Genomic DNA, 67,673 nt, shown 5'->3' with positions numbered 1-67,673 from the left:
CCCTTGCTATAGCAAGTTCAGAATAAATAGCTATGGTGGTTGATTGTATATGTCAACTTGACTGGGCTAAGAGACATCCAGATTGCTGGAAAAACATTATTTCTGGGTAACCTGAGAGGGTGCTTCTGGAAGAAATGAGCATTTGAACTGGCGACTGAGCGAAGAAGATCATCCTCCCCAATGCAGGTGTTCATCATCCAAACCATTGAGGGCCTAAATAGAACAAAAGATGGCGGAAGGGCGAATTTGCTCTCTCTGATCTGGAGCATCCATATTCTCCTCCCCTGGGACATCAATGCTCCTGGTTCCAGACCTTCATACTTGGACCAAGACTTCTACCATGACCTCTAGGGTTCCCAGGCCTTAGGACTCAGATTGGGGCTTACGCCATTGGCTCCCCTGGTTCTCAGGCCTTCGAGTTTGGACTGAAACTACACCACTGACTTTCCTAGGCCTCCAGCTTGCACATGGCAGATGATGGGGCTTCTCAGCCTCCACAATTGCATGAGCCAATCCCTCATAATAAAATCTCTTTTTATGTATCTCTCTCTCTCTCTTTTTATGTATGTATATCCTATTGGTTCAGTTTTTCTGGAGAATTCTGACTAATACAATAACCTTTGCTTTTCTCATTTGGTTGGTTTCCTGTTTCCACATCATTCACATACTAAAGGCCATCTTGGTTGCTTCCAAGTTTTAATGGTAATGAATAAACCTGCTATAAACATCCTTGTGTAGGTTTTTGTGTGGACATACGTTTTTAGTTCACTTGTGTAAATAGGAAGGAGCACAGTTGCTAGATTACCTGGTTAGAGGATGTTTCATTTTGTAAGAAACTGTCAAACTAACTTCCAGCATAGCCATACCATTTTGCATTCTCACCAGCAGTGAATGAGAGTTCCTGTTGTTTCATGTCCTTTTGGTGCTGTCAGTATTCTGGAATTTTGGCCATCCTAATGGTATAGTGGTATCTGATTGCTGCTTTAATTTGCATTTTCCTAATGACATATCATGTTGAGTATATTTTAATATATCTTCTTTGATGAGGTGTCTGTTCAGGTCTTTTGCCCATGTTTTAATGGGGTGATTTATTAATATTATTACGTTTTAAAACTTCTTTGTATATGTTGTACACAGTCCCTTATGAGATATGTCTTTTGCAGATATTTTCTACCAGTCTGTAGCTTGCCTCCTCATTCTCTTTATGGTGTCTTTCACAGAGAAGATAGTTTTTAATTTTAATACATTTCATCTTGTCCATTTTTTTTCATGGATCATACATTTGGTGTTGTGTCTTAAAAGGTCATCTCCATACCCAAGGTCATCTAGATTTTCTTCTATGTAAAATATTTTCACCATCCCCAAAGGGCTATATGTTCTATGGGTTTTTTACATTCAATTTTCATATGTCCCCATTTGAGGAATAACATTCAGATTTCCCCCAAACTCGCCCCCAATGGGTTAAATTTTAGTTTCAGGAAGTAATGCACTTCTTTGCTTTGTTTTATATGCTTTTTACAAACATGTGAAAGATCATGCAAATTGCCTCTCAATTTCTGCCTAGGAAAATCTCAGCATGGATTGGGGAGTTTTACCAAATTTGAGTAGAACAACTGTGTTCCAGGCATAACCCAAATATATATATATATATTTTGCCATTTAGACCCCTTTCCTACAGGATCCATGATAGTGAGAGTAGAGCATTATGAAAATGCTTTTTAAGGTTGAAATGTTTAAAATCCAGAGAAAAAGTAAAGTAGGCAAGAATCCCATCTAGTGTCATATCATGCTGGGAGTGTTTATTCTTTCATCAGTGGTAGAGAATGTGCCTGAAGCATTTTGTTTCTTTATACTTCTGTTTTTGTTTTACCTATTTCTATCTGAGTCTGGATCTTGCTATTTCTGTGATATGTAGCATCCCTTAGAGGGAAGCAAATTAAAATGGAGTAAGTGGGGCTTTATGGCAGAGGTTCCTGTAGGAGGTCGAGGTGACGTGGAGGTTGAGAAAGAACCTGTCTTCTCACATCTTTATAGCGAGGAGGGAACATCCATTCTACTCCCAGAGGAAACAGTTCTAGAATAACATTTTTAGTCCCTCTCCCAACCTCTCAATCCCTTCTCCTATGGGGAGAGTGATTTATCTGATTGCTGAGATGACTGTAGTTTGACATTTACTGGTCCCTGCATGCTCACGTTCTCTGTTGGGCAAGGATAATGAGTAAAATGCCCTTGCATGCATGCAAGTTGCTCTCTTTCTGCCCCTACCTATGTCTCAATCTCTTTTACTCACAAGTTGTGGGGCCAGGCCTGATTTCCCATCTTACTTCCCATGCAAGTTGGGGGAATTGGGGAGGACCAATATTTTGTCTGAGGTTCCAAATTATGCTCTCCAATTCAGTTTTGCTATCAAAAAAGTGGAAATTATTTCTCAATGGATAGAGAATATGGAGGCCAGAAGGGAGAGAACTGTGGTTAATTCATATCTCAGAAATCCCATAAGAGGCCGGGCATGGTGGCTCTTGCTTGTAATCCCAGCACTTTGGGAGGCCAAGACAGGCGGATCACCTGAGGTCAGGAATTCGAGACCAGCCTGGCCAACATGGTGAAACCCTGTTTCTACCAAAAATACAAAAATTAGCCAGGTGTGGTGGCGAGCACCTGTAATCCCAGCTACTGGGGAGGCTGAGGCAGGAGAACTGCTTGAACCTGGGAGGCGGAGGTTGCAATGAGCTGAGATCTCACCTCTGCACTCCAGCCTGGACAACACAGCAAGACTCTGTCTTAAAGGGAAAAAAAAAAGAGGAAGAAGGAAAGAAATCCCACAAGCACCATTCAACAGGCCTGGAGGACCCTCTAGTCAGCCATCGCCACCCTGAAGCCCTCTTCGTGGTCAGGGTGATGGAAGCATCACCAACAGCTTATTTATGGGTAGCTTAAATTTTCAGCAGGTCTTTCCTACCCCATCTCCCTTTACTTCTGACTTCTCTTTCCCTCTGCCCATCTCTACTGTGGGCCATCATAAGACTTCCGTGTGCTTTTCATCAGGAAACGTTTGGAGATTCCTAATAGGATATACATATTTATCACTGAAGTTGAAAGAACACCTTCTGGTACCTCATTTTCCTCATATGTAAGCCCCACCTAATGATGTTGTTTTGAGGATTTAAATCAGATAATTCATGAAAACTAATTAGCACAATGCCAATATCAGGTGCTCAGTAAATAACCTCTGCTACTAATGCTGTTCTTATTATTCCACCTCTTATCCGTCACTTCTCCCCACATGTGATAGCACTGAAAAATAAGGACCTGATAATCGCCTTTGGAAATGTGGGCTGCTGTATTTAGATACCATTTGGGATTAATTTCAGATTCTTTCTGACACCATATATGGGGTGTCTTTTCTACATCAATTCCCCATTTCTCAAACACCAACTGGATGCCCAACAATTCAGTTCAATTCTGACACTATCTCCTGAAGTTAGTGTCTGGCCCCACAGGTTAAGAGTTCAGTCCCACAAGTCTGCCCTTTCTTGAGACACAGCCACAAAGGTGGTGCCCAAGCTACCCACCTTGCTGCCTGACTGACTACAAATTCAGGGGTTGCCACGACCCCACCTCAGGACAGGTAATTTGCTAGAATGACTCATGGAACTCAAGAAAGCACTTTCCTTACTATTACTGATTTATTACGAAGGATACAACTCAGAACAGCCAAATTGAGGTGATGCATAGGACAAGGTGTGGGCCTGGGGGAGGAAACTTCCTTGCCCTCTCCAGAAACTTCCTTCCAGCACCTTCATATGTTCACCAACCAGGAATCTCTCCAAACCCAGTGGTTTAGGAGTTTTAGTGAAGACTTCGTTATGTAGACATGATTGATTCAATTATTGGCCATTGGTGACTGAACTCAGTCTGCAGCCCTCCCAGGGGTCGGGAGATAGGACTGAATGTTCCAACCCTCTAATTACAGGGCTGGTTCCTCTGGTGACTAGCCCCCATATCTAGAGGCTCACTGAGAGTCACTTTATTGGCATAAATTCAGGTTGAAAGGGGTTCATTATAAATAACAAAATATACTCCTATTACTCAAGAAATCCCAAGGGTTACAGGAGCTCTGTGACAGGAACCAGGGATAAAGGCCAAATATATATTTATTATGCCACAGTTAGTAAAAGGAAAGGCATTCTTAATGATCTATCTATTTGATTCATTAAACTCGACTGGCAGCATCTGCAGCATTTGTGTTTACCAATTATTAAGAAAGAGGTCTTCCTTTAACTTTTAAAAACTGGTTAACAGAAATTGGCAAACTCCAGCAGAATGTGTCCCCAGAATTCTATAAACCTCTAAGGAAATCGGGAGCATTTAACCTCAAAATATTGAGAATATATTCCTCGTATTTCTCCCCAAAAGGATATCAGGACATTTGAGCAACATAGAAAGATTTCTCATTTCCACTGTTTCCCAAGAGTTAAAATTCTTTATTCTGGGCAAGTGCATTTGGGAACTAGAGTCTCTTTAGGAGTAAAAATTTCCACTTCTTACTCATGGATTGTGGACAGTCCAGCTATTGATTTAGATATATGAAGCTCTAAAGGAAATTAATCAGGTTGACATCTTTCATGGAAAAGGAAATAGAGAAATTGAAGTAGAGAAGAAATGGTTGAATATAATGTAATCCCACACATGAGGTGGCATTTCTGTTTGTGAGACCAGGGATACTTCAGGATGTTTAATAGTAGAACCACATGTTATTCTATATGAAGTTCCTCAATCTGGAGCTCAGAAGGCTGTTGAACTCTCTGAAATTATCTGTAAAGTTTTCCTGGGTACCTGCGTGTATTTTTAAATTTTTGTTTCTTGAAAACAAAGACTTTCTTTGGTCAAATACCCTTGAGGCGGAGCATAAAATGAGAATTTATGTGCAGTGGAGAGTGATCTCAGGAAACAGGGATTCGGGAGAGCAGGAGCAAGCAGGGGAATGAACCAAAAGAGGATGTGGTCTCAGCAGATGTGTGGTCTCAGCAGATGTCCGGTCTCAGCAGAGACCCAGCTCCAGCTCCACGGTTTCTGCAGTAGGGATTGACTTGAGCACTGGCCCGGCTTTTATACTCCTGTGTCAGTGGGGGCTGTTGACCAACTTCTTGTAAAGTGGCTGTAAGAGAGACACTTTTTCTTCTCTTACACAGTCCATGCACTTCACCTCTGGTCACCAAAATATGGGAGGGGATCTTCCTCCCGCAATGACACCCTCCCACTCATACAGACAGACCAACCAATTCTCCAGCAGACATCAACTGGGTATCTTTTTAATTCACTTCAATTCTGATGGTGTTTACCTAGAGGAAGCATCAGATCCCACAGGGTGAGGGCTCAGTCCTACAAGTCCCGGAAGATGTCCCCAGTTTCAGATGCCAATCACAAGTCCCAGGCTATGATCTGTGCTTCTAACTGACCTGCTGTGAATCAGGGTTCCCACGATCCCCTCCTCGGGTTCAATTATTTTGCTAGAGAAGCTCATAAAACGGGGAAACACTGAATTTATGTTTGCCCATTTATTATAAAGGATATTACAAAGGGCACAGATGACCAGCCGGATGAAGAGATGCACAGGGCAGGGTATGGGGGAGGGGCGTTGAACTTCCATGCCCTCTCCTGGTGCACCACCCTCCAGGAACCTCCACGTACGTGTTCAGCTACCCAGAAGCTCCCCAAACCCAGTCCATTTGTGTTTTTATGGAGGCTTCAGTACACAGGCGTGATTGATGAAATCACTGTCCATTGATGACCGGCTCAATCTTTACCCCCTTTCTCCTTCCCAGCAAGTTCCAACCCTGTAATTTCACAGTTGGTTCCCCAGTAACCAGCCCCATGCTGACACTATCCAGGAGCCCATCCAAGTCGCCTAGTTAGAACAAAAGATGTACCATCACCCAGAAAATTCCAAGGGATTTAGGAGCCCTTGGTTAAATTCCTCTATCACTCAGGAAATTACAAAGGTCTTAGAAGCTCTATGTCAGAAACCGGGGTCAAAGACCAAATATTAGAACAAAAGATTCTCATAGTGCCCCTATCACATACAAGGGTTTCAGGAGCTGTGTGCCAGGTATCAGGGACAGAAACCAAATATATATTTCTTATGATATCACACTATCACAGTGGTGCTCTGGAAGGGGGCAGCTGTGAGTCATGGGCAGCCCACACTCCCAGCAGCTGGGGGTTGTATGCATTTGCCTGGTAAAGGGGATCTGGGAGGGCACCAACAGCATCTGCTGTAGGGGCATCACTTCCACAGATTCTCAGTGTCTATGACCCGCACTCCCAAAAGACTAATGCTAATACACAGTAAAAATGCTGTCTCTACAGGTGGGAGATGTTATGGGTATAAAGATACTTATTATAGCATGCTGTGATAACAAAAGTCTAGGAACAACCTAAATGTCCATCAATAGGAGATTCATTAAATCATGGTATAGGCATATGGCAGAACACTGTGCAACTGTATAAGGAATAAGGAAGCTTTCGTGTATTCATTTTATAATGATTGTCAGGATACACCGTTAAATAATAAAACTCAAAACAATGTACTTGGTATACTACTGTTTGTATAAAAAAGGGGTCAAAGTTTTTTTGTTGGATTATGTACAGGATGTCTTTAAAAAGATTCATAGGCAATTGCTAACACTGCTTGCTTCTAGGAAGAGGACTCGGGTGGCTGGGGGACAGGAGTCCAAAGGAGGATACTAGCTTTCTCTTTTGCTGTCCTTTAGGGTGTTATTTCAATGTAATGTCTCAGTCACAGATTCTACAGCAATGCTGTATCACTTCAGTCTCAGTAATATCTGTTTTGCTGAGGGTAATGAAGACAAGATTATCTGTCTAAGAATTTGAGCCTTTTTCTTCCTTTCCTCTGGGACTTGACTTACCACCAAGATCACAAAAAAGCAGCAACACAGCAATACAACTCTGCCTGTTCTTGCAGCACGTTTTTTCCCCCTCAAGAGTTCTGTATTTAATCTCTTCTCAGCTATTTCAGTTAATTCATTCATTCCCTAAACCCATGTGAAGTATTTGGTGTTTAGCTCTGACCTAATGTTTATGTTTCTTGTTGCCCATAGGCAGTGATTCGGGGAGGCAGTTCTAAGGACTTGTCAGGGATATGTGATGTGCTCAGTGTGCTAACAGCAGGACAACATACACCCACAGAGAAGAACTTGCTTCATAGACACGTTGGTGGTATATGGTAGAATGCTATTAAAGATGTGGCTGGAATATACACAACAATAAGAGCTAACACCTTCAGCATACTCAGTATGTGACAATGTGGTAAACAGTTTCCGTGTGCATCTTGTTTAATCCTCACAACAGCTTTGAGGGTAGCCTATTATTACCCTCATTTTGACCCAAAGAAACAGAAATAAAAAAGGTAAATTAATATATCCAAGGTTACACAGTAAGTGGCAGAGCCAAAATTCAAACCTGGTCTGCCTGACTTCTAAACCCAAATGCTTTACCAATCTGTGCTTACTGGCCAGCTGGGGTACTTTTGGGTGGATTAATGCCATTATTCTTCCTCCTGGCTGGTCTCCCCACCTGCAGAATTCCCTCCAACTGCCCCTGCTCCCTGCTCTATTTGTCATCGAAACGCCAGATCCAACTATGTTACCTCTGCTTAAAACCCCTTGGGTGCCCCCACCAATTGCCATACATTTGCAAAATGGCAACAAAGTCAAATTCCTTGGCTTGGCTTGACCTCCCCCAGTGAATGGTTTGCTCCCAAGCCGTCTTTCAAGCTTCTTCATCAAGTGTTGTCTTTTTCAAATGCTCTCCTTCTGCCAAACTGGACTTCTTACTGTTCTGCACACAAACCCTGCCTTTTCCTGCCATCAGTACTCTGAGTTGGTTTCTCTGTCTGGAATATACTTCTCCATCTCCAATCCTTGTCTGCTGAAACTTTCTTCATCCCTCCTGGCCCAATGCAAACGCCAAATCCTGCCTCAAAGCTTCCCCAATCCCAACACAACTGGTTTCTGCCCCCTTTGTTTTCTCAGCTCTTTTGCTCCTCTTATTGGATGCATTTCATTCTATCTTCATTCAGTAACTGTTAGGTACGCACTGGGCACCGCGTTACAATGATTTATATTTCTGTCTGTACCAATTGGGGTCCTGGCAGGAAGCAGATGGCACACACTAGTAGGATCATTTGAGAAGTTTAATAAAGGAACTCTTTACCCAGAAGTGGGTGAGGTGTAAGGCAAACACAGGAAGTAGTAGTGAAGGAAGCTGCCTGGATGGGGCATCCAGGGAATAGATGCCCCGACCTCACAGTGCCCTGTCTTAAGGTTACCAGAAATTGTTTAAATCAGGGTAAGACAGGAAGACGTGAAACAACTGTCATGAAGGAAGTAGTTTTGACATCCACAATTCTCTAGCAATAGGAAACATGGCATGCCACAGGGGGGCCACCTACGGGGCCACCTGGGGAAGCACCTGGTTGGTCAGGAGGCAAAATTAGCAAGAAGAAAACATGGTCTGGGCAAGAGCCTTTATTTTGGTTTCCTCGGGAAGCAACAGGCAAGGCAGGGGAGGCAGACTTAGGACTGGCTCGTTTATAATTTCAGAGGGCTTTGGAGTGCAGGGCTATCCCTAGGTACCTGGCTTTGGGGTGATGAGGGCAGAGAGAGGTGACCCAGAGCATCAAACACCAGACCCGGGCCCAGCCTCCCAGGATGGAAAGAAGACAGCAGGGAATGTCTTCCCCTTGCCTCTCTGGATCCACTCCCCCGTCTCCACTGATGTCCTGCTGGAAGATGGGCTTGTAGGAGCTGCGCCCAGTGGCTCTCTTGTACTCTGGCTTCTGGGAGGGTCCGGCCAATGGGCAGCACTGAAGGCAGTCGGGAGGATGGACTCTGGATTGGTTGGTTTGCATAAGAAAGGAACCCCAGCATCCCAGATGGCAAGATACTGGAATACAGAACGCAAAAAGACCTCTCCCATCTCCTCCCATCTCCTGCCAGTGCTGCCCATTGGCCAGACCCTCCCAGAAGCCAGAGCACAAGGGAGCCACTGGGCGCAGCTCCTACAAGTCCATCTTCCAGTGGCACATCGCGGGAGATGGGAGAATGGATCCAGAGAGGCAGGCGGAAGCTACCAGCATGCTGTCTTCTTCCCATCCTGGAAGGCAGGGCCCATGTCAAATCTTCAATCAATATCCACTTATTGATTTAACACTGAGAGCCTGCAAATGCCAGCCATTGCTCTAGGCACAGGGATGGTGTAGCAGACAAGATCAGGGTGGTCCTTCCTTTCTAAGAGATTGTATAGTAGTTGAGGAAGACAATAAACAAAGAAACTACAAACAATGTTTTAGACAGTAGCAAGTGCTAAAGGAAGAAAACACAGTGATGATGTTGAGGAGTGAGCACACACCCTCCTCCTCTGTTCAGATCCTGCGGTGGCTCCTCGAAGCCTTGGCGCGGAGCTGGGTCCTTAGCTGGACTTGCAGGATGCTGTCGTGTGGAACAGGCTTGTCCACAGCCTCCTCCACCCTCCATCACACCTGCACTTGCCCCTCTGGGGAGCCATTTTCCCTGGCCTCTATTCCTTGGCCTTTGCTGCTCTGTCCCAGTAGTTCCTGCTCCCCCTGCACTTCCCCCCACTTCCCCTGCTGATGCTCCTCGACTTTCCAGGCTCAGGATGTCGGAGGAAATATCCTCGGTGCCCTGTGATGTGCTCCCTGAACAGCCACGCCCTCGTCTTCAGATCATGGCATGCTTCACCAAGCACCGCATTCCTGTCCTTACTTTCCTGTCTTGCTCAAAAAACTGGAGCTCACTCAGATCTGAACACCCTGGGCCTGACACTAACTTGGCCCGAGTTGGCTTTCACATCTCTGTTCGTGTCTTCCTTCACCCGTTATTTGGTTGCTGTGCAGGGTAATGAGATAATGCCCACCAAGTGCCTAGCAGGGTGTGCAACAGTAATTATGAGTCCCAAACCCTTCTTATGTTATGCCTTTTAATTCAAAACGGAACATTATTTTAAAGATTTTTTTTTTAAAGTCAGGCATAATTGGAATATATGCAATAAAGGTTAAGTCTTCTTCTCACTTAGATTCTCCAGTTTCCTGCCCAGAGCATCAACACTAAGCCGATAAGCATTTAATACCACTTTTGTGCTGGGCACAGTGGCTCACACCTGTAATCCTAGCACTTTGGGAGGCTGAGGCGGGCGGATCACAAGGTCAAGAGATGGAGACCATCCTGGCCAACATGGTGAGACCCCGTCTCTACTAAAAATACAAAAATTAGCTGGGTGTGGTGGTGCACGCCTGTAATCCCAGCTACTTGGGAGCCTGAGGCAGGAGAATCACTTGAGCACGGGAGGTGAAGATTGCAGTGAGCCGAGATTGCACCACTGCACTCCAGCCTGGCAACAGAGCGAGACTCTGTCTCAAAAAAAAAAAAAAAAAAAAAAAAAAAAAAGCCACTTTTGTTTGTGTGTGTATGTGGATGGATAGATAGTGTAAAATAAAAATAAAATTTTATGGCCCCTGCAACTGACTGAACGGACCCCCTCTTGGCCAAGGGGACCCCAGGGAGAAACCTTAAAAGTTGAGTTCCTGGCCATGATGGGAAGAGAGGTCGGATGAACCTCATCATGCCCTGTCCGCTTTAGGGTTTAGACACAACTGACCAGCATTCATGTTAAAAGAGAGATAATAAGACTGACAAAACAGACTCTTGTGGCAATGAGCTACCAAATCATAAACAAGACCTAGGACTATTCAAGGCAAGGGCTGAGTCAGGCCTGCAGGCCATCCATCTTGCTAAACATGTCATTTTATTGTGGCTGCCACTGACACTGCATCCTTATCTTAACTCAAGCATTCCTTTCTCGTGACTCCAAGTTTTAGACACAGCCTTACTCCTCTAACCAATTGCAAATTAAAAATCTCCGAATCCACCTTTAACCTACAAGCCCATGCTTCAAGACACCCCACCTTTTCAGGTCACACCAGTGTATACCTTCCACGTATTGCTTTCTGTCTTTGCCTGTAACTCCTGCCTCTCTGAAATGTATAAAACTAAACTGTAATCCAGCCTCCTGGAGACCACTTACTCAGGGCTTCTTGAGTTTTTTTCCCCAGCCATGAACATTGATTGGCTCAGAATAAACCTCTTAAAACTATTTTTGCAGAGTTTGGTTTTTCTGTCAACAATAGACAGACAAATAGATCCCCCCACCCCCTTTTTCTTTTGGAGGCTACGTTACCCAGGCTGGAGTGCAGTGGCGTGATCTTGGCTCACTGCAACCTCTGCCTCCCAAGTTTGAGAGATTCTTCTGCCTCAGCCTCCCAAGTAGCTGGGATTACAAGTGTATGCCACCATGCCCAGCTAATTTTTGCATTTTTAGTAGAGACAAGGTTTCACCATGTTGGCCAGGCTGGTCTCAAACTCCTGGCCTTAAGTGATCCGCCTGCCTCAACCTCCCAAAGTGTTGGGATTACAGGCATGAGCCACCGCACCCAGCAATCCCCCTTTTTCTAATGCTAATGGAAGCTATAAACACTGTTCTATATCTTCTTTTTCTCACAACATATCTTAGAGATCATTTCATATTAGCACATTCTTTTTTTTTTTTTTTTTTTGAGACGGAGTCTCGCTCTGTCACCCAGGCTGGAGTGCAGTGGGGTGACCTCAGCTCACCGCAACCTCTGCCTCCCAGGTTCAAGCGGTTCTCCTGCCTCAGCCTCCCGAGTAGCTGGGATGACAGGTACATGCACCACGCCTGGCTAACGTTTTGTATTTTTAGTAGAGACAGGGTTTCACTATGTTGGCCAGGCTGGTCTTGAACCCCTGACCTCAAGTGATCCGTCCACCTCCGCCTCCCAAAGTGCTGGGATGACAGGCATGAGTCACTGTGTCCAGCCGAGCACATTCTTTTAAACAGCTGCCTGATATGCCATATTATAGGGGTTCCATAATTTATCTAAGTGGCCTGTTAGCCATAGACATTTAAATTTAAATTTTCTACAGACTTTTGTTACAAAAAACCATGCTGCGACACACATCATTGCACACTGTCTGGTGAAAGCACATCAGAATGGATCCTTGTCCTTGAGTGCCCAACACAGAACCTGGCTGGAAGGCAGAGCTCAGTGCCCGCCGTGCATTTGAAAGAGCAGCTGCCTCAGACCTCAGATTCAGTCTCCTTCATAGGAGGTGTTTCTCTCCTCCGAGCTCTGCCCCCATCCCAGGAAAGGCAGCTGGAAGCTGAATGCCTAGACCCTGCGCTATACAAATATCGATAAACAAATAGGGTGACCTTTTTCTTTAAATTCAGATGTGTTTGTACACCAATTCGGATCTCTTGCCAGATTTGAGACGCCTGTTCTTTCTGAGCCTGAGAAATACTAAGATCTCTATTAGGTCAGACTTGAAGCTAAAGGGCCTCAGGGCATTTTCTTTAGTTGCAGATGGCTGGACAGAGCTTTTCCTTGCTCGCCTTTAATGGCCATTGTTGAGGGACTGAAAGAAAGGCCCTGAGATGTCTTGAAGGTACTGAGCCAGAGGCAGAACTCACAGCTCAGCTCAAGGTGAGGGTGAGAGTGTGAAATGCTGTGGTGGTGAAAGTGAAGAGTCCTCCGTGTTCTCTGAGGCCAAGTTTCACAGCCCACCTTCTTCCCTCCCCATGCCCTGGTGGAATGCAGGCATTAGGGTGGCACAAGCTCCACTTCCTGGCCCCAGGAGGAGGAATTCCCTGTAGGAGGGAATAGGCCCTTCAGAGCTGATCTGTCCTGTGAGGATTTCCAGCTGTGTGTGTGGCTTGTCCTCCCCATCCTCCCCACTGGAACAGGAGCTCCCTGTTGGAAAGGATCCTTCTGTACCTAACTCATGCCCACTCTTGAAGCAGATGCTCAACACATGCTCGTGAAATGAAGCCGGCCTTGTCCTGTCTGCATGGCACTCAGCCCTGGTTTATGAGCTACGTGACATGGAAATGTTGAGAACAGTTTGATACCTGACATTTTAAGTCAACTCAACAAATACCTAGGCATCTTCCTTGAGATTCTCAGGCCTCTTTCTCTCCAGGTATTATGTTCTGAGGATAGAGACAAAGTCAGCCTAAGAAGAAGCTATGAAAAATGATGAGTGCTCTAATGAGAAGGGCGTAGGCAGATACAGAAACACAGAAGAGGGGCCTGGAGGTTTCCAATTAGAGTAGGAGCTAAGAAAGTTTTCTGGAGAAGGTGACATCTAAGTTGCGTCCTGAAGAATAATAAGTGATGGTTGGTTGAGGAATGGGTTTGGGTCAGGTAACTGTGATATTCCAGGCAGTAACAGGCTCCAGCCCACATGTGGGGCATTGAGAGCAGAAAGGAATGGTTTCAGGGGGTGGAGCAGAAGGCTATAGAGAGAAGGAAGAGAAGGCTGGACAGGAGGAGGGCCATGAGGACCTGTGAACTGCCCAAGGAGCACTAACTTTATTCTGAGAGCCATAAGGACTTGACAGGGTTTAAGCAGGGACTGACCCCCACCCCCACCACCACCTGACTGGGTGCTGGGAATATAACATGGGCCATCCCTACCTCCATGGAACTTGTTTTCTATTAGAGTGTGGGCAAGAAGAACAGGAAGGTGACTCCCAGGTTCTCTGCTCAGGAGACTGGTAGCTAGTGGTGCCATTTGTTGTGATGGAGAATAAAGAAGAAACAGGTTTTGAAATGCATGCTGTGAGTATAGGATTTTTGTAAATGCTATACACTCTGTTTCCATTCTCTCCACCCTCTTTGGGGTCATCCTCCTCAGGTCCCCCAGCTCCCCACTGGCTGGCCAGTGCCTTCATGCTCCTGATGCTCCTTGCCCCACCTCCCTCCCCCACAACCTGTCAAAACATATTGATCATGTGTCTTTCATTCAATTACAAGGATATTTCTTCCTCTCAACCTCCTGGGACAAGAATGACATTTATTTATTTATTTATTTTTGAGATGGAGTTTCACTCTGTCACCTAGGCTGGAGTGCAGTGGCATGACCCCAGCCCACTGCAAACTCTGCCTTTCAGGTTCAAATGATTCTCCTGCCTCAGCCTCCCGAGTATCTGGGATTACAGGCACGTGCCACCATGTGCAGCTAATTTTTGTATTTTTAATAGAGATGTGGTTTTACCATGTTGGCCAGGCTGGTCTCGAACTCTTGACCTCAAGTGATCTCCCCGCCTTGGCTCCCAAAGTGCTGGGATTACAGGCATGAGCCCCACCGGGCCAAGTATGACTCTTTAATCTGAAAATACATAATGCCCATACCTAATTATAGCTTCATGCATTACTTGAAATTGGGATGGGGAATCATACAGATATGGATTTGGATTTAAGTTCTGCTACTTCCCAGGTACATGAGCAAGAGGCCTTTGTGGTCTTAGTCTCATTTGTACAATGAGGATAATATTAGCAGCAACTTCGTGGAGTTGTTGTGAGAATAAAGTAAAATAATATATAGCATTTAGCATAGTTTCTGGAAGAGAGTGAGGGTCAAATCAATCATGATTGTTCCAGTTATGTGTTTTTTAACCCAGATTCAAGCCAACCAAGTGAAATGATCATTGATCCTACATTTAAAGGCCTTTGGGGACAGGATTTCCACAGCCTTCCTTAGAGGGTTTATTTCATTGCCATCGCAGCTCAAAGATACTTCCTGGTGTCTGCCGATCCTTCTCTCCCTGCCTCTGAGGCCTCATGGAGGACACGTGGTCAGTCCTCCTTGAGATTCTCAGGCCTCTTCCTCTCCAGGCTAAAACTCTTTTGAGTTTCTTCTTATTACCTCGTAAAACCCATGATCTATTTCTAGGATAATTAATAATTTTATTACTCTTCTTAGGCGTCAGAGTGAAGTTTTGAAAGTATTCATCTACAGTCCCAGGGACACCCTTTTTTTTTTTTTTTCCTGAGATGGAGTTTCGCTCTTGTCTCCCAGACAGGAGTGCAATGGCGTGATCTCAGCTCACCGCCTCCCGGGTTCAAGCAATTCTCCTGCCTCAGTCTCCCGAGTAGCTGGGATTACAGGCACCCGCTACTACGTCCAGATAATTTTTGTATTTTTAGTAGAGATGGGTTTCACCAAGTTGGCCAGGCTTGTCTCGAACTCCTGACCTCAGGTGATCCACCTGCCCCAGCCTCCCAAAGTGTTGGGATTATAGGCGTGAGCCACCGCGCCCAGCCAGGGACACCCAATTTGTATAAGAAAGCAATGTACTGCTTTATCATAAACTGGGATGGGGTCTGAAACTCTAGGCCAGTGGTTCTCAAAAGGCGGCCCCTGGACCATGAGCTACAGCATCACCTGGGAACTTGTTAGAAATGCAGATTCTTAGCTCCCACCCTGACCTGCTGAATCAGACAGTCTGGCTAGGGTGCCGTGGTCTGTGCTTTAACAAGCCCTTCTTGTGGTTTGCACGTTCATTAAATTTGGAGGACTGCTGCTGTGTGCAAAATGACAGTGAAGAGGACTGGGGTGAGTGGCTGAGGCCAGAGGTTTACAGGGGAGTCCTCAGGGGAGAAAAGAAGCTGGCACATCTGCCCCGAATCTGTTCACTGCCACATGCAGAAGATGAGAGAGCCACTAACTCCTAGTACCCTTGCCCCCTGGTGAACAGGACCCCAAATGAATGCCCTAGAATCTGAGCAGCCAGGTCAGCAGCTCCTGCGGAGTAAGGAAGGACTAGAGTGAGAGGAAAGGCTTCCTTCTGGGTAAGAAGAGGAGAAAAATGTCTATCCTGCCCTCGCAGGGACTACAGTTCTCCCTTTCGGCTTACTGTGGGAAATAACTGCCTTTTTAATTTTTTTTTAAATTTATTTATTTATTTTTGGTGGGGTGAACTAAAGTGCCCAGATTTTGGGGGTTTTGTGATGTGTGTTGGGAAGTATTAAGCAACAGATGTAAAATTTCTCCAAATCCAAAGTTTGGGCCTGTCTCCAGAAGCAGAACTTTCCATAGCAAAACATCATCTATTTCTAAATTACTCTAGAGGTCAAAGGCAATCGGAGTGGAAGACAGTTTGAAGGCACCAACTAGGGACCTACATCTAGTCCACAGTGCAGGGCTGACCACTTCTGGGGCACTCAAGCTTTCTAGGGGCTGGGGGCCAGTTTGTATCTGGGAGCAGGCAGGCAGGTAGGCTATAATAAAAGGCACTAGTAAGAACACTCTATTAATGGTTTTTGTTTTGCTTTTCATGACTGTATGAAGGTCGAAGTTCTACTTTTGCTCTTTTCTCTATTTCATCACAAAGAGGTAATATTCAAAGTTGGAGGTATTTAATTCTGAATAGTTGGGATCTGGTCTCTGTACCCTGGATTTCAGGAAAAAAAAATTATATTAAGCACTTGGGGAGAAAAGTCATATGAAAATATTAATAAATTTTATTTTATTATTGTCCTGCCTTAAACAAGATTTGTGTGTGTGTGTGTGTGTGTGTGTGTGTGTAAAATTATGCCTTTTTAAAATAAGTTCACAGTAGTCACGGGCTACCAGAGCAGGTTACTGGTTTGGTTTCCATAGTGCTATTGACTGGGGAGCTGCAGGGTAATTATTTCTCCAATTTTGTCACAAGAAGTACTTATTCCAACCTGACGTCAATGTTTCAAAATAGGTTAATTATGAGAAACCTTTACATAAATCTGCTCTCTTCTAAATAGTGTCTGATCTTCCAGCCTGATTTTATGTCTGCTCCTTCATGAAGATGCTGGGAAGGAGGCTGAACCATAGAGGATGTGTGAGGGTTGCAATCCTATGTCCATTTTCTGCTTTTGAAAGTGATCTCAGGTCAGGCACAGTGGCTCACACCTGTAGTTTCATCTACTGGGAGGCTGAGGCAGGAGGTTCTCTTGCCAGGAGTGAGCTGTGATCATGCCATTGCACTCCAGCAGCCTCGGTGACACAGTGAGACCCGGTCTCCAAAAAGAAAAAAATAGAGTTATCCCAAAGCACCAAACTGGCCTGCCACTGAGGTAGAACAAGCCTTATGTTATATTAGGTACTGAGCAGCCTCACAAGTTAGAGCAGCTCCAGGACAAAAGTGAAAGAGCAAGAACTTGCAGCAAACAGAACACCAGGTGCCTGAACCTTATTCTTAAGCAGTTGTGTGTGCAGAATATTGCATCAGGCTCTGCAGGAAACACCCCAACAATACTGTTCCACAGTGTTAATGATGTTCATGTTGTTGTGCAACAGCTCTCTAGAACTTTTTCAGCTTGCAAAACTGAAACTCTATACTCTTAGAAATGGTATTAGTAATGGGGTTAAAGAATGGCATTGCATCTCATGGGAAAGAACCCACTAGGTAATATTTGTTGAATGAACAAATCACTTCTCAGGAAAACTTTTTAAAAAATGTTAATTGGGAACTTAAAATGTTAATTGGGAATTTTTGGTATTTGTTTTGGCTAAAAACTAAAAAATTGTAATATTAAAAGTAAAAATTTGCACTCCATACTCTGTACTGAAAAAAAAGTAAAATAACCTATAATCTCAATACCCAGACATAACCACTCTTATTTATTTATTTATTTATTTATTTATTTTTTTATTTATTTATTTTGAGACAGAGTCTCACTCTGTCGCCCAGGCTGGAGTGTTGTGGCGCCATCTCGGCCCACTGCAAGCTCCACCTCCCGGGTTCACGCCATTCTCCTGCCTCAGCTTCCCGAGTAGCTGTGACTACAGGTGCCCACCACCATGCCCGGCTATTTTTCTTGTATTTATTTTAGTAGAGACGGGGTTTCACCGTGTTAGCCAGGATGGTCTCGATCTCCTGACCTTGTGATCTGCCCGTCTTGGCCTCCCAAAGTGTTGGGATTACAGGCGTGAGCCACCACACCGCGCTGACATAACTACTCTTAACTATTGGTGTTGTCGAAGTTGTACAACTTGACTTTTGCATTATTTATTTAACAATATACTATGAGCATTTCCAAGGTAATTAAAATGCATCATGGACATTATTTTAATGTCTGCATAATTATGCTGTGACCTATATATATAACACACCTTTGCTGTTACACGTTAGCTTCTTTCTAAAAATTTGCTATGATAAATAGTGCCGGCATGGAAGATATTGGGGATGAAGTGTCATGATGCTGACAACTTACTTACTTTCTTTTTTTTTTTTTTTTTTTTTTTTTTGAGACAGAGTCTCGCTCTGTCACCCAGGCTGGAGTATAGTGGTGCGATCTCGGCTCACTGCAAGCTCCAGTTCCTGGGTTCACGCCATTCTCCTGCCTCAGCCTCCCAAGTACTGGGACCACAGGCTCCCGCCACCACGCCTGGCTAAGTTTTTGTATTTTTTAGTAGAGACGGGGTTTCACCGTGTTAACCAGGATGGTGTCAATCTCCTGACCTCATGATCTGCCTGCCTTCACCTCCCAAAGTGCTGGGATTACAGGCATGAGCCACCACGTCCGGCCAACAACTTACTTTCAAATATAGCAGAATGTTATCAATAATTGAATATAGGTGGATGGTATATGGGAGTTCATGGTACTTTTCTTTCAACTTCTTTGTATGTTTGAAAGTTTTCATAATAAAACATTGGAAATGATAGTACAGTGATGGATGCTTTTGTACGTCATTTTAAAAATGTAATCTTTTTCCTGACATAGAACCATTGGGTGAAATAGGTATGAATATCTTGAAGGTTCCTAATACACATTCCCAAATTACTCTCTTGAAGGTTTACATCAACGTGTGGGACTGTTCATCTCATTCCATCCATGCCATCATTGAATGATACTGATTTCTATCCACATTTGCTGGTTGACAGGAAAAATGCTATGTTGGATTGCTTTAGTTACTAATTTATTTGACCACTTTTTTCGCATTTTCATTAGCTCTTTGTGTTTCTTTCTTGCAATCATAATCTTGACCCATTTTTCTATGGAAACTTTGGTGTTTTCTCATGTCCTTGAATGGATTGTTTTCATTTGATGTTTATTTTTTCTGAGTAGCACATGAATATGATTTAATATTCAAAGATTTGTAATGTGAAAGAGTAGCTCTTGTTTCACCCCCCACATCACCAGAGATGAACTCTTTAAGGAAGTGTTTTTTTCTAGTGTTTTCTCTAAACAATATGCTTTCTTTTTGCCCTTTTCAAATTTATGAAGATATCACTTACACACAATAAATGTCTCATATTTTAACTGTACAGTTTAATACATTTTTAAAATGTAAAAACACATAAAAATTACCCTCTTAACCATTTATAAGTGTACATTTATAAGTGTACAGTTTAGTAGTGTTAACTATATTTACACTGTTGTGCAATAGACCTCTAGAACTTTTTCAACTTGCAGAACTGAGACTCTATAACCATTGAACAACAACTCTCCGTTTCCCCTCCCTCAACCCCTGGCAACCACAAACCAAGTAGTATTTCTCTTTCTCTTTTTGTGACTGGCTTATATCACTTAGCATATGTGAACTTGTCCTCCACTTTCATCCACGTTGTAGCATGTGGCAGGATTTCCTTCTTTCTTTTTTTTTTTTTTTTTTTGAGATGGAGTCTGCCCAGGCTGGAGTGCAGTGGCACCATCTCGGCTCACTGCAAGCTCTGCCTCCGGGTTTACGCCATTCTCCTGCCTCAGCCTCCTGAGTAGCTGGGACCACAGGTGCCCGCCACCATGCCCGGCTAATTTTTTTTTTTTTGTTTGTTTGTATTTTTAGTAGAGATGGGGTTTCACCATGTTAACCAGAATGGTCTTGATCTCCTGACCTTATGATCCGCCTGCCTCGGACTCCCAAAGTGCTGGGATTATAGGCATGAGCCACGGTGCCTGGCCGATTTCCTTCTTTTTCAAGACTGCATTATACACACACACACACACCCCACCACACACACACTCTATATATGTATATGTATATTTACACACACACACCACACCACATACACACTTTCTCTGTATATATGTATATTTACACACACACACATTTTCTTTATCCATTCATTCATTGATGGATATTTTGGTTGCTTCTGGTTTTTTACTTTTTATTTTTTATTTTTTTTAATGACAGGGTCTTGCTCTGTTGCCCGTGCTGGAGTGCAGTGGCGTGATCTCGGCTCACTGCAACCTCTGCCTCCCAGGTTCAAGCTCACCTTAGATTCTCCACCTCAGCCTCCTGAGTAACTGGGATTACAGGCATACACCCCTATGCCCAGAGTATTTGCATTTTTTGGTAGAGATGGGGTTTTGCCATGTTGGCCAGGCTGGTCTTGAACTCCTGACCTCAAGTGATCCGCCTGCCTTGGCCTCCCAAAGTGCTGGGATTACAGGCATGAGCCACCACACCTGGCCACTTCTACCTTTTTGTTATTGTAGATAATGCTGCAATGAACATGTGTGTGAAAATATCTCTTCAAAATCCTGCTCCTAATTTTTTTTGGATATGTACCCAGAAGTGGAATTGCTTAATCACATGCTCATTCAATTTTTAATTTTTTGAGAAACTTTGTTATAGTCTAAGTAATATGTTTTTACAGATATTTCTTGCTCTCTTTTGTCTCAGTTGTATAGACATTATCTATTAGCTTCATACTCTGGAAGATAACTTTTATTACACTTCTCTGCCATCTCAATTTCCCCTATCTGTTGTCTTTCAATTATATTTATATCCCAAGTTTTGGCTAATACTATTTTGTGCTTACATTTTTATGACTATACAAGCATTATTTCTTTTATCTCCTTTCCTGTATACATTTTTGTTTTTTCCTGGAGTTAATGATTGCACTATTTTTTATTTCCTTAGTTTTTTATGTACTCATCATTAATTTATAAGAGTTTCATTTACAAAACTATAAAGTTCCCCTCAGTGTAGTCAAATACTTCAGGTAACCTGTTAGTTGCACTTTTTCCTTGAAGACATCCTCTGTCCTCCAGCTCCATATCCTCTGGTTTCTTTCTTGGTCTGCTGCAGAGCTGTTGTCTTAGAACTTATTTCCATTATTCCAAACCATATTTGGTTCATCTCTTTCCAGTGTTGGGTTCCCTATTTTCTGGGTTCTATGCCTTTGCTTTCCTCAAGTCTGGTGATCCTTGACTGCCTGTTTATATTTAAGAATGGAAGCTGTATGTTTACAAGGGGATTGAGAGTTGTCTTAGTCCATTTTCTGCTACTCCAGCAGAATACCACAGATTGAATAATTTATAAGGAATAGAAATGGTTTGTTTGTTTTGAGACAGATTCTTACTCTGTTGCCCAGGCTATAGTGAAGTGGCACCATCTCAGCTCATTGCAACCTCTGCCTCCCAGGTTCAAGCGATTCTCCTGCATCATCCTTCTGAGTATCTGGGATTACAGGTGCCCACCACCACACCTGGCTAATTTTTGTATTTTTAGTAGAGATGGGGTTCACCATGTTGGCCAGGCTGGTCTTGAACTCCTGACCTTAAGTGATCTGCCCGCCTTGGCCTCCCAAAGTGCTGGGATTACAGGCATGAGCCACCATGCCTGCCTGGAATAGAAGTTTATTTGGCTCCCAGTTCTAGAGGGTGGAAAGCCCAAGAACATGGCACCAGCATCTGGTGAGGACTTTGTTCTGTGTTATCCTATGACAGAAGAGCAAACCATCTCATGGACAGAGAGAGGAAACAGAAACAGTGGTGGCACAGAAGAAGTTATCAGCTCTTCCTGGGAAGCCTTTCCTTCTAAAATACACTAATAATGATAATGGCAGTTACAGTGGCTAACATTTGGTGCCTACTATGTACATGTGCTATTCAATCCCTGTTTAAGACCAAAGATTTCGTTTGGTTTAAAAAATGATGACCTTTTCTGAAATAACAGGATTGTATTATCTTGGGAAAAATGAGTCATCTATCAATAATATTAGAGGAATCAGCACAGGTTGACAAGTGGTATTTAGAATGTCTTTGTTTCTCCTTCAGTCTTGATTCATCTTTTAAAAATGAGACAAAGATACAGCTTTATTAAGAGTCATGTCCTTGTGCGAAGCAATGTGTATATCATTAGTGTACAAAGGGATGTATGATGTACATTTTTATGTAAGTTGCATATTTGGCAAAAGTTTTTCTAGAAGGACACACAATATAGTGTGGGGACATTTCAGAGGGGGATGGGCTATGCAATTATTTGTAAGTTGGAGCAGAACTAAAAAGCTCACTTGCAGCCTGCAGCTGGCGATGTCACCAGATCAGAGCTGGATGGGTCCAACTCTGCCTCATCACTGTCACCTTTCTCTCCCTTCTGGAGCAGTGGTCATAGGCTGGACTAGACCCAGGGCTAGTGATCTCCAAGTTAGCTTTGGGGCTGTCAACAGGGTCCAGGATTGAAGAGAAAAATCAGACAGACATGAATCAATCTGACAGCAAAAGCAGTTCGTCAAAATCACTAAGTCAGGAGCAATTAAAATCAAGGTCTCAACTATATCTGTGAAGGCAGAAATCCAAGCAAGTGTCAAAACCAAGGAGAAGCAGCAACACGAGTACCTCAGAAGATGTTTATGGAGTATCTTCCATAATAATGATAACTAGCATATATGGAACATCAGTTAAGGGCCAGGCACTGTGCTAAGGGATTTAGAATATGTGTTCATTCATTTAATCCTCCCAACAATTGTACGAAGTTGACACTATTCTAAGCCACATTTTATAGAGGCTTAGAGAGATCTAGTGATTTGCTCAAAGCCATACTGCTGGTAGGTATTGGTGATAGGATGTAAATCCTAGTATTCTGGCTCTGGAGGTAGGAACTGTGCCAAGGACGGGGATAACATGCTCATTACATGAACAGGTTACTACTAATAAACATGTAATTATGAGCTGAGATAAGAAGTCTGAAGAGAAGGAATACAGCTTGTAACTAAGATAATTGAGTTTTCTAGAGAAAAGTCTGGGGGAAGAGGAGTCAGGGAAAGAAGAGTTCCAGGTACAGAAACTAGTATGTGTCAAGTTCCTGTGGCAAAAGAGAAAATGCTGAGTTTAATAAAAGCCACTCTAGCAAGTGCTGGCTGCTCTGGGGGCCAGCGTGAACCAGTAACAGAACCTTTGGGAGGTTTTGGAGGTTAACGCTTGGTAATTGCCACCCTTGCCATCCATCTAGGATTTGCAATAAAGTGCCCTAATGGGAAAGCCTCAGGCTTCTCGTGAGGATTGAGTGTGCTCATGGATATCAGCATGTAGCACTATGCTGTCTCATGGACTGGTACATAAAAGTTTTGTTCTTCCTCTTCCAGACCTTCATTCTTCCCTTCTGCTACATTTCTGATTCTGTGGCACAGTCAGAAGTAAACAAATATGCCCAGGTTGCACAAAGAACTAAGATGTGAGGGCCCCAGTTCCTCTGCCCTCTTTGTTAGGAGGCCACTTTCCCTTCTCCCTCCTCCCTCCGTCTGGAATGACTCACCATAACAAAGAGGCAGACAGCTGAAGTGCATTTGGCCAAGGCCAATAGCACATTATGTTGCAGGGTTTATTGGCTTTCCCTACCCTGGGCATTCAAAAGCAATTCAAATAAGAGATGAACCAGGTGCCAGGATCCATTGATCGGTGCCTGTTTAGAACTGAGGTGGTTGTCAGCTGTGTCCCGATTTGGCATTCCCAATCCACACTCTGCCAGAAAGGCATTGGAGGGTGCCTAGTGCGAGTGTGATGGAGTGGGGCTTGCTGTCTGGCTGGCCGAAGCTTTGTTTGTCTGGGTCTCTGCACAGAGGCGTGGACTCCATCCACCATAGAATTGCCAAACATAGATTGTCCAGCTCTGGAGTTATAACTTTTTTATTTCTGTGAGTAAAAGATTATGCATTTAATAATCAGAGGACAATTGGTTATTCAAGAACATCTTGTACACATTACAGGGATTAGTCCTTGACTCTCAGAAAGAAAAGCAACAGACGTTCAGAGAATGTTGAAGACTTAAATCAGGAACTGCAGTGAAAAGGAGGAGGATGATGTTAGCAACATTTCTGGAAGTCCTTCCGAAACTTCCTCTAAACTGGACTGGCTTTGTAGAGCTTAGGGTTGCGACAGCAGAGCTGTTTCTTTATCTATACCAAATCCTAAACACTTACAAATCACCTGACATGGCCCAGCTCTGTGGGTCCTGGGATCCCAGAAGAAAAGAATGCCACTGGGGTTCCGAATGGAGTAGGGACAGATGTTAACCATTAGTCACCTTAGGGGGACCTCCAAACATCCTAACTGAGGCTTGTGCAAGACATGATGGGAACAGAGCAAAAGCTCACCACATTTGTCTGGTGGGCGGGAGAAAGCCTCAAAAGGCTATCTGGTCTTGATAGCCCTCTTCAACTGGGCCTTGCCTAAGTCCTCCTCTTGAAAGATAATTTGTTTACAATGCTTTATTGTTTAATTTATTGTTTATCTTTCTCTGCCTCTATAGCTGTCATCACTACTATGTGTCCACACCAGAGAGAGGCTTCCGATTGGGCTCTTGGCTTAGGAGTAATGGTTAACATTACTGAGTTCTTCCCAGGAGCCAGCCACTGCCCTAAGTAAGCCCTTTCTCATTCAATCTTAGAACAACCCCACAAGGAAACCAGTATTCCTTCCTCACTTTATAGATGTGAAATCTGAGACTTGAAGGGATTCAGTGGATTTCCCAAAGTCCCACAGTGAGAGGCAGAGCCAGGGTGGTAAAATAGGCAGTCTGATGGTAGAGAGGTAGCTGTAAACAGGGGGCAGCCAACTATGGCCCATGGGCAAATCTGGCCCACTGCTTGTTTTTGTAAATAAAGTTTTATAGAAATATAACCATGCCCTTTTTTTTTTTTTTTTTTGCTATCATCTATGGCTGCTCTTAGGCTAAAAAAGCAGACTTAGGTAGTTGTGACAGACCACATGGCCCACAAATCCAAAAGTGTTTACTATCTGATTCTGCAAAAAAGTTTACCAAACCCTGCTCTCAATCACTACTCCAAAAAAAAAAAAACCTCTTTCAATTAAATCAGAGTCCCCCAGAGGACAAAGACTGCCTAATTTATTCCTGCCATCCTCTCAGCCTCTAACCTAGGAGATTCCATTATTGATGGTTACACTTCAACAAATTTTAAAATGCTTACTCAATTAAATAGATTGAAACTGTATTTAAACAATCCTGAACCTTCTTCTAAAAATGTAAAAATCCAGGCAAAAATAATGTTTGCTGCAACCTTCATTAAGCAAGACAAATCCCGGAGGTCAAGACCAGTGGCTTCAACAGTGTGACAAGGACAACTCTAAATTAGAGTGCATGCTACATCTGTAGCAATCTCTTTTTTTAATAAAATGTGTTGTTTGTGTGAGTAGCTCTGCAGTGAGCTGCCCGGAATTTTAAAAAAAAGACAGTATATCTTTCAGCACTTTGGAAACTAAAAAGTACACATAAGCAAAACCTCAAGGAGACAAGAATAAATAAGAAAAGCCTACACTAAATCCCTGGCGTTGTGCAGGCAGCCCAGGAAAAAGAAGCAAAGGATGAGGGATGCAGTGGATGCCTGTCTCCAGCAGTGAGGAGGGAATGCGACTGGCAAATGGTTGCCATTTTTGAGTGGGGCCTCAGAGCCAGATGAGACCACATCCCAACCCCACCCAGTGTTTTCCATGAGGTTAGCCCAATTTGGGGTCATAAAGGCTGCAGTGGTATAGGAAGGACACTGGACTAATATAGGAGATCTGGGGTCACTTCCCAGCTGTTTGATCCCCTGGTGACTTCCTGGCTATGTCACCTGGCTATCTGGCCTGGAACCTCACACAGCAAGTCAGTGAATGAGTGTCAGTGACTGTGGGATGGACCACTAGTACTAAAGCCAGATAGACCTGTATTTAAATCCCAGCTCAGCCTTTACTAGTGCCAGTGTCTTGTACAAGTAATTTATAAATTAGGTTAAACATTCTTTAAAGGCAGGGACTAAAACTTATTCATCCTTGTATCCCCCTACCTAGGAAACAATAGGTGCTCAATGTTGAATGAATGAACCTCTTTCAACCTTGGGTGTAACTGTGAACATTAAATGAGAAAATTAGTATCAAGCCCAAGCATTTAGTAAGTGCTCAGTAAGTGTAAATGATGATGATGGTGGGACTCTAATGTTAGTGATGTAATATCAGCTTTTTTGTGCCTCAATTTCCTTCACTATAAAATGGAATAACAATTGCTTTATAGGATCACATATTTGTAAGAAATTAGGATAAAATGAATACAAAGCATTTTTCCCTCCCATGGAAGTTTTTACCTATCTCTATTTTAGCGCTTGTTATACTGCATGACAATTACCTTTCAATTGTTCTCCCACTCAGCACAGTTGCTGGAAAACAGCAGGTGCTCAATAAATGTATGACACATTAATAGCCTTTGTAATACATAGAGAGTAGCATAATCATGAAAAATGACACTATACAAAGGTAACTATCCATTTTGAAGGCAGTGAACATTCTAGTAATGCCATAAAGAATCTTTCTAAACAGAAAGCAAGTTTACAAACTGTGCATTTAATGCCAATGCATAAATGTATTAATATTCTCCTGTCCTTGCCAATTTCTGGGGGATTTCCCATCTACAGAGTCAGCATTTCAGATCAGTGTGCCTTATAGATTGCGGTTCACATCTTTCCTGAAGTGGAAATCATTTTTGGCTTTTGTCCAAGATTCTTATTTCTTTAGTTTTATTTAAACGGTTTCTAATTTGGTTTATTTCATAAATTACATCAGTATACTGATCTTCCAGGTCATAAGTAAAGGTATTTCCCTCACAAAAGCCTACTTAGAACTTCAGAGCAGTTCAGACATTTCCATCCATCACCCATCACCTTCTCTCACTTCCAACTGGTCATCCAGTCCCATGACATCTTTTTAGCTGAGCCAGATATGAGCAAACATTTCAAGAATCTTTATGAAACTTAAAATGGAGCTAATTTACTGTATTTGTAAATTTTGCTTAAAAATGAAATAATTAAGGCCCTCTCAGCTACAGTAAAATGTGGACATTGTGAAGGAATAAGACTGATACGCAGCCTAGTAGAAAATGACAAACATGCTCAGGTATTGATTAGCACAAAGCTAGGGAGTAGCAAGGCAATGCTTTTTGACTCATTGTTGGCAGACATGGCAATCAATCAAATCGTACCAAAGTTCTGAATCTTTTTCTATGTCATGTGAAACAAATTACTCCTATGCAGCAACACGCAAGTCCTGTTGCCTTCTCTGCAGCTCCGTTCTTCTTACCCACTCCTGAAAGCACTTTCAAATGAAAGGGAGCTAGATAGCCATTCACCTGGGAGAACCTGGAGACCACGCTAATTTTTAAGTTACTTATTGGCAATACTAGCACACACTGGTAACAAGCTGATAGTAATTAGTTATAATTACTATAGACCATCTTTCCATCTTGCGACTGATTGCAACACATTAGTGTGTTATAACTCTGTAAGAATCGTCCAGAAATGTTAAGATAGTTGAATAGAATAGATAGGCGCTACTATGGTCTGAATATTTGTGTCCCTCCCAAATTTATATGTGGGAATCCTAATGCCCAAGGCGATGGTAACTAGGAGGTGGGGCCTTTTGAGAGGTAATTAGGCCACCAGGGTAGAGCCCCGTGAATGGGATTGGTGCCCTTATAACAGGCCCCAGGTTGCTTTCTCACTCTCTCACCGTGTGAGGACACGGTGAGAAGGTGCCGACTATGTACCAGGAGGCAAGCTCTCACCAGACGCTGAGTCTACTGGAGCCTTCATCTTGGACTTCCCAGCCTTCAGAACTGTGAGAAAAAAATTTCTGTTGTTTATAAGCTACCTGCTTGTGGCATTTTGTTATAGCAGCCCAAATGGACTAAGCCACCTGGAGTGCTCAGCCTGCTACCAGGCTGTTTCGTCTGGAGGGTAGATGTTTATTTTCCCTGGTAAGCTTGACTGTTTTAACCCAGAGTGTAGCTTAATGATTTAAAAAATCCATCTGCCCTGCATTTTGCTAGGCAATCCAACTCCCCTAGTCAATTTAATTTGCACGCTTTTAGTTGGGTTATTAGAATCGTAACGAGTGGAATGGAGTCTCAAATTTAGCTTGCTCTATAACCTGACTTTACAGGAAAAAAAAACATAATTTCGAAATCCTATTAGCTCCTGCTATGTAATAGCCTACCCCAAATTTTAGTGGATTCAAACAGTTTTATTATTTCTCAAATATTTATTACTGGTTGAGTGGTTCTTTGGGCTGGGCTGGCTGGCAGGTTTGGAACTGGAAGGTCTAAGATCACTTCTCTTAGGTCTCTGGGCACTCAGCTAGGAATTGATTTCTGGGACAGCTGGGGCCTGCCAAAGACAAACAGAGCTGGACATTAGTTAAAGGCAGTAACAAGAGATTTTATTTAAAAACTACTGCAGTGGGGGAAGAACCCAGCTCCATTCAGATTTGCAGAGGGGTGACTGGGTGTTTTAAAGGGAGAATGAGGGATCAGGGAGAAGGAGCAAGTAGGGGCTCAGCACATTGAGGGAGGTGAAAAATTTACCAAAAACAAACAAACAAAAAACCCAAAAAAGGGTAGAGAATTGGTCAACATAAATGCAATCAGGCCAGCTGTGTCTGCTAATAGGCTTATCAAAGTCAGGCTCCTACCCTCCTGCTGCGACTGGGAGGCAGGGGCCCTGGCCTTCCTCATGATTGCATTGCAAAGGAAGGGTCTGCAGGTCCCTGAGAAAGACACTTTTGGGTTGTAGGAGATACATATACATTTCACAGGGACAGAGGAAGCATTCACAGTTGTAAGCTTTTTTTTTTTCTTTTAAATTTAAATAAATGCTCTAAGAAGTGAGGTCTAGGGCTTATCTCCAGGTGTTGGCTGGGACAAACTAAGTTGTTTTGGCAGCCTTACACCTTTTCAGACAGGAACTCAAGAGGGTGGTGGGGGCTACTAAAAGCAATGCTAGAGGTTAGTAAAGGCCCTTCTTAGTTCAGGGGTTTGGGCCGAATTGCTTCTGCACTTCTCAAGCAGGCTTCTCTGCACGTGGTACATCATCCCAGATGGGAGACAAAGCAAACCCCAGCCACAAGTACATTGTAAACCTCTGCTTGCTTCATGTTTACTAATATTTCCTGGGCCAAAGAAAGCCAGATGGCCAAGCCCAGATTCAAGGGGTGGAGAAACAGATTCCCTCTCTGGCTGGAAGGAGCAGCATAGCTTTCTTGCAGAGGGGCGGGAGGCATCATTGCAGCCATCTTCAACAACCTACAAAAATTCTAGTCCAGCGCCAGCCTGGCATTTCTCCCGAGCCCCTATTTTCCAAGCAGAAAAAAAACACAAAATTTTAATCATATGTGTATCTCTGCTTAAAGCGTAGTGCATTCTGGTCATTTAAATAGTCTGTTTAGGTAGATTGAATCTCTGAAATAAAAATACTCTTAGCCTCTGCTCTTCCTAATTCTCTCACGGTGTCTAGTGGCAGAGAAACGTTGGGTCTAGCTGCTGTTGGTCTGTTTGGGTCTTGAACATGCCACAGTGTGATTGAGATACCAAGCCATGACCCGGCTGGAGCTGCATCAACCTGGAGAAGGGGGCACCTCTTTCTAATTGGCCAGCCCGGAGGGGTGCCTTTTGCCTTCCCTCTGCCCAAAATAGTACCTTATTCTAATGTGCACAAAGACATCATCTATGCTAGCAGAGGCCCAGGGCAACATTCTCTACTTCTCTCGTCTTCTTAGCTGGCTGGTTACATCCTGCCCTCCCGGCCCTTGCAGTAGAAGCTGTGGCTGGAGAACGCTCCTAGTCGTGATCTGACCTCCCCCAGCTTGCTGGGATCCAGTGGCACTTGCTGGCTGGATTGGCCTCCCCCGGCTCTTTATTTTTTCATTAATTTTTATGGGTACATAGTAGGTGTATATATTTATGGGGTACATGGGATATTTTGATACAGGCATGCAATGCATAATGATCACGTCATGGTAAATAAGATATCCATTACCTCAAACATTTATGCTTTCTCTGTGTTACAAATATTCCAATTATACTTTTAGCACTCTCTGCTAAGGGTTTCAAGTCTGAGTTTTCTTTTTATGTGCTAAAAGAAGGGGTCAATTTCCAGATATGGAAAATTGTTTCTCAAGAAAATATCCTGGCTTGTAAGACTATCTTATTGCATAATTGTACCTTGTACATCAGAAGCTATCAAGTTCCTGTTTGGTGGTTTTTCTTTTCTTTTCTTTTCTTTTCTTTTCTTTTTTTTTTTTTTTTTTAACATAAATGCTAATCTCCACGACCTTTTCCTGGGAGATGCTGGCAGACAGGAGGAGTGCTACTCTGAATGACTCTAGCCCAGACCTGATAAAGCAGAATCTTTAAAAACAGGGCCTAGGAATCCGGATTTAAAAAATTCCTCCAGGAGATTTTGGTGGAATCAAACCACTAAAGTTTGAAAAGTATTGGACTATGGAATGGGGTTTGTACTATTCTAAAAAATGCAGATGAGGGGTTTTCATTTTTATTTGGCCCTTCAAAGCTTTCTTTTCATGGAAGACTCTGGATCATTTGAGATGAAATCACTATAGTACCTAGTGACCTGTCCACTTGGTAAATTTACCATTTCTCAATAATTGGTCCCAAACAGCAAATGCAATAAACAAGGGCTCTTTCTCTCCCTTCTGTGTTATGGTTTCCATTGGGACTAAAGCTGAGATAGGAAAAGGAGGGTTATTCATTTGCCCTCCAGCTCTTTTATTTCGCACACTCAAAAATAGATACGGAAAAGAGGCAAGTGGTTGTGGAGTGAGCCTTAGGAGCCACCTATGCAGGACGGCTCCCAAGACCCCACGATGCTGCCATACCAGGCTGGTGTGGTGATTTTAAACAAGCCTAGTGGGAAGCAGCTGAGCCAGTATAGGAACTGGCTCCTTGACAGTCTTTGAAAACGGGATCCAGCCCACAGCCAGTTAATTCTGCATCCAGGTGCTGAGGTACGGTTTGCGACACTAGAGGGCAGCAGAGGGTCAGGTGTCTCTGCAGGTGGCTGGGGAGGTGGACACCACCCAGGGAGGGGCTTGCAGCCTAGGGTGGCAGAGCAACGTCAGAAAAGGTGGCAGTGACAAAGAAGAGCCAAGGACACCGTCAAAACACAAGCCTCAGGGGCCAGTTGTGGAAATATCATTCCCCTCAAGGGAAATAATAGAATCCAGAACAAGAGCCACAAGAAGCCCGGATGGTGTTGGAACGCAGAGAGGATGAGAGCCAAAGTGAAGACCAGGCCAGAGGTACAGGGGTAACTCCCACCCTTGGGGGGGACACAGCGATCTGGGGCTGGTCTCTATAGGAAACGTGGCTCTAAGAGCATGCCCAGCCCCTTGTACTGCAACAGTCTAAATTTACCCTTATCTTGGTTTTCTCTCCGACAGTAGGCTCTGCTCCCACTGCTGACTCATCTACTTCATGACAAGAAGTCTAAGGACTTAGTGACACAGCTCTTTAGCAGATCTGAAATGGAGAGCAGCTTCAGAATGGCTGTGCTGCCCAAGGCTGCACTTCTGTGACAGACCCTATGGAGCCCATCACCCTCCAGTGCAGCAGTCCATCAGCACGGGGGAGATGTGTATACTCCTCCTACCGCTCACCGGTGGGCCCTCTGGCTCTCATCGCCCTGCTCTCCCAAGGTTGCACATTTCTGCAGAGCGCCTTGGAAACGGAGCTACAGTTTCCCTTCATCTTGACCCCAAAGAAAAGATGATCTTGACCTACACTGGGACCCGCCCCTCTGCCTGCCACTGGCCTGGAACAGCCCATGCCGGTGCAGCCTCGGAAGGGCAGGGAGATGAGAGTCAGAAGGCCTGCCAGTGAGTGATAGGTGGAGGGCACCTCTCCTGTGCTGATGTATTGCTGTGCTGTAGTGTGATGGGTTCCACAGTTAGAGATGTGGCCTTGGGCAGCACAGCCATTCTGAGCCTTGTGAAAGGGAAGATAATTTTTGTGCTGGCCCTAAGATGCCCAGAGCTCTAGCAAACAGTCTCTCCTGTTTTCTCTCCCACTCCCCTCGACAGCTGCATAATATTGTAATAAGCAAAGGTCCATCGCCTGCATACTGAAAAACAAGAAAACCAAGAAAGACACCACCTCTATTATTTCCCTTGAATAAATATTACTGCCAGGAAGCCTCCTTACAAATGACAACCATTTCAGTGACAAGATAAAGTCTGTTGGAGGAGACAGTGCCTCCATAACAGCAGGCTGGATGTGCCCTTCCACCCCTACGTCTAATGGCATCACATGGTGGATGGGATGGTAAACAAGGCCAAGGGAGAGTGAAGCAGGGGAGCTGTCTTTTCTCTTGGCAGGAAAACCTGCATCAGATGTTTAGCTAATGTTTCTGTTTAGCTTTTCAGGGACATCTAGGCTCTATACACAGAACCTCAGAGGTACTGGCCAATGAAGTTAATGCAATAAGAAAATAAAAGTCGGCCTCAGAGGAAAAGTAACCAAAGCAATTCTTTGACATACCATTAAGGAAACGACCATTTTTACATTTTTAAGAATTCTTCCAACCAGTTGTTTTAGATGTCAGCTTTAGCAAGAAGTTATCAGAATATATAGTATCTACCAAATTCACCTTGTTTTACTTAAATATAAAAGTAGCTGTGTCCACACTATATTATTTTAGAGTTACAGTGATATATTTATGGACTTGGAAAAACTTTCACTTGAATATCAAAAAGGCAAACCACTAAATAGTTTGCATTATATGAGTCCTCTTTGGGGAGAGACAAAAGGACGTGAACTAGTGTATTAGGCAGATGGGATTATCAGTGCTTCTTGTTTTCTTCCTTTTACTTGTTGAGGTCTTATTTTTGCAAAATAAGCAATATCCTTTTGTAAAGTTAAAAATCAGCTTTCAATAGCCATAGAGAGCGTCAGGGAAAGGGCCTCTGTGGTAGAATTTTCCAGAGTCATGACATGGTCCAGGATTGCTTTGCGAACCCGAGTCCCAACAATTAGTGGGCATTTAGATATGCAAAACATTTCTCAAATAGCAGGCATTTCTTATAACCATCCGGAAACTCCAGGATTCCTGAGCTTCATTTGAGTAGCATTTGAGAGAGAGAGAGATGCTATGTTTTGAGAGAACTTGGATGTGAAATATTCACTCTGAGAAAAGTGTCAACAAGATGGCACAGGAGGACACCTGGCAGCCACCAGCCAGTCTGTTTCCTGTCACTCTCTGGAGCCAACAGCTACTGGGCTCCTGTGACTTGCCCTGGGAGAGTGTATTCATCTTTTGGTCTGTTTCTGCTTCACAGTGGCAGCTGACTGTCGTTCTAATGAACTTTTTACGAGGCTGGTACACAAATATACAGATAGGAGTGGCCACAGAATGGGCGAGGAGACAACGAAACGGCACTAAGTGGATGGAGCCCCCTCCGGGCCCTAGGTCAGGCCTGGGCGATGCTTCTCTCCTTGTGTGGGCTGTTGAGTTTCATCCTTCTTGGATCCGTGTGGAGCAGGTGGCTTCTGTTTCCCATTCTAGGCTCAAAGACAATAGAGACAGAGGTTTAAAATTTGGTATTAAAGAAACATGTAAACTGTTGAGTGGAGAAGCCTAGTACTGTCTTAAGTCCGGCACGAGCACCCACCTTAGAGTGATGTTGAGAAGAGTAAACATTTCATATAAAGCATTTAGCACAGTGCCTGATATATCATGCCATGTTATAATAAATGGTAGCTGCTCATATTTTCTGTTTCTCATTTTTAAACATAAACCTGTTTATATTCCAAAGCTTGTTTGGAATAGTTTAAAAGTTAGTTTGATGAATTCCTGTCCTATGGAGACCTGAAAGTTCTTAACTATCAAATAATGCTTAATTTGATGCCCCGGGCATAGATTCCTTTGTATTTTAAAAGTAACCACCCTACTTCATTCAGATTCAGAAGTTTGGGTATTCCTTGCAATGCCATCTCATCCTGCCCATCTTAATATGGGTCTTTTTTTGTAGTTAAAGATCAGTGAGGTTCCATCTTAATGCTTTTGTTCCTTGAAATTTCTATTAGTGTCTTTATTCCTTTAGATTGTGTAGCTGTATCTTGATGGGTTTTAGATGGAGTCAGCCCAGGGAAGTTTGCTGTAGAAAAGGACTGGTGCTGATGACAGACTGTTTTCCTCTTACTGTTTAATGGCATAAAAATGAAACTCCTAGAGACAACCAGGGAGGCTATTAAAAAAAAAAAGTGCTGAGCAATGACCAGCAGTGGCAATTCATTCTGAAGATGACTCCAAGTGACAGCTTAGGTGAGTGATGGATATGTTTTTGTGTCTGCCAAGGTCTGGGTAAAAACAGTCCTCCCTATTCTCAATCCTCGTGGTTTAACCGTGTGATCTGGGCTTGTCCAGAGCTCCCACCATCCAGGTCACAGCCATTGGTGCTGAAACAGGGTAAATCAGTACCTTGCACTGGAGCTTTTCTATTAAGAAGCACTTCTTTTTTTCTTTTTTTCTTTCTTTTCTTGCTTTGCTCTTTCTTTCTTTCTCTTTCTCTTTCTTTCCTTTCTTTCTTTAAATTAGGATTGTTAACTGTAAGGATTACAGGAATCTAGAGCTGCTGGTCGTTGCCTTTGCCTTTACAGAGAGTGGTGGAAAAAATCTTCCCAAGAGTGGAGCTGAGAAATGGCAGACAATTCCCTGAGAGTATTTTGTGAGCCCCTGGGTCTGGCCCTGCCAGAAACAAGCTGTGTCCTGGTCTTCACAGTTCTGAGCTGATAAAAGTAGGTCCCAGTTGGTTTCTGTCACTTGACAACTGAGAGACCTGTGCATTACAAAGTTTACTGACCAATATTTACTCCCTCCTTCTTTGTGCGGGGCACTGTACTGTGCTCTACCTTGAGGTATTTTCATTCTACTTTGAGGCAAATGAAACAGTCTTCAACAGTAGTGAATTGGTTCCTGAGAACCCACAGAACCTAATCCTTGGATATGCAGCAAATCTTAAAAAATCAAAGATGGTCTTTTCATCAGCACCATCAGATAATTTAGTTTAATTACAAAAGCATATCTCATCTGAAGCATTGCTATTTCCACTGTGAAGCTTCCACATCAGTGCACCAGGTGCTACTTTTTAAAAAAAAAAATTTACATTAAGTTCTGTGATACACGTGGAGAACATGCAGTTTTGTTACGTAGGTATACAAGTGCCATGGTGATTTGCTACACCCATCAACCCGTCATATAGGTTTTAAGCCCCACATGCATTAGGTATTTGTCCTTATGCTCTCTCTCCCCTTGTCCCCCACACCCCTGACAGGCCCTGGTGAATGATGTTCCCCCCCCCCCACTTGTCCATGTGTTCTCATTGTTCAGCTCCCACTTATGAGTGAGAACATGTGGTGTTTGGTTTTCTGCTCCTGTGCTAGTTTGCTGAGAATGATGTCTTCCAGCTTCATCCATGTCCCTGCAAAGGACATGAACTCATTCTTTTTTATGGCTACATAGCATTCCATGGTGTATATGTGCCACATTTTCTTTATCCAGTCTATCACTGATGGGCATGCAAATCTTTGCTATTGTAAATAGTGCTGCAGTTAACATACGTGTGCATGTGTCTTTATAGTAGAAAGATGTATAATCCTTTGGGTTTATAACCAGTAATGGGATTGCTGAGTTAAATGGTATTTCTGGCTCTAGATCCTTGAGGAATCGCCACACTGTCTTCCACAATGGTTGAATTAATTTACAATCCCACTAACAGTGTAAAAGCATTCCTATTTCACCACAGCCTCTCCAGCGTCTGTTATTTCCTGACTTTTTAATGATCACCTTTCTAACTGGCATGAGATAGTATCTCATTGTGGTTTTGATTTGTATTTCTCTAATGAGCAGTGATGTTGAGCTTTTTTTCATATTTGTTGGCTACATAAATGTCGTCTTTTGAGAAGTGTCTGTTCATATCTTTCACCCACTTTTTGATGGGATTGTTTGTTTTTTCTTGTAAATTTGTGTAAGTTCCTTGTAGATTCTGGATAGTAGACCGTTGTCAAATGGATAGATTGCAGAAATTTTCTCCCACTCTGTAGGTTGCCTGTTCAGTCGGATAGTTTCTTTTGCTGTGCCAAAGCTCTTTAGTTTGATTAGATCCCATTTGTCAAGTTTGGTTTTTGTTGCCATTGCTTTTGGTGTTTTAGTCATGAACTCTTTCCCTATACCCATGTCCTGAATGGTGTTGCCTAGGTTTTCTTCTAGGGTTGTTGTGGTTTTGGGTTTTACATTTAAGTCTTTGACCCGTATTGAGTACTTTTTGCATAAGGTATAAGGAAGAGGTCCAGTCTCTGTTTTCTGCATATGGCTGGCCAGTTTTCCCAGCACCATTTATTAAATAGAGAATCCTTTCCCCATTGCTTATTTTTATCACGTTTTTCAAAGATCAGATGGTTGTAGATGTGTGGTGTTATTTCTGAGGTCTCTGTTCGGTTCCATTGGTCTATAGATCGGTTTTGGTAGCAGTACCATGCTGTTTTGGTTACTGTAGCCTTGTAGTATAGTTTATAGCATGATGCCTCCAGCTTTGTTCTTTTTGCTTAGGGTTGTCTTGGCTATATGGGCTCCTTTTTGGTTCCATATAAAATTTAAAGTAGTTTTTTTCTAATTCTGCAATGGAAGTCAATGGTAGCTTGATGGGAATGGCATTAAATCTATAAATTAGTTTGGGCACTATGGCCATTTTCATGATATTGATTCTTCCTATCAATGAGCATGAATTTTTTTCCCATTTGTTTGTATCCTCTCATTTCCTTGAGCAGTAGTTTGTAGTTCTTCTTGAAGAGGTCCTTCATGTCTCTTGTAAGTTATATTCCTAGGTATTTTATTCTCTTTGCATCAGTTGTGAATGGGAGTTCACTCGTGATTTGGCTCTCTGCTTCTCTATTGTTGGTGTATAGGAATGTTTGTGATTTTTTGCACATTGATTTTGTATCCTGAGACTTTGCTGAAGTTGCTTATCAGCTTAAGGAGTTTTGGGGATGAGATGATGGGGTTTTCTAAATATACCATAATGTCATCTGCAAACAGATAATTTGACTTTCCCTCTTCCTATTTGGATACCCTTTATTTCATTCTCTTGCCTGATTGCCCTGGCTAGAACCTCCAATACTATGTTGAATAGGAGTGGTGAGAGAGGTCATCCTTGTCTTGTGCTGGTTTTCAAAGGGAATGCTCCCAGTTTTTGCCCATTCAGTATGCTATTGGCTATGGATTTGTCATAAACAGCTCTGTTATTTTGAGATATGTTCCATCAATACCTAGTTTATTGAGAGTTTTCAGCATGAAGGGATGTTGAATTTTATTGAAAGCATTTTCTGCATTTATTGAGATAATTATGTGGTTTTTGTCATGGGTTCTGTTTATGTGATGGATTACATTTATTGATTTGTATATGTTGAACCAGCCTTGCATCCCAGGGATGAAGCCTACTTGATCGTGACGGATAAGCTTTTTGATGTGCTGCTGGATTTGGTTTGCTAGTATTTTATTGAGGATTTTCACATCGACGTTCATCAGGGATATTGGTCTGAAATTTTCTTTTTTTTGTTGTGTCTCTGCCAGGTTTTGGTATCAGGATGATGCTGGCCTCATAAAATGAGTTAGGGAGGAGTCCCTCTTTTTCTCTTGTGTGGAATACTTTCAGAAGGAATGGTACCAGTTCCTCTTTGTACTTCTGGTAGAATTCGGCTGTGAATCTGTCTGGCCCTGGGCTTTTTTGGTTGATAGGCTACTAGCGCTTCAATTTCAGAACTTGTTATTGGTCTATTCAGGGACTTGACTTCCTGGTTTAGTCTTGAGAGAGCATATGTGTCCTGGAATTTATCCATTCTTCTATATTTTTCTAGTTTATTTGCATAGAGGTGTTTATAGTATTCTCTGATGGTAGTTTGTATTTCTGTGGGATCAGTGGTGGTATCCCCTTTCTCATTTTTTATTGTCTATTTTATTCTTCTCTCTTTTCTTCTTTATTAGTCTGGCTAGTGGTCTATGTATTTTGTTAATCTTTTCAAAAAACCAGCTCCTGGATTCACTGATTTTTTTTTTAAGAGTTTTTCGTGTCTCTATCTTCTTCAGTTCTGCTCTGTTCTTGGTTATTTCTTGTATTCTGCTAGTTTTTGAATTTGTTTGCTCTCGTTTCTCTAGTTCTTTTAATTGTGATGTTAGGGTGTCAATTTTAGATCTTCCTAACTTTCTCATGTGGGGATTTAGTGCTATAAATTTCCCTCCCAACACTGCTTTAGCTGTGTTCCAGAGGTTCTGGTATGTTGTCTCTTTGTTCTCATTGGTTTCAAAGAACGTCTTTATTTCTCCCTTAATTTTGTTATTTACCCAGTAGTCATTCAGGAGCAGGTTGTTCAATTTCCAGGTAGTTGTGTAGTTTTGAGTGAGTTTCTTAATCCTGAGTTCTAATTTGATTGCACTGTGGTCTGAGAGACTGTTATGATTTCTGTTCTTTTGCATTTGCTGAGGAGTGTTTTACTTCCAATTATGTGGTCGATTTTAGAATGAGTGCTGTGTGGCACTGAAAACATATGTTCTGTTGATTTGGGGTGGAGAGTTCTGGTAGATGTCTATTAGGTCCACTTGGTCTAGAGCTGAGTTCAAGTCCTGAGTATCCTTGTTAACTTTGTCTCATTGATCTAATATTGAAAGTGGGGTGTTAAAGTCTCCCACTATTATTGTGTGGGAGTCTGTCTCTTCATAGGTCTCTAAAAACTTGTTTTATGAATCTGGGTGCTCCTGTACTGGGTGCATATGTATTTAGGGTAGTTAGCTCTTCTCATTGCATTGATCCCTTTGCCATTACATAATGCCTTTCTTTTTCTCTTTTGATCTTGTTGGTTTAAAGTCTGTTTTATCAGAGACTAGGATTGCAACCCCTGCTTTTTGTTCCTTTCCATTTGCTTGGTAAGTATTCCTCCATCCCTTTATTTTGAGCCTATTTGTATCTTTGCATGTGAGATGGGCCTCTGAATACAGCAAACTGATAGGTCTATACTGTATCCAATTTGCCAGTCTGTGTCTTTTAATTGGGGTATTTAGCCCATTTACATTTAAGGTTAATATTGTAATGTGTGAATTTGATCCTGTCACCATGATGTTAGCTGGTTATCTTGCACATTAGTTGATGCAGTTTCTTCATAATGTCGTTGGTCTTTATATTTTGGTGTGTTTTTGCAGTGGCTGGTACTGGTTTTTTCTTTCCATATTTAGTGCTTCCTTCAGGAGCTCTCGTAGGGCAGGCCTGGTAGTGACAACATTTCTCAGCATTTGCTTGTCTGTAAAGGATTTTCTTTCTCCTTCACTTATGAAGTTTAGTTTGGCTGGATATGAAATTCTGGGTTGAAAATTCTTTTCTTTAAGAATGTTGAATATTGGCCCCCACTGTCTTCTGGCTTGCAGGGTTTCTGCAGAGAGATCCACTGTTAGTCTGATGGGCTTCCCTTTGTGTGTAACCTGACCTTTCTCTCTGGCTGCCCTTAACCTTTTTTCCTCTGTTTCAAACTTGGAAAATCTGATGATTATGTGTCTTGGGGTTGCTCTTCTTGAGGAGTATCTTTGTGGTGGTCTCTGTGTTTTCTGAATTTGAATGTTGGCCTGTCTTGCTAGGTTGGGGGAGTTCTCCTGGATAATATCCTGAAGTGTTTTTTCCAACTTGGTTCCATTCTCCCCATCACTTTCAGGTACACCAATCAAACGTAGGTTTGGTCTTTTCACATTGTCCCATATTTCTTGGAGGCTTTGTTCATTCCTTTTCATTCTTTTTTTCTGTAATCTTGTCTTCTCACCTTATTTCAGTAAGTTGATCTTCAGTCTCTGATATCCTTTCTTCCACTTGATCAATTCAGCTGTTGATACCTGTGTGTGCTTCACAAAGTTCTCATGCTGTGTTTTTCAGCTCCATCAGGTCATTTATGTTCCTTTCTAAACTGGTTATTCTAGTTAGCAGTTCCTGTAACTTTTTATCAAGGTTCTTAGCTTCCTTGTATTTGGTTAGAATGTGCTCCTTTAGGTCAGAGAAGTTTGTTATTACCCACCTTCTGAAGCCTACTTTTGTCAACTCGTCAGTCTCATTCTCTGTCCAGTTTTGCATCTTGCTGGAGAGGAGTTGTGATCATTTGGAGGAGACAGGGCATTCTGGTTTTTGGAATTTTCAACGTTTTTGTGCTGCTTTTTTCCTTATCTTTGTGGATTTATCTACCTTTGATCTTTGAGGCTAATGACCTTTGGATGGGGTTTTTGGGTAGGGGTCCTTTATGTTGATATTATTGCTTTCTGTTTTAGTTTTTCTTCTAACAATCAGGCCTCTCTTTTGCGGGTCTACTGCAGTCTGCTGGAGGTCTGCTTCAGACCCTGTTTGCCTGGGTATCACCAGTGGAGGCTTCATCCCAGAGGGGCACTGGCCTGATGCCAGCTGGAGCTCTCCTGTATGATGTATCCGTTGACCCCTGTTGGGAGGTTTCTCCCGGTCAGTAGGCATTGGGGTCAGAGACCCACTTGAGGAGGCAGAACGTTCCTTAGCAGAGCCGGTACCCTGTGCTGGGAGAATCCCTCTTGTCAGGATCAGCTGCTGCTGTCTTCAGAGCCAGCAAGCAGGAACGATTAAATCAGCTGAAGCTGCACCCACACTGCCCCTTCCCCCAGGTGCTCTGTCCTAGGGAGATGGGGGTTTTGTCTGTAAGCCCCTGACTGTGGCTGTTACATTTCCTTCAGAGATGTCCTGCCCAGTGAGGAGGAATCTAGAGAAGCAGTCTGGCCACAGCCGCTTTGCCACACCCAACCCAGACCTCCCAGCCTCCTTAACCACGTGCTACTTCAAGAATTCTTAGCTAACCCTGTGCTGTTTCCTTGAATGTGGCGTTCTCTGTAAAGCCATCTCTTAGTTTCCTAGTGACCTAAGGCAACAGAAATGTAATCTTTCTCAAGTTTGGAGGCCAGAAGTCTGAAATCAAGGTGTTGACAGGGCCACATTCTGAAGTTTCTACGACAGACCCTTTCCTTGCCTCTTCCTAGCTTCTGGTGGCTTCCAAGAATCACTGGGGTTCCTTGACTCGTAGCTGCCCTGCTCCGGTCTCTGCTTCTATCTTCACATGGCCTCCTCTCCCCTGGGTCTTTGTTTCTTCACATAGCCACCTTATAAGGACACCCATGATTGGATTTAGGGCCCATCCTAATCCAGTGTGACCTCATCTTAACTAATTATATCTGCAAATACTCTATTTCCAAATAAGTCACATTCTGAAACTCCAGGTAGACATTAACTTTGGGGTGGATAGTATTCAACACAGTGTATCATCTAACAGAAGGTCTCTGTGAAACCAAACTGTCAAATGTAATGGTCCAAGGAAATTGTTTCTCTACATGTCAGGGAAATTAAAGGCAAAACTTCTAATAGAAATGCTTTGCTTTTATTTTACTTACTTTTTCTGGGACAGGGTTTCACCCTCTTGCCCAGGCTGGGGAGAAGTGACAAGATCATAGCTCACTGCAGCCTCAAACTCCTGGACTCCAGTGATCCTCTTGTCTCAGCCTCCCAGGTACCTGGAACTACAGGTGCACATTGCTATGCCCAGCTAATGTTTTAATTTTTTTTTGTAGAGATAGGATCTCCCTCTGTTAACCAGACTGGTCTCAATCTCCTGGGCTCAAGAAATCCTCCCCCCGCCTCAGCCTTCCAAAGTGCTGGGATTACAGGCATGAGCCACTGTGCACAGCATGCTTTGCTTTGAGAGTAAACAAACAGCTCTTAAAAACTAAGCCAGCAGGACATAGGAAACAGACTTTATCATACCTGTGTTTATATTTAACCATGCTAACTTCTGCTCTGTCAACAAATAGTTCTGCTTGCAGATTGTGGGAGAAAAAGGATTGTCCTGAGAGATTTTCATTTAACATAAATTACTCATAAGGGGAATACAAATAGAAACTCTACAACATGCTGAATAGAATAGCTAAAACCACAAAGATGGACAACACCAAGTGCTGACAAGAATGTGGAGCAGTTAGAACTCTCAATCACAGCTGAAGGAAGTATACAAGGGTACAACTATATTGGACAAATCTACTTAGCACTATACACTAAAGTTAAATATATGTCTACCCTATGACTTAGGAATTTACCCTAGGTATATACCCAAAGAAATGAAGGTGTTGCCAGGTATGGTGGCTCACACCTGTGAGTCCCAGCTACTCGGGAGGCTGAGGCAGGAGAATGGCGTGAACCCGGGAGGCAGAGCTTGCAGTGAGCCGAGATCGCGCCACTGCACTCCAGCCTGGGCAACAGAGCGAGACTCCGTCTCAAAAAAAAAAAAAAAAAAGGAAATGAAGGTGTGTATCATAGACTTCTGTAAGGCTGTTCATAGCAGGTTTCTTGATGGTGGTTAAAAGTATAAGTGACTCAAATGTTTATCAACAAGAGAAGGGTAAACACATTGTGGTGTATTCAGGTCATGGGATACTAGCAACCAGTAGGAAAAAATGTTAGAGACATAGAAAAAACGAACCTCAAAAACATTTATGTTGAGTAAAAAGTCAAGTACAAAAGAATATGCATACTGTTTCTATTTACACGAAGTTCAAGAACAGGAAAAATTATAGTGATAAAATCAGAATAGTGGTTACCTCTAGAATGGGGAATATAGACTGGAAAGTGACATGAAAGAACCTTCTGGAGTAGTAGATATGGTCTCCATCTTAACCTAGGTGGTGAATACATGGGTGTCTACATAAAAATTCATTGCCCTGTATACTTAAGATTACTTTTATGTGGGTAAATATCTCAAAAATAATAATGTGATTCCTGTTCTCTTGGAGCTTCCTGGTGGGTAAGGAGATGAACATAACAAATAGGGACTCAACCATATCATTAGAATTCTTCTAAATGCACTGATAGAATAGCATGCTTTGAGTAAGAATAATAGCAATATAATTTGGATGGGGGGAATTATTTTCTAAATAACTCTATACGCTCCTATTTATGTCTCAGATTTCCACTAGCATCTCTGATGGTGTCAGTGATTTACAGGTATGCCAGGTTGTTGTTGAAATCCAACTGACCTCTGCCTGTTTCCTGGATCCTATGAATGCTGGACTTAAGATACCTGGACCTGTCTAACAGTCAGTCAGCCTTTCACTCCAGGAAGTTTAAGAAACATGCACACAGCAACCTTATACCAGTTGTCACTGGCCCATCTCCAAAAACAGAGGATAGATAAGAGACAGAGGTCACTTGACTGAGGCCCTGATGTAGACCGTGGAGAAGACTCAATGAAATGATTAGCATTATGTTGTTAAACACGCTCATCTATTCTCAAAAGGATTAAGTTCTGAATCTGTAGAACAATACCTTAAGACAACCACTTCTAAGAGCACCCATACAGTGGAGAATGAAATAGTCACTGATGCATCTGACAGGGAGTTACTGATTGTTAATTACATCAAGGGCTTAGGTAAAGAAATGAAAAAGGCCACATAGAATCAAAATTGTAAAATGTTTAAATGCAATAAATTGTTAACTATAGCTTTTCTGTTGGCTATTGTTAACTATAGCCAAGGCTATAGTTATAGATATCCCAATTACTCCGATTTGATTGTTACGCATTGTATGCCTTTATCAAAATATCACATGTACCCCATATTATGTGTCCATAATAATTAAAAATAAATTTAAAAAATAAAAAGGGTGACCCCTTGTAAAAGATGTACAAAAAATAAACCAAACATGCTAAGACTTGAGAAGGACATATTCCTACCAAGGGTTGGGCCAAAGAAAAAAGAAACTTAAAATACCTCAGAAAGTCCCAGCAGATGAGCAAAGATTTGGAAAATCCTGTAGGCGTGACAGATGAGGTCTCTCTAAAAGAAAGGGACCCAATCCAAAAATGCTAGTCTGGTTACTAATGTCTGGAGTAGAAGCACTCTCAGACCTCAGTCACAAGTCAATTATCTGAGAACTTTGGTATCTCATAATTATAGGGGAAAAATGCGATGTTTTTCCTCGCTTATCACAAGGGTCACAGCTGACATTCCTATAATAGACAGATTAGCAGGAGAAAAGTATAACAAATGTATTCAAAGTTTTAGGTGATATGGAAGCCTTCAAAAGTAAAGACCCAAAGACCCAGGGAAGCCTGTCTATTTTTGTGGTTAGTGATACGGTTTGACTGTGTCCCCACCCAAATCTCATCTTGAATTGTATCTCCCATAATTTCCATGCATAGTGGGAGGGACCCGATGGGAGGTAATTGAATCACGGGGGAGGGTCTTTCCTGTGCTGTTCTCGTGATAGTGACTAAGTCTCACGAGATCTGATGGTTTTATAAATGGAAGTCCCCCTGCACAAGCCGTCTTTGCCTGTAGTCATGTAGGACATCCCTTTGCTCTTCCTTCATCTTCCACCATGATTTTGGGGCCTCCCCAGCCATGTGGGATTGTGAGTGCATTAAACCTTTTTCCTTTGTAAATTACCTAGTCTCAAATATATCTTTATAAGCAGTGTGAAAACAGACTAATAGAGTTAGGTTCCATGAAGAATGGACAGCCCTGTAGAAATGTGATTGGACAAAAGGGTAGGTTTAATCGTGATAGACTGAGAGGAGGGCAGGGGAAACCCAGCAAATTTGTTTAGATTCTTCTTGGCATCTCTCTACAGCATTCCCGCCTCCTGTCGGGGCAGGGCCCCTCTGCAATGAGGGTCTTGAAGGGAGAGAGTGACTTTTCTAGGTTTGGGGGCTTGCTTTGCGAGAGGGGAGTTCCAGTTTCTATAGCCCACCTTGGGAAAGAGGAATTCTGGTTTCTATGACTTACTTTGCTTTGAGAGGGGTGGCATTGGGGTGGAGAAGAGGGGCAGGAGACAGAAGGATAGGAGAAGGTCAGAAAGACTTTAATTCTGGAGTTTTTCTATTTTTCTTCAGTTCAAAGAATTTAGCACACCAAAACACCATGCTTTGGGGTATCGTGTTCTGAGCCCCAGTGTGATCAAGTCCAGCTGTTCTAGGATGGCCTTCTGCCCCTTTGAATTTGGTGACTAAATTCTATGAATTTCTCAAAATAATGTAATAATGTCTTTAGTGTTAGCTTTTGAAATGTCTTAATTTTTGTGGAATCTTTGCATATTTTTGAAAATATTGAAAAGATCAAGAGAACTGGATGCTTGGGAGACATATATAGAATAGATGATTTATTGAGTGACAAATGTTCATTAACTTTGCCTAAATAGGTACCCCAAGGGGAAGCTAAAGTGACAAGAACTAAAATGTACTCTCGGTTCTGCCTTGCCTACAATATGCTGCTTTTTCCCCTACAGGCATGAGGTTTTGCTCTTAGACTAAGAAAGAGGATTCTTGCCTTTATGCCCAGTGCTACTTGGCCAGGGTTACGCCAGTTCAGAATACTGATGAGAAATGCGCTGTCACCATGTTGATCAACTTTAAGGGTCAGAGTGACCTGCCCACAGAACCATTAGAAGCAATGTATCTTGATGGAATATTTGTTTGTTGGCTGATTGCGTTAAAAGATAAACTTAGGCACATTAAAATTTTAATGAGTTTCTTTGAATTCAGTGATTCATGAATTGGGCAGTGCCAGATCACAAGTGGCTCAGTGCTCCACCAAACGGGACACAAGAGGACATTTCATTAGGTGTTTGGGAAAGCCAGATAATGAAACTATTTGATTGGTTAAAGCGGAGAGTCCCTAGTTAGAGGTTACTTGGTAGCTTCTAATTAGTAAAGCCTCTAGTTAGAGGTTAGTTGGTGGTTTCTGATTGGTTAACCTTAAGTTTTGTTTTACTGTTTACATTAAGTTGGGGTTTGGTTTGCTTATATAAGAATCCAAGGTGCTGGAGACATCTCAGCCTAATGGTCTCCCAGTTAATTATTCTAACAACTGGTATGTTTTGCTACATTTCGAAAGGAAACAATTAATTTTTGGCCACCTGTCTCAGTCACTTTATTTATCTACCTAATAGAGTAACATCCATTTAATTAGAATGAAATGTCCAATTAATAAGGTTGGATTATACCTATATTGTTTTCTATTTTATCACATGTACAATTACTCTTGTTGTTCTAGGTGTAGATGCATATAGCAGAACTAGACAACTATAAAATGAACATCTTTCAAACTTCTTCCTAAATCTGAAGCAGTATATAAAATAACTCTGTACAATCAAAAGCTATTCAATAGGCTGAGGGCAGTGCCTCACGCCTGTAATCCTAGCACTTTGGGAGGCGGAGGCGATCGAATCATGAAGTCAGGAGTTCGAGACCAGGAGTTCAACCAAATGGTGAAACCCCGTCTCTACTAAAAATACAAACAATTAGCTGGACATGGTGGCAGGCGCCTGTAATCCCAGTTACTCAGGAGGAATCGCTTGAACCCAGGAGGCAGAGGTTGCAGTGAGCCAAGATTGTGCCACTGCACTCTAGCCCTGGCGACAGTGCAAGACTCAGTCTCCAAAAAAAAAAAAAAAAAAAAAGCTATTCAATAAAGTCTTCTTCTTAAAGATGAATTTTGAGCTGGGTCTTGAAAGAAGGATAAAACAAAAGACAGGCAAAGAGAAAGTAAAGATAGGTAGAAGAATAGTACAGCAAAAGCAATGAGACCAGAGAAGAGAGTGAAGGAATCTAGTATGGGTGGAGAAGAGGACCCTCGGCAGGGCGCTTATTCTGTGACGCTGTTTTCTTTTACTAGGAAACTAGGAAACATGAAGGATTTGTTGTCTTAAGCATTAGCATTTGAGCCAGATGGCCTTGCTTTAAAAATAAATAAATAACACATTCTATACTTTGGAATGTTCTAATGTGGAAACCAATATCCAAGAATGGGCTATGGAAAAACTATTTTTGCTATTTTTAGAAGCAACCACCCTCTCTTTCTGAGTAATAAGCTTAAGGCTCCAACTTCTAATTCACAGACTAAAGACAAACAAATTATATCAGATTAATATTTTCAAAATATTCCAGTTGCACTCATAATTTTTCGTGGGATAACTCTGCCAAAGAGGATATTGAGGTCAGTAAGCGCATGGCTTCCTGTGCTGGAGAGTTTACAGATAAAAAGGAGCGAGGGCCCTAGGGGTGGTGGTGAAGACAGAGCGAGCTGGCTGATGGGCCACATTCTCCCAGCTGTAGTGTAACGTCTGAGAACATGTGCCAGGCCCACTCCTCTGCAGACACAGCAACTGTAGCAGGAGGCCGATGGGGCTGCTGTGAGGACACCCAGGACCAATGATGGTCCTAAGGAGAATCCTGTATGGCTATGATTTGAAGGTATTTTATTTTTGTTTTTAGTCCCCTCTGCTCTTTGTCTTGTCCCCGCAGTCCTGTCTGATACTAGGATCTGCCACATGTTTGGAATATCCTCATGATCACACATCTGGGTCTTGAGGCAACAGGAGGCAGGATAGAATTTGATGGGAAAATGAAAAGAGAGAATACTAATAGGTGCCATTTAACAAGCACTCACTACCTCATTTCCTTGAACCGTCACTCCACCCTGATGGATCACTGGCATGAAGTAGCTTCCACTTTACAGATGAGAAAACTGAGACTCTGCAAGGCTACAGGGCTTGCCCCAAATCTCCCATTTAAGTGGTGAAACTGAGACTTGATCCAAAGGCTGCCTCAGTCCCATGCTTTTCCCATGTCACACTGTTTGTCAGTGTGACTCTTGTCCCTGCAAGTGACATGTTCAAGGCCACATAGTTATTTTTATCCATACCTTGGGAAAGGTGGCTTGTATGATCAATACTATGACTCTAAGTGATTTAGAGAGAGGTATAGATTCTTGCCCTTCTGGAGGGAAAGAAACGAGTCAACTGCCTTGAGTTAGTTCCCACACTATGTGTCTGCAGCACTTCAGCCAAGAATTCTTATTGTTTGGAACAGGAGAAGCCCTTTAGGATGGGCTGGAGAACCTCATGCAATGAACCTCTTGGCCCCTTGGCAGGGTTGGAATTCCACAGCACAGAGAAACCTTTAACTGCAACGCTGTTTGCTTCCCCCCAGTTCCCTTAGGCCATGAGGGAAGAGGATTCCCAGTACCTATCTCTCTTGGTTCTGGCAAAAAGGCCATGCTGAGAAAAAGTCTTATTACAGATAGGTGGAGAAATTCAGACTATTGGTTTCCTAAGGTTACTAGCTGAGTTCTCTCCTTGGTCATTTATACAGATCATTGCCTCAAGCAAGTACACACTCACCTGGAACTATCCTGTTGTCCTCAACAACAGCTGTATGCACTGCCCAGAGAGACTGCAATTCTGCATGTGGCCTGTCACTGACATTGCCATGGGATGGTCTAATTTTTTTAAACCACTTATTGAATGCTAACTGAGTACCAGGCACTAAACATACCCTTAATCGTCACAACCCTATCATGGTAGGTATTATGATTCCCCCTGAATTGATGAAGAAACTTAGGTCCAGGCTGACTTGCTCAGACACATACAGCAAGTAAATGGCAGAGAAGGCATCAATTCTGTGAGGGTTAGCTTTAATTGCAGGTACACGTGTTACCCACTGTGACCAGCCCATAGTGATGGAGTAGCAAGAACAGGACGTCATGGCAGTTCTGGTTTATGGTCTGTCAACTATGTGCACGTATTATGCTAGTGCTTGGTGGAATCAGGGTTGGCTAAAGCCCTGATTTTCAATGAGCTTCTGGTCTAGTGGAGACAGATGCTCTGGAAGAAACTTGTATTTGAAATCTAATATATTCATTCTCCTGTTCTTCTAAAGTAATAGAATTTTTAACTGGGTACATGGTTACCAAGCCAAACACTATCTTCCAGCTTCTCTTGCAGCTAGAGGTGGTCCCATAACAACTTTCTGGATTATGGGATGTAAGTGATCTGTGTAAGATATAGTTATGCCTTAAAAAGAAATGATGTCTCCATGCTTCCCCCTTCTTTTCCTTCCTGTTACATGGAAGCAGATATGATGGCAGGAGCTGGAGATTCCCTGAAGAACCATGAGATAGAAGCCACATTTTGAGGATGGCAGAACAGCAAGATAGAGGGAACGTGGGCTCTGATGATGATAAAGCAGCCATAGCAAGCATGGACCATGTCCCTGGACATCTACCTGAGAGAGAAGGCAACTATTAATGTAAATGACTTTGACTTAGGTCTCTTTGTTAAAGAAGCCAACTTTATATCCCAATGAATAGAGATGTGAACACAAATACCTGTAAATCAATGTCTAATGACATGGTAGCTTCCATCTGTCTAGTGGTGGGACCTAAGCAGAGAGCCCCAGTTTACTCCTGGGAGCCCCCAAAGGTGCTTCACAAGTGCTTCCAACCAGCTTGCTACCATGCACATTTGCTCTGTTCTTCCTCTTCTGCCCCCTGACATCCACACTGCCTTCAGCATGTCAAGTCTCCCTACAGTGATGACTCATCATAAGAAGCCCACCACCCAGGCCAAGCGTGCCAACCATCCAAACCCTCCAGGCCTCCGAGTGGAGGGAGGTGCAGATGTTCTTTGCAAAGGCCAGAAAGGACTCTCTTGGGCCTCTGGCTGCTCTGTGTCTTCTGGGCCATGAGAGCAGCTCTACTCAAAGCCCCTCTGGACACCGGTGTCAGCGTTGGGTCTTCTCTCTTCAGCACAGGCCACACTCAATGCATAGGGCCATCCCTAAGAGAATAGATACGAAATCATTGCTGCTGTCTGTCTAAATCACTGCTGCCTTTTCTTCTTCTTCTCCATGTCCCTGTCTAGGTTCTTACCCCTCCACTGCTCACCACCCAAATACTCACAGACCTCTGAATAAAGGCAAACAACCCCAATGTGCATTGAGTGTTATGTGTGGATAACACTGGCAGCAGGCAGCCAAAGTTGAGCCATATATACAGCCAGAGCTGATGTGTGTACACACACACATGCATGTGCATGCATGTTGAGCAAGGAGGGGGATCCTGTATTACCTGTACACCCTGCTTTAGGGGTATAAAAGAGGGAGAGGTTTTCCAAGAGGAGCAGTCATGGAAAGCTTCCTTGAAGAAGCATTCTTTCCAGGTCCAGGCCAGTGACAGGGAGCTCAGAGATGAGTCAACTTGCCATTCCTTCTGAACTCTTGACAGGTAGCTAGAGGACAGAGCTGGCAGGAACACTGATAACCAATGAGTGTGTCCTACCTTTACCCTTTGCACAGGTTCATTTTTCAAGGGTTCACAAGATTAAAGTGCCTAGAGGGGCCATGAAGGCAATGTCCATGAGTGAAGCAGAAAAAACAGGACAGGAGACTCACCCAAGGGGACAGCAGATGCTCAGATCCTGCCTTCTGTGGCCATGCAGGAATAGGGACCCAGATGAGAGTAAATCAGATTTGTCGAATAAAACAACCAAGAAATCAGAATTTTTCATGTAAAATACCACAGTTTTTAAATGCTGATAACTAACTCAGATATTTAAAAATTAGTAGACAGTCCAAGTTAAAGTCATCTTTGGGCCATGTTCAGCTGCATCCTGACATTCTGAGACCTAGTTTATTTTTGTACTTGTACCATGTTTGCTGAATCCTTGCTGTGAACTTGGCACTGTGTTAGCTCCAGGCTGTATATGCGTGTTGGGGGAGAGGCATAAAACTAGGCTCCTGCCCTCAAGGAGGTTATAATCTATGAGGACAGGTACAACATAGACACACGCATTTGCAGGGAGGAGGGGGTCACATCTTGTTTTGGGAAATCAAAGATTGCTCCCTGGAGGAAGCACCTCTTCCAGGAGGAGGAGAAGAATTTCGGGAAGGATGAGGTAGCTCAATGTCACCAAATGCTACTCAGATTAAGGAGGATGAAACCAGGGAAAGGTTATGACTTTGACAAATAGGAGGTCCTAGGTTATCCTAGAGAGGGGATTCTTAGAGGGTAATAGGGCTAAGGTCATGACAAAGCTGAAACTCCAAATGAGGGCACTATTGGAGAGAATTGACCACTGTAGGAAATAAAATGGTAGGAAGCTGGAGGGACTAGCAAGAGAAGAGACAAAGTCTGCAGCGTTGTGGGAAAAGAGGACGTAGAAGAGGGGGAGATGGATGATTCAGGAAAAGAACAGGACGAGCAGAATCAAGGGGGAAGAAGGAGACAATGGAGCTAAGATACAGGTCACCTTGGTACTGGGGCAGAGGGTGGGGTGGAAGGTGCTCTGGGAAAGAAAGGAGTCATTCTCCAAGGATGCTACAAATCACAAGACAGTCCCAAATGATCCCATTTCTAAAAACATCAGAAAGCTATGCTGGAGAGTTGTTGAAAAGAAAGCCTTTAAAACTATTTCCATGGACGTTCGTTTAAAGAATAAATCTTTTTCATTGCAGGAAACATCTTTAAGAAAATGAGAACACAGTGAAAGGTTTTAAACAGGGTTGGAGGCAATACAAATAAAGACGCATAAAATTCAGCTTGGCTAAAGATGAAATCAAGAACAGGATTAGCATTAAGTATATCTTGGGGAATGGAAAAAATGTTCTAACAGTCCATATTAATAGAGTGGGGTTATCTATGGGGCAGAAAGATAGCCAATGACTCTCGAGCTATGGCAAAGAAAAACAAAAGGATTAGACCACTGTAGATTATTTTAGGAAGGGTTGGGAAAGTGTCTGTTACAGGGCTATCTCCTTTACGTTAATTTATAACTCCCGCTACCAGGGTGAGAACTCAGCATTTGTTCCTCTCCTGAGCTTAACTTTAGTTCTCCATTTACACTGGGTCTGTATCTGACTTGTGCTGGTCGTTTTTCCTCAATGGGTTCTTAGGAAACACCTATAACGGCTTTACCCAGCATGTCACTACCCCACTAACAATTTTCAATAGAAAGCTTCAGTACTTTAATCTGTGCCACTTTCCCCACTCATAACCTTCAGTAGATTTTCTGTAGCTGTTTCTAAGGTGACATCACAAGCAGAAGGTAACCGAGAGACAGTAACTAGCATGTATCATGACACATACCTGCTATGTGCCAGGCAGAGTTTTACTTGTATTTTCTTGTTCAATCCTGACAGCAACCTTTTACCTAATCCTTGTCACATACCAGTTGTGTAGCCTCAGGAACAGTTCTTACTCTTCTTCCAATTTCTTCAATTTAAAATGCAATAAAAATAATGATAGAGAGTATGTCAGAATTGTGACAACGAAATGAGTTTAACACATTTAAAATACTTAAAACAGGTTTCTGTATTCAGTAAGCTCTCAATAAATGTTTATTTCTGATAGGAAGAGGTCATAGTCATCATTATCTGTATTTTACATATGAGGAGGTTGCATGTTTAAATTACCTCCCCAAAGTCATCATAGCCAGCTAGTAAGCGGCAGAGCTGGGTGATGCTAGGTCCTTTCTTTTTATACAAGACATCAGTTAGAATGGTGAGCTAACAGGGCTCCATGCTTCAAGAAAGAAAGGTAAGATGCCATGGTTGTGTGGATTCAATCTCATCGCCACTCCTTTTCAGGTGGAAGTGGTAAGTGACTGTGTCTTTCTCCATTTATTCACATGCCCAGCTGGTTTGCATGACTTTGCTGGGGCCTTAGCTGTCCTGTGAAATTCTGTGAGCTCCCATTTCTTTCTAACTGGATAAAGTGTGAGCCATTTATGGGCAAAAATCTTCTCAGAACCTTGACCACAAATATCTGCTGCACAGGGAGTTCTTCTGCAGAACCCTGATGTTTTATCATGTGAAAAGAAACATGGGTCATAGGATTTGCAAAGTGAATCACAGAGGCAAAGATTCCTCCATATGAAATATCGTCATGGGCGTCTGTTGGAAAAACATTGAATGTGCTTAATTTACTTTTCGTGATCCTTTTGGGAGTTGGCTCTCAGTGTATGTGCCTCTAAAAAATTTCAAGACTCTTCATACTCATGCTAAAATTGCTTACTGATGTTTTATTATGCTACAAAGAGAATCACAGCCTAGATTTCAGCATTCTGATGTGTAAGGACTTCCTGTATTGGCATACTGTCTTTCCAGTGGTTGCAAGAGATTCTGAAGCCTCTGGTTTGTTCTGTCCCTCAGCAGCATCTTCAATATATAGTTATTATCATTATGATTATTATCTATTGATGATAAAACGCAGGTGTGCTGATGCTAAGAGATGGTTCTAAGATTTGTGTAGCTAGTCAAGGCAAGAACTAAACTGATGGCTCCCTTTTTGCCTTAGCTGTGGGAATATGAATATGTCATAGTCTTCTATTAAGACTGTGTATGATTGCAAGTTAATAAAAACCCAACTTAAAAGCTTTTAAAGAAGTGGGAATTTTTCTCATATAACAATAAAAAAAATCAAGAGGGAGGCCATTATTGTCACTACTGATTCAGCTGCTGAGTGATGGTAGGATTGTCTCAGTTTCTCACTTGCAGATGGTTGCTGAACATTCGTCCCCTTTTATCAAGATATGTTCCCCCACCCTTAGCAAACATCTGCTTACATTCATTTGCCAGAATGGTGGCATATGGCCACTTTTATCTAGCTGCAAAGGAGGCTCAGAGAGAGCAGAGAAGGGAACTGGGAATGGGTGTTGGGAAAGCCCACCCACAGTGCCTTCACATCTGAATCTTGAAGGTTATGTTTATACAACTCCTAAATAACTGACTCAAAATTTTCAGTCAAGTCAGTGAACAAATATTCAGAGATTTATTTGGTGATGTAGCCATCAACTGTAACTGTATATTTCATTGTTCAGTAGGTTGTTAGGCTCTATTTGGACAATCTAATCCTGCTCAAATCTTCTATGCCTTTGGTTCACTGATATGCTTAGATAAAATCTGAACCAAACCAATGGTTTTCAGTGGCATTCCGTGAATCAGTGCTAGATTAGCTTCATAAGAGTCACCTATCTATTCTTGAGTCAGTTTTGGTAACTTGAGTCTTTCAAAGAATTCATCCATTTTGTCTAAGTTTTAAATTTGTTGGCATAAATTTGTCCGTAATATTCTCTTATTTAATGTTTGTAGGATCTAGTGATATCTCTTCTTTTGTTTCTGATATTGGTAATTTGTGTTCTCTCTCTCCTCTCCCACCTCAGTTAGTGTCACTTAAGGTTTACTGAACCCTTCAAAGAGCCAGATTTTCCATAATTTTTTGGAATTTTTTTTTATTTTCTAATTTATTACTTTCTGCTCTTATTTCCTTTCTCCAACTTACTTTAGGTTTAATTTGCTCCTTTTTCTGGTTTCTTAAGATGAAAGCTTAGATCATTGATTTTAGGCCCTCCTCTTTTTAAAATATAAGCACGTAGAGTTATAAAATTCCCTTTAACAACTTCTTTAGCTGCATCACACACATTTTAATGTTGTGTTATTTTCATTTAGTTCAAAACACTTTCTAACTTTCTCATTTCCTTTTTTTTGAAACATTGTATAGTTACGTATGTGGTTTGACTTAGCAATTTCCCATATATCCTTCTGTTACTGATTTCTAGTTAATTTCACTGCAGTCAAAGAACATACTCTGCATTGTTTTGATTCTTTTAAAAATGTTGAGTTTTGTTTTACAGCTCAGCATGCTTTCTAGCTTGGTGAATGCTTCATGCACCCTTGAAAAGAATGTGTATTCTACTGTTGAGTACAGCATTCTATCAGTGTCAACTCGGTCAAGTTGGTTGCTAGAGATGATGAAATCTTTTATTTCTTTACTGGTTTTTGGTCTACTTTGATAAATTACTGAGAGAAGAATGTTTATCTCTGAACATAATTAACTTTTTTTTCTATTTTTCTGTTCTTATTTTACATATTTTGAAGCTTTTACGTGTATACACACTTAAGATCGTTATTTCTATAAAATGACGGTTATTATAATTAAATGTCCCTCTTTGTCTCTGGTAATGTTTCTTGTTCTGAATTCTACTTTGTTTGATATTAATCTATCGACTTGAAGTTTCTTACATTTAGTGTTTGCATGATATATGGTTTTTAATTCTTTTACATTTTACCATTAAATTTTTTTTTTGAAGACAGTGTATATTTGGGTCTTACATTTTAATCCAGCCTGATATTTTTAATTGTACTGTTTAGATAACTTATTTTATCAATGTAGTTGAATTTAAATATACTATTTTACTAAATGTTTTCTATTTGTTTCATCTATACTTTATTACCATTTTCCTCTTTTCTTGGCTTTTTGGGATTATTTTTTGCATTCTATTCTATCCACTATATATTCTATATATCTCTTTGTTGCATTTAAAAGTTTAAGGTTTATACTATGTATTTTCAACTTATAGCCTGTCTTCAAATAAAATACCACTTTGTGCAGAATATAAGATCCTCTTAACAGTATATTTCCATTTCCTGTATATCTCCCTTTGTATTTTGTCACACATTTTATTGCTACATGTTATAAACTTCAAAATTCATTATTTTCACTTTAAACAGTCAAGTATGTTTCAAATAAAAATGTAAAAGTCTCTAATATTTACTCATATATTTACCATTTCCAGTATTCTTTATTCTTTTGTTAGGGTTCTCCAGAGAGTCAGAACCAATAAGATATACACTGACACACACACACACACACACACACACACACACACACACACATCTATTTACATATATGTAGATTTGTAGAAAGAGATTTACTGTAAGACTTTGGCTTACACAATTATGGAGGCTGAGAAGTCCTGTGATCTGCCATCTGCAAGCTGGAGGTCCAGGTAAGTTGGTGGTGTAGTTCTAGTTCAAACTCAAAGTCCGGGGAACCAAGGGAGCCAATGGTGTTAGTCCCAGTCTGAGTCCAAAGGCCCAGGAACCAGGAACACTGATATCTGGGGGCAAGAGAAGATGGATTGTTTCAACTCAGGCAGAGTGAGCAAATTTGCCTTTTTTCTGCCTGTTTTATTCAGGCCCTCAGTGGGTTGGATGATGTCCCCACACATTGGTGAGGGCAATTTACTCAGTCTGATTGAAATGCTAATTTCTTCCAGAATACTGTCAGAGACATACCCAGAAACAATGTTTTACTGAATTTCTGAACATCCCTTAGCCCAGTCAACTTAACACATAAAATTAACCATTCATTTACATACATTCAAATTTCCATCTTGTATCACTTTTTTCTTGCCCAAAGAATTTTCTTTTAACATTTCTTATAGATCATAGTTGCTGATGACAAATTTCCTTGGCTTTTGTTTGTGTGCAAAAGTTTTTTTTGCACATTTCATCTGTATTTTTGAAAATACTTTCCGTATTTTATCTGTGTTTTTTCTATATTTTTGCAGGATATAGAATTCTAGATTCATAGGTTTTATTTCAGCATTTTTAAAAAGTCATGTCATTGTTTTCTAGCCAGTATGCTTTCTACTGTCAAGTCTGCATTGGTTCTTATCTTTGTTCCTCTGTACTTGGTGTGTCTTTTTTCTCTAGCTCCTCATAAGATTTAGGTTCATTACTGTTTTTCAGGAATCTGATTATAATGTACCTTGGTGTATTTTGGGCAGAGGGAAGGGTTGGGGGAGTTTATAGTATTCATCAATTTCAGAAAATTCACAGCCATTATTCAAATATTTTTTCTCTCACCCCCTTTTCTAGGACTCCAATTATGAAAATATTAGAGTGCTTGGTATTATACTATGGGTCATTGAGGCTCTGTTATTTTTAAAAAGGACTTTTCAGAGAAGTTTTAAGTTCACAGCAAAACTGAGCAGAAAAGTACAGTTACCATGTGCCTCCTGCCTGACACATGCGTAGCCTCCCCAGCTATCAACATAATGCTCCATAATGATACAATCGTTACAACCGGTGAACCTACTTTGAGTCATCTCCCTTCCCCCACTGCCACATCCATAGTTTACGTTAGAGTTCACTCTGGGTATTGTACATTCTAAGAATTTTGACAAATGTATAATGACATGTATCTACCATTATAGTATCATCCAGAATAGTTTCACTGCCTTAAAAATCCTTGGTGTTCTGCCTAATCATCCCTCCCTTCCCCTCAACCCCTGGCAATCACTGATGTTTTTACTATCTCCACAGTTTTGCCTTTTCTAAGATGTCACATAGTTGGAATCACACAGTATGTAACCTTTTCAGATTGGCATCTTTCACTTATTAATATGCATTTAGATTCCTCCATGTCTTCTCATGGCTTTAGAGCTCATTTCTTTTCAGCACCAAACACTATTTCACCCTCTCAATGTACCACAGTTTGTTTATTCATTCACCTATTGAGGGACATCTTGGTTGCTTCGAAGTTTCGGCAATTATGAATAAAGATGTCATAAACACCCGTTTGCAGGGTTTTGTGTGGACATAAGTTTTCAACTCATTTGTGTAAATACCAAAGAGTGTTATTGCTCAATTGTATGGTACAAGCATGTTTAGTTCTATAAGAAATTGCCAAATCATCTTCCAAAATGGCTGTACCAGTTTTCATTCCCACCAGCAATGAGAGTTCCTGTTGCTCCACATCCTCACCAGCATTTGGTGTTGTCAGTGGTTGGATTTTGGCCATTCTGATAGGTGTGTGTGTAGTGATATCTCATTTTAATTTGTAATAACCTAATGGCATACCACATTGAGCATCTTTTCATTATGTATTTGCCATCTTCTTTGGTAAGGTATCTGTTCAGGTCTTTTGTCCATTTTTAAAGTCAACTTGCTTTCTTAACAGTTCTGCATATATTTTGGATTACAGTGCTTTGTCAGAACTGTCTTTTGCAAATATTTTCCCCCAGACTGTGGCTTGTCATCTCATTCACTTGAACTGTTTAATTTTAAAATTATTTTTTCTCTGTGCTTCAGTTTAGATATATTCTATCACTGTCTTCAAGTTCATTAATCTTCTGTGGTGGCTAATTGCCTATTAATACTTCCAGTTAATTTTTAATATCAGATATTGTTTTTTGCATTTTTAAATTCCTGTTTGAGTTCTTATTTACATCTTTTGCTCTCCTTACTATATTTTTTCTTTACTCAAATATAATATCTGTTTTAGCATCTTTGTCCACAAGTTTCTTTATATCTGTCATTTCCAGGATGGCTTCTATCAGCTTCTACTCATGTGTCACATTTTTCTCTACCTTACCATGCATAGTGATTTTTTTTTTAAATTTATTATTATTATACTTTAAGTTGTAGGGTACATGTGCATAACGTGCAGGTTTGTTACATATGTATACTTGTGCCATGTTGGTGTGCTGCACCCATCAACTCGTCATTTACATCAGGTATAACTCCCAATGCAATCCCCCCCTCCCCCCTCCCCATGATAGGCCCCGGTGTGTGATGTTCCCCTTCCTGAGTCCAAGTGATCTCATTGTTCAGTTCCCACCTATGAGTGAGAACATGCGGTGTTTGGTTTTCTGTTCTTGTGATAGTTTGCTAAGAATGATGGTTTCCAGCTGCATCCATGTCCCTACAAAGGACACAAACTCATCCTTTTTTATGGCTGCATAGTATTCCATGGTGTATATGTGCCACATTTTCTTAATCCAATCTGTCACTGATGGACATTTGGGTTGATTCCAAGTCTTTGCTATTGTGAATAGTGCTGCAATAAACATACATGTGCATGTGTCTTTATAGCAGCATAATTTATAATCCTTTGGGTATATACCCAGTAATGGGATGGCTGGGTCATATGGTACATCTAGTTCTAGATCCTTGAGGAATCGCCATACTGTTTTCCATAATGGTTGAACTAGTTTACAATCCCACCAACAGTGTAAAAGCATTCCTATTTCTCCACATCCTCTCCAGCACCTGTTGTTTCCTGACTTTTTAATGATCGCCATTCTAACTGGTGTGAGATGGTATCTCATTGTGGTTTTGATTTGCATTTCTCTGATGGCCAGTGATGATGAGCATTTTTTCATGTGTCTGTTGGCTGTATGAATGTCTTCTTTTGAGAAATGTCTGTTCATATCATTTGTCCACTTTTTGATGGGGTTGTTTGTTTTTTTCTTGTAAATTTGTTTGAGTTCTTCGTAGGTTCTGGATATTAGCCCTTTGTCAGATGTGTAGATTGCAAAAATTTTCTCCCATTCTGTAGGTTGCCTGTTCACTCTGATGGTAGTTTCTTTTGCTGTGCAGAAGCTCTTTAGTTTAATTAGATCCCATTTGTCAATTTTGGCTTTTGCTGCTGTTGCTTTTGGTGTTTTAGACATGAAGTCTTTGCCCATGCCTATGTCCTGAATGGTACTACCTAGGTTTTCCTCTAGGATTTTTATGGTATTAGGTCTAACATTTAAGTCTCTAATCCATCTTGAATTAATTTTCGTATAAGGAGTAAGGAAAGGATCCAGTTTCAGCTTTCTACTTACGGCTAGCCAATTTTCCCAGCACCATTTATTAAACAGGGAATCCTTTCCCCATTTCTTGTTTCTCTCAGGTTTGTCAAAGATCAGATGGCTGTAGATGTGTGGTATTATTTCTGAGGACTCTGTTCTGTTCCATTGGTCTATATCTCTGTTTTGGTACCAGTACCATGCTGTTTTGGTTACTGTAGCCTTGTAGTATAGTTTGAAGTCAGGTAGGGTGATGCCTCCAGCTTTGTTCTTTTGACTTAGGATTGTCTTGGAGATGCGGGCTCTTTTTTGGTTCCATATGAACTTTAAAGCAGTTTTTTCCAATTCTGTGAAGAAACTCATTGGTAGCTTGATGGGGATGGCATTGAATCTATAAATTACCTTGGGCAGTATGGCCATTTTCACGATATTGATTCTTCCTATCCATGAGCATGGTATGTTCTTCCATTTGTTTGTGTCCTCTTTTATTTCACTGAGCAGTGGTTTGTAGTTCTCCTTGAAGAGGTCCTTTACATCCCTTGTAAGTTGGATTCCTAGGTATTTTATTCTCTTTGAAGCAATTGTGAATGGAAGTTCATTCCTGATTTGGCTCTGTTTGTCTGTTACTGGTGTATAAGAATGCTTGTGATTTTTGCACATTAATTTTGTATCCTGAGACTTTGCTGAAGTTGCTTATCAGCTGAAGGAGATTTTGGGCTGAGACAATGGGGTTTTCTAAATATACAATCATGTCATCTGCAAACAGGGACAATTTGACTTCTTCTTTTCCTAACTGAATACCCTTGATTTCTTTCTCTTGCCTGATTGCCCTAGCCAGAACTTCCAACACTATGTTGAATAGGAGTGGTGAGAGAGGGCATCCCTGTCTTGTGCCAGTTTTCAAAGGGAATGCTTCCAGTTTTTGGCCATTCAGTATGATATTGGCTGTGGGTTTGTCATAAATAGCTCTTATTATTTTGAGGTACGTTCCATCAATACCGAATTTATTGAGCGTTTTTAGCATGAAGGGCTCTTGAATTTTGTCAAAAGCCTTTTCTGCATCTATTGAGATAATCATGTGGTTCTTGTCTTTGGTTCTGTTTATATGCTGGATTATGTTTATTGATTTGCGAATGTTGAACCAGCCTTGCATCCCAGGGATGAAGCCCACTTGATCATGGTGGATAAGCTTTTTGATGTGTTGCTGAATCCGGTTTGCCAGTATTTTATTGAGGATTTTTGCATCGATGTTCATCAGGGATATTGGTCTAAAATTCTCTTTTTTTGTTGTGTCTCTGCCAGGCTTTGGTATCAGAATGATGTTGGCCTCATAAAATGAGTTAGGGAGGATTCCCTCTTTTTCTATTGATTGGAATAGTTTCAGAAGGAATGGTACCAACTCCTCCTTGTACCTCTGGTAGAATTCAGCTGTGAATCCATCTGGTCCTGGACTTTTTTTGGTTGGTAGGCTATTAATTATTGCCTCAATTTCAGAGCCTGCTATTGGTCTATTCAGGGATTCAACTTCTTCCTGGTTTAGTCTTGGAAGAGTGTAAGTGTCCAGGAAATTATCCATTTCTTCTAGATTTTCCAGTTTATTTGCGTAGAGGTGTTTATAGTATTCTCTGATGGTAGTTTGTATTTCTGTGGGGTCGGTGGTGATATCCCCTTTATCATTTTTTATTGTGTCGATTTGATTCTTCTCTCTTTTCTTCTTTATTAGTCTTGCTAGTGGTCTGTCAATTTTGTTGATCTTTTCAAAAAACCAACTCCTGGATTCATTGATTTTTTTGGAGGGTTTTTTGTGTCTCTATCTCCTTCAGTTCTGCTCTGATCTTGGTTATTTCTTGCCTTCTGCTAGCTTTCGAATGTGTTTGCTCTTGCTTCTCTAGTTCTTTTAATTGCGATGTTAGAGTGTCAATTTTAGATCTTTCCTGCTTTCTCTTGTGGGCATTTAGTGCTATAAATTTCCCTCTACACACTGCTTTAAATGTGTCCCAGAGATTCTGGTATGTTGTATCTTTGTTCTCATTGGTTTCAAAGAACATCTTTATTTCTGCCTTCATTTCGTTATGTACCCAGTAGTCATTCAGGAGCAGGTTGTTCAGTTTCCATGTAGTTGAGCAGTTTTGATTGAGTTTCTTAGTCCTGAGTTCTAGTTTGATTGCACTGTGGTCTGAGAGACAGTTTGTTATAATTTCTGTTCTTGTACATTTGCTGAGGAGTGCTTTACTTCCAATTACGTGGTCAATTTTGGAGTAAGTACGATGTGGTGCTGAGAAGAATGTATATTCTGTTGATTTGGGGTGGAGAGTTCTATAGATGTCTATTAGGTCTGCTTGCTGCAGAGATGAGTTCAATTCCTGGATATCCTTGTTAACTTTCTGTCTCGTTGATCTGTCTAATGTTGACAGTGGAGTGTTGAAGTCTCCCATTATTATTGTATGGGAGTCTAAGTCTCTTTGTAAGTCTCTAAGGACTTGCTTGATGAATCTGGGTGCTCCTGTATTGGGTGCATATATATTTAGGATAGTTAGCTCTTCCTGTTGAATTGATCCCTTTACCATTATGTAATGGCCTTCTTTGTCTCTTTTGATCTTTGATGGTTTAAAGTCTGTTTTATCAGAGACTAGTATTGCAACCCCCGCTTTTTTTTGTTCTCCATTTGCTTGGTAAATCTTCCTCCATCCCTTTATTTTGAGCCTATGTATGTCTCTGCGTGTGAGATGGGTCTCCTGAATACAGCAGACTGATGGGTCTTGACTCTTTATCCAGTTTGCCAGTCTGTGTCTTTTAATTGGAGCATTTAGTCCATTTACATTTAACGTTAAGATTGTTATGTGTGAACTTGATCCTGCCATTATATTAACTGGTTATTTTGCTCGTTAGTTGATGCAGTTTCTTCCTAGCCTCGATGGTCTTTACATTTTGGCATGTTTTTGCAATGGCTGGTACCAGTTGTTCCTTTCCATGTTTAGTGCTTCCTTCAGGGTCTCTTGTAAGGCAGGCCTAGTGGTGACAAAATCTCTAAGCATTTGCTTATCTGTAAAGGATTGTATTTCTCCTTCACTTATGAAACTTAGTTTGGCTGGATATGAAATTCTGGGTTTAAAATTCTTTTCTTTAAGAATGTTGAATATTGGCCCCCACTCTCTTCTGGCTTGGAGAGTTTCTGCCGAGAGATCTGCTGTTAGTCTGATGGGCTTCCCTTTGTGGGTAACCCGACCTTTCTTTCTGGCTGCCCTGAAGATTTTTTCCTTCATTTCAACTTTGGTGAATCTGGCAATTATGTGTCTTTGAGTTGCTCTTCTCGAGGAGTATCTTTGTGGCATTCTCTGTATTTCCTGGATTTGAATGTTGGCCTGTCCTACTAGGTTGGGGAAGTTCTCCTGGATGATATCCTGAAGAGTGTTTTCCAACTTGGTTCCATTTTCCCCCTCACTTTCAGGCACCCCAATCAGACGTAGATTTGGTCTTTTTACATAATCCTATACTTCTTGCAGGCTTTGTTCATTTCTTTTTCTTCTTTTTTCTTTTGGTTTCTCTTCTCACTTCATTTCATTCATTTGATCCTCAATCGCTGATACTCTTTCTTCCAGTTGATCGAGTCGGTTACTGAAGCTTGTGCATTTGTCACGTATTTCTCGTGTCATGGTTTTCATCTCTTTCATTTCGTTTAGGACCTTCTCTGCATTAATTACTCTAGCCATCAATTCTTCCACTTTTTTTTCAAGATTTTTAGTTTCTTTGCGCTGGGTACGTAATTCCTCCTTTAGCTCTGAGAAATTTGATGGACTGAAGCCTTCTTCTCTCATCTCGTCAAAGTCATTCTCCGTCCAGCTTTGATCCGTTGCTGGCGGTGAGCTGCACTCCTTTGCCGGGGGAGATGCGCTCTTATTTTTTGAATTTCCAGCTTTTCTGCCCTGCTTTTTCCCCATCTTTGTGGTTTTATCTGCCTCTGGTCTTTGATGATGGTGATGTACTGATGGGGTTTTGGTATAGGTGTCCTTCCTGTTTGATAGTTTTCCTTCTAACAGTCAGGACCCTCAGCTGTAGGTCTGCTGGAGATTGCTTGAGGTCCACTCCAGACCCTGTTTGCCTGGGTATCAGCAGCAGAGGCTGCAGAAGATAGAATATTTCTGAACAGCGAGTGTACCTGTCTGATTCTTGCTTTGGAAGCTTCCTCTCAGGGGTGTACTCCACCCTGTGAGGTGTGGGGTGTCAGACTGCCCCTAGTGGGGGATGTCTCCCAGTTAGGCTACTCAGGGGTCAGGGACCCACTTGAGCAGGGAGTCTGTACCTTCTCAGATCTCAACCTCCGTGTTGGGAGATCCACTGCTCTCTTCAAAGCTGTCAGACAGAGTCGTTTGCGTCTGCAGAGGCTTCTGCTGTGTTCGTTATTGTTTACTGTGCCCTGTCTCCAGAGGTGGAGTCTATAGAGACAGGCAGGTTTCCTTGAGCTGCTGTGAGCTCCACCCAGTTCGAGCTTCCCAGCAGCTTTGTTTACCTACTTAAGCCTCAGCAATGGCGGGCGCCCCTCCCCCAGCCTCGCTGCTGCCTTCCCGGTAGATCACAGACTGCTGTGCTAGCAATGAGGGAGGCTCCGTGGGTGTGGGACCCTCCCGGCCAGGTGTGGGATATGATCTCCTGGTGTGCCTGTTTGCTTAAAGCGCAGTATTGGGGTGGGAGTTACCCGCTTTTCCAGGTGTTGTGTGTCTCAGTTCCCCTGGCTAGGAAAAGGGATTCCCTTCCCCCTTACGCTTCCCAGGTGAGGCAATGCCTCGCCCTGCTTCAGCTCTCGCTGGTCGGGCTGCAGCAGCTGACCAGCACCGATCGTCCGGCACTCCCCAGTGAGATGAACCCAGTACCTCAGTTGAAAATGCAGAAATCACCGGTCTTCTGTGTGGCTCGCGCTGGGAGTTGGAGACTGGAGCTGTTCCTATTCGGCCATCTTGCTCCGCCCTCTGCATAGTGATTTTTGACTGGAGTTGGAAATTGTGAATGTTACCTTATTGAGTGGCTGGATTTTATTGTATTCCTTTAAGGAGTGTTACGTTTTATTTTGCAACCAATTATTTGCTTGTCTGTTTTATCCCTTTGAAGCCAGTGGGTCTAGAGTATTCTTTGCCCCAATAATGGTGCAGCCATTCATCAGATGATCTTCTCTGATCATCATAGAAGGTCATTCACATCTTCTATGATGTGACACCTCTAGGTTCTCCACTGAATGTTGTGGGTGATCAAAATGGACTCATCAGTATGACTGATCAGAGCTGAAACTTCTCTCCTCCCTGTGTGAGCTCTGGGAATTGTTCAATTTACAACTCTCTGGTCATTCTGTACCCAGATTTTTGGAATTTCGCATTTTATGCACATGCAGCACTGTACTTAGCAAAGACTCAAGGGAAGCCCTATACAAATTTCTGTAGTTCTTTTTCTTGTGTTTCTCCCTCTTTCTGGTGGAGCTCTGTCTCAGTTTCAGCCACTTCAGTCTCCTCAATACTTCTGTCCATCTCTTCAACTCTAAGTGATAAAGTTCGGCTGTGTCCCCACCCAAATCTCATCTTGAATTCCCACGTGTTGTGGGAGGGACCAGGTGGGAAGTAATTGAATCACTGGGGGCCATCTTTCCCATGCTGTTCTCATGATAGTGAGTAAGTCTCCCAAGATCTGATGGTTTTGAAAAATGGGAGTCTCCCGGATCTTAGTCTGCTGCCATCCATGTAAGGCATGACTTCCTCCTCCTTGCCTTCTGCCATGATTGTGAGGCTTCCCCAGCCACACGGAACTGTAAGTCCAATTAACCCTCTTTCTTTTGAAAATTGCCCAGTTTCAGGTATGTCTTTTATCAACTGCATGAAAACAGACTAATACAAGTCTGCCACACTCTGGGTTCCTTCTCCCTGTGTCAGTGCTCCATAAATTTCCTCTGGGCAGCAAGCTGGGGCATTCACAAGGCTTACCTTGTCTGTTTCTCTTCCTTCAAGAATCAGTCATGTGGTGTGTATAGTCCATTGTCTGAAAACAATTGCTCATATTTTGTATAGTTTTCTAGTGGTTTATAGTAGAAAATTAAGCTAAACCTCCTTGCTCCATGAGAGAAAGGTGAAGTTTTTCCACATAATTTTCAATATGCAATCATGTTTGAGGATCACTGATATTAACAACATTGACATTATTTTGATCTATATTTTATCGACAGCATGATGTTATTAATGAACTCACCTTCCCAGGTCCAGTTTAAACATTTCCTTTTTTTTTTTCCTTTTCTTTTGAAACTGAGTCTCACTCTGTCACCCAGGCTAGAGTGCAGCAGCATGATCTCAGCTCACTGCAGCCTCTGCCTCCTGGGTTCAGGTGATTCTCCTGCCTCAGCCTCCTGAGTAGCTGGGATTACAGGCATGTACCACCATGCCCGACTAATTTTTGTATTTTTAGTAGAGAAGGGCTTTCACCATGTTGGTCAGGCTGGTCCCAAACTCCTGACCTCAAGCGATCTGCCTGCCTCAGCCTCCCAAAGTGCTGGGATTACAGGCATGAGCCACCGTGCCTGGCTAAATAAACATTTCTGTACTAAACAGTACTAATAGTTTACAATATATGGTACAGGCAGTCTACTAAGGACTTCCTTTATATCATTTCATTTAATCTACACAAATACTACTGTTAGATCCATTTTATAAAAGGAAAACCCAAGGTTCAAAGATATTATAGTTTTTCCCTGTGTCATGCTGCTAGTAGATGGCATGCTAACACCAGATCTTGTGCTTTTAACTTCAATAACACGTTCTAGGGAGCCTATTGAATGGCACATAGATTACACAACTCCAGTCCACCAACATTCAAATCTGGAAAACCACATTCGTATGGAGTTAGGTTAGTAGAGACTGCTCATGTTGAGTGAAAATCCCAAAAGCCAAAAGATATTAGCACATGTGCCTCTAAGTACTTGACATTTTGAAATTGCCCTGTTGGTAATCAGATTATCTTAAGGTGCAAAAAAAAATTTACCCCACTGGAATTTTACATTTTAAAAATCACTCTGTAATCCTACAAAGTTAACATCTTTACCCCATTTCTAAATTTCACCCCATGACAACTTCTACCTGAAAGTTAAGGTCAGGGTGTTCTAGGCTGGGGGAGGATCAGGAATAGAGAGATCCAGAAATCTGTTGGGTTTGTCACTTGGCAATTTAAAAAAAGCAGTAATTTTTCATTTCAATGAAGCATCAAAACACTGAGGTTAAAGCAGTTACATCAAAATATTCCCTAATTCTAAATAGCTACATACAAACATTTGTGTTAAGTCAATCCTGTTAAAATGTTTTTCTGCAGATCTCTCCTTTTTTAAAAAAGAAAGTGACAAATCCCATTTTAAAAGATTGCAATTTGGGGAATATTGTGTTTTGGTGACCATTAGTCACCTGCTTTGTCTCTTCAGTCAAATTGGGTTGGAATTTTCTAAGCAGACATTTAAGCCCTGAATGAGGAGACCAAAGAGTAAACTTAGTCTGAGAAGACATTAGTCTTCTCAGCTTAGTCATTTAGGCAAGGATGTCTTCTATGTTCATTCTTAAGTCCACAGAGCTGCAGCTCATTGCTATTAGGTGAGATAATGGCTACAATGTGCTTTTTAGCAATAACATAGCAATACTTCTTGAGATAAAGGAATCCATGTCTATTAATACAGATTCCTAACATAGTAAGTGGTTGCAGCAATGTACTTATATACACGTGGCTGTTGGCAGGCCTCAGGTCCTCACTGGCTATTAACCAAAAACATCAGGGTGGTTTTTTTGTTTTTGTTTTTTGTTTTTTTTTTTTAATGTGAGCTTCTCTTAGGGTAGCTTACAACATAGCAGCTGGCCTCTCTGAGAACAAGCAAGTGAGAGACTATGTTTCCTAATATTAGAAGCAACATCCCATTACTTCTGCCAGATTCTATTCACTAGGATTATGTCACTAAATGCAGTCCATACTCAGGGTACGAGACTGTAGAACTGCGTGAATGCCAGGAGTTGGGGGCAATCTTAGAGGCTGCCTACTGAATTAATCATGTATGTAAATCACTGCCCAGATTACCACTTTGTTGTGAAATCCACTTGACACCCATTGGTCCTGATTTTGGGGTCTCTTACTGCATTGCACCTTGTCAGCCAGTGGTTCCTTCTTATAATTTTCTTCTCTGATTTTTGTCAGCACTTCAGTCTGCAAGTTTTGGTCTTAGTTTTTTTTTTGGCTACTGTTTTTACTGTTTCATGGGGCCATCATACTCTGACAAACTTTAACAGTAGAACTTTCAAAGTACTTTATTCTTCACCTTTATGCTGCTTATTAGATGTTGTTTATTCATGTATTTAGTATGAATTAAATGAACATTTACTGAGCATCTAATATGAATTAGTTGCCCTGACATTAAGCACTCTTATTGGCAGAACTATTTAAAGAT

At 41.9% G+C, this 67,673-nt stretch overlaps 1 long non-coding RNA gene across 1 annotated transcript; it reads left to right on the top strand.

The window, feature by feature from the left end:
* Positions 1-30,676: 30,676 nt before the first annotated feature.
* LOC105497245 (uncharacterized) lies at positions 30,677-54,759 on the top strand. The gene is made up of 3 exons (XR_011606876.1): positions 30,677-31,246; positions 48,943-49,115; positions 51,321-54,759. It is a non-coding gene; the product is annotated as an uncharacterized lncRNA (long non-coding RNA).
* Positions 54,760-67,673: the final 12,914 nt, after the last annotated feature.

Source organism: Macaca nemestrina, chromosome 8 (assembly GCF_043159975.1).
Source record: "Macaca nemestrina isolate mMacNem1 chromosome 8, mMacNem.hap1, whole genome shotgun sequence".
In the NCBI taxonomy this organism is placed as follows: domain Eukaryota; kingdom Metazoa; phylum Chordata; class Mammalia; order Primates; family Cercopithecidae; genus Macaca; species Macaca nemestrina.
This window is presented reverse-complemented; position numbering and strand designations above follow the sequence as displayed.